We start from the raw sequence: 72,089 nt of genomic DNA, 5'->3' as shown, positions 1-72,089 counted from the left end.
GGGGGGGGAACATTTGCCCTTTAATTTCCATTTGAAATCAGTTTCTTTAAATATTTTAGTTACAAGTTCTGAATAGTGGAGACACAGTAGATGCTGCAGGCACTCGGTACTGGCTCCCACCCCTTCCCTCCACCCTAACCCCCAGGCCTTGCTTCTTCGCTCAAGATACAAATAAGCACTCTGCACTAAATAGCTCCTGGTATCAAATGTCAGCAGCCTCAGGCCTGGATGCAGCTAGATACCAAGAGATGAAGCCCAGTAGCTTTCACAACAAGATGTGTGCATTTAACCATGCTCCAAAGAATTCCAATGATTGTGCCCAGACCCAAGGCAGCACCTCAGAGGTGACATCAGCCATTTCCCCACTGTGTACTAGCATCTTGGGCTGGTTTTCACCACAATCCATCCTCCCCCAGACCTGTGTTCTGTGGAGAAAGAGCTAAGGCCCCACTGCCTAAGGGCCATGATACAGGAAGGAACAGGTCTGCCTCTTCAGCCCCCAGAACCAAATCTGTCTGACACCAAAGCTTGTGCACTCTGTCACATGTGGCTGTCAATGCCTGTGAGTTCACCCACCCTTGACCTTTCGATCTAGACTCTGCATTGTGGTTCCCATAGGGCTTGTATTTTATGCCACTGATCCATGATCTTCCTGACTTCTCTGTAATTATTTTTTCCACCTGCTCTGATCTCTTATTTAAATAAATGAACTTAGCCAATCCAAAGTCTTCCTCTTGAACCCGGGCAGGAAAACACAAACGGAACCAAACAAATGATGGTGCCATTTTTTTCTATGTCCTGGCTTGTGCTGGCCTTTTCTAGAGGCAGAAAAAGGGGCTCCCAGATGTCTGACAGTAAGAAACAAAAAGGCCAACCTGACCAAAAAAATCTCTTTGGTAGTCTTCTCTTACAGAACAACTGATCAAATGTGGCTATAGTTTAACCCTTTTGATTATGATGCTAACTATCCATACAACAGAAAGCTTTTCTAGGAGTGGTAACTCAGTAGTCCATTGTCAACAATGTAAAAACTTAACTGGAAATAGTTTGCAGGATAAGAGGAAGGTTTTAAGAAATGTGAACCGATATCCACAAAGTTTGTTAGGAGAGAGGTGAGAGAAAGACATGTGTAGGAGAAGCTCCGGAGAAGGGCAACCCATAGCAGATCACCTCAGTGTCCAGTTAGCCTGCTGGTCACTGCGTCTGTGTGAAGCACTGGGCTTCCAGAAGGAAGAGAACCAGAAGCATGGAGAGCGGGTGTGGTGGCACGGAAGGCCAGCTTCCCCTCGGGCCAGCTCCACGATTTGTTCCTACAATCCCCCACTCCCACTCCAATTAAGAGCTGTTTCTCTTTAATGCATTTAGTTAAGGAGCAGAAAAAGCCAGAGGAAGTAAAAGGATCAAGAAGGAGACTTTGCAGCTCCTGTTAAGCCTCCCTCCATACCTTCTTAGCAGTTCTTTGTACTTATAGGATCACTTCAAACATGTACATTTTAAAATACAAATCCTGAAATACAATGGAAAACCTCAATGCCAAGGAGAAGGGGTAATGATTTTGCAGAGTGTGGATGAGTGAGAATTAAAGTCCCCAGAGCAAGGCCACAGACCTGTGAGGGCTTACCGATAGATGTGCAACAATCGTCAGGAAACCAGTCAGCATCCTGGGGGGCTCTCCTGGGTACAAAGGCGTTTCTGTGCACCCTGGTTTCTTGCTTGTAGGAAAAAGGTTTCAGCCTCTTGGGCTTTCCCTGAATAGCAAAGGGCAGATTCAAACAGTTACTAATTAGGGAAGGGAGGAAATGCAGAAAGAAACAATAGTACAGGATGGGACAGGGCCCTCCTTCCCCCCCTGGGGATATACAGAGCAATCTGATACATATCTCTGAATTCTCTGGCCCCTCCCCAGGTGGAGGATGGTAACTTCCGTCTGAGCACAAGCACAGGGACCCCAGACTGGTTGGAACCAGAAGGCTGATGACTGAGATTCCTGGAACACCACCCCATTACCTCACCACCAACCACTCAGAAGAAAATCACACACGCTGCAGCCCTCACCCCCCAAATTTTTTCTGTAAAAGCTCTTCCCTGAAAACCATTGGGGAGTTCAGGCTTTCTGAGCATGACCTGCCCATTTTCCTTGCTTGGCCCTTGTGATAACATTTTCTGTGCTCCAAACCCCAACATTTAGGTTTGTTTGGCCTCACTGTGCATTGGGCACGTGAACTGGGGTTTGGTAACAATAATAATAAAGATAATAACACCAAGTGAGTTAAGGGGGCCACTGAGTGTGAATCTACTCAGAATAATAAAAGAGAAGGCTGTAAAAATCAGGACTGCATACAACGTGGACCTGCAGACCAGAATCTTTTCTGTCTTTCTGGAATTGTGTAGACCAGCTAGATGGTCTACACAGGCACAGAAAGAGGTAAACAGAAGGCCCAGGCTGGACCCACTATCACAGAATCCTGACAAGAAGAACCTACGGACCATCATTGATGAAGAGCATTCTTCAGCCTTCAAGTGAACCAGACCTGGAGTGCCCAAACCAAAGAGAAGAAATGACCTTAATTTTTATAAAGATACCCAGGAAGGGTAAAACCACAGACAGCCTAAGGGATTCATTTCACTGGAAGACAATGAACATTATTAAGAAAGCCTTTTGTATTATTATCTCAAATCCTTCCCAATATAGATTGAACCCACATAGATTTAGGCAATAGTAATTCAAGAAAAGCAGTAACAACCATGTCTTTGAGATAATCTTTCTATTACTAAGAAGGAAAAAAATTAGCAACAGTGTTTTCTACAGTCATATGTTCACCTGGTTCCCTGCTTATCTTTCTAGTTAAGTGAAGGCTTTAAGTGAGAGAAAGGTCTCATAGCCTCATTAGATTTATTTTGTTTATTTTCTGTCTTGCTTCACAAGCTCTAAGAGGGAAGGCATTTTTTTGTCCTGTTTTGTTTACCACTATTCCCAGAGTCTAGAAATAGTGCCTGATACTTAAGAGACATTTAGACATTCAATCAATATCGAAATAATTAGACTTGCAATATCATCTAATCACTCTCCTTTCCCCTTACACTTACACAATATACCCTTACCTCTGAAGACAATCTTTATAAAACATGAACCTTGAGGACAGTACTCTCTTTTCTCAAACTTTTCAAAGGACGTACATGGTTTAGGAGAAAAGCTTTATTCTTTAATAAGCTATTCAAGGTACTTTGCTGTACACCTGAAACCAACACAATACTGTAAATCAACTACACTTCAATTAAAAAATTAAGGAAAAAATGTAAGCTATTCAAGGGCCTCTGTATTCTGGAAACAGTTTATTTCTCCAAATTCACCTGCCAAGGCCTTTGTGCCTTCTGCACCGGGACTGTGGTTGGCCTGGCTGATGCATTCTGTCTGTCTAGGACACTCCCTCTCCAGCTTCCTTCTTCTCTTAGCAAACTCTTATTTGTCCTTCAAGATTCAGAATGAATATCACTCCTTCTGGGAAGTCTTCTTAGACTAACCCTAAATCTGGGTTATTTACTTTGGCACATAAAGCTACATAAATGCTTCTATCAACATGTTTATAATACACTGGATGATGGGCTCGTATGTTTGTGTTTTCTACTACTGTGTTCCCTATAATTACCTCTAGGTTAGGTACTGTGGCTTAGTCATTTTTTGTATCCCCAGTGACAGACAGTGTGTTTGCCGCAAAATCAGCACTTGATAAACATTTGGGGATAGGAACACTGAAAACACTGTGGAATTAGTGACATTTAAAAAATGTTTTTAGTCAAATGTTTATTTTGGCTTGTAAATCAATGTTATTTTAAAATTATATTGATGATCACTGCAAGTTTCATCTATTAAGGACTACATGACACACAGTCTATCTTCACAAGTAATTAGTTTTCTTTTTTTATTATGGTAAAATATACATAAGATGAAATTTACCTTTTTAACCATTTTTTTTTTTTTTTTGGTGCGCGGGCCTCTCACTGTTGTGGCCTCTCCCGTTGCGGAGCACAGGCTCCGGACCCGCAGGCCCAGCGGCCATGGCTCACGGGCCCAGCCGCTCTGCGGCATGCGGGATCCTCCTGGACTGGGGCACGAACCCGCGTCCCCTGCATCGGCAGGCGGACTCTCAACCACTGCGCCACCAGGGAAGCCCAACCATTTTTAAGTATACAATTCAGTGGCAGTAAGTACATTCACAATTCTGTACAACCACCACCATTACTCATTTCCAGAACTTTCCTATCATCCCAAACAGAAATGCTATACCAATTAAACAATAACTCCCCGTTTCCTCCTGTCCCGAGCCTCTGACAACCTCTACTCTGCTTTCTGTCTCAATGAACTTGACTACTCTAGGTACCTCATATAAGTGGAATTATACAGTATTTGTTCTTTTGTGTCTGGCTTATTCACCTAGCAAAATGGTTTTAAGGTTCATGTATGTTGTAACACAGATCAGAATTTCATTCCTTTTTAAGGCTGAATTATAATTCATTGTATGGATATACCACATTTGGCTTATCTCATTCATCTATTGATAGGTATCTGGGTTGTTTCCACCTTTTGGCTATTGTGAATAGTACTGGTATGGAGTTTGCTATACAAGTATCTGTTTGAGTCCCTGCTTTCAATGCTTTGGGACATATACATAGGAGTGGAATTGATGGATCATAAGGTAATTTTAACCTGTTTAACTCTTTGAGGAACTGCCAAACTGTTTTCCACACTGGCTACAACATTTACATTCCCATCAGCAATGCACAAGGGTTCCAATTTCTAGGAGTCCTCAACACCACTTGTTATTTTCCATTTTTAATAATGGCCATTCTAAGGGGTGTGAATCAGTGACATGTTGAAGGCATGAAAATTTAGGTTTTTGCTATGTTAATATGTTCAATATTGAGAATGAAATTTGAGTGATAAACTGTTATGCTTAAATTGTGAAAAATTAGAAATTCACTGTTATTTATAAAACCCTTTCCCCCAGTTTAGGTATAGTTTTGCAAAAAAGTAGAGATTATATATATATATATATATATAAAATATGGAAGTAAAAAGTAGGAGGGAAAATGATAATATTCTCGTGACCTGTCATTCAGCGATTTCCTGAGTTAATAACCTTCACAATACACTCCATAGGCACTTCTGAAAACATATTTAATTGACAAATGTATGAAGCAGGATAGTAATAATAGTAATAATCTAGTAATAATCTCCCGTGAAACTTGTTCCATATTTTTGCATTAGTTTGAGCATTTTTATAATTTCAAGAATGGAAAAAAGCTTAACAGAAAACCACACATACACAAATGCCGTGGATGTGAAAATATGCATAGAAAAGGTTGCTTATTTTTATAAAATTTTCTTACAGCACATTAAGGCAAAACCAATGTTATTGCAATATTAAAGTTCACAATTTCAGCAATCTATTAAGGCCCCTAGAGGAGCATTAGTTACAGCAGGGAGCTCCAGCACTTTTGAGAGCTGCCAATGGAGAAAGGTTTCTCTCTCACAGACTTAACTGAGGGAAGCGTTTAATAGGAGGAATTTTAGAAAGTGACTACAGTACTCTTTGAAGGCAATCAAATACTCAGAATTGGTTGATTTATAGGAACTTGGCCTTAGTGTCCTAAAATGAGTCATCAGCAGGCAGCAGTATTACCAGGAGACAAGAAGTAAGGAAGATGATCATGCCTGACATTATATGCTGGTACCATATAAGTACCATCTGCAGTTGTAAGATTTTGTGAACTTTATCACATAGTTATACAACAATATCCTTCTTATTATGACTCTATGAAGTAGGCATTTCTGAGACAGTCACCTCCATTTGGGGGAAGCAGACCCCGAGGCCTAGAGTAGTATCTTCCCCTAGTTCACATAGCTTGTATCAACAGAGAAGATGGGCAATGTGTATTTGTAGAAGATGCGTGAGCTTTGGAGAGAGACAGAGTCAGGTTCAAACCCCAGCTCTGGCACTCTACAGTTGTTTCCTTGGAAAATCTCCTTAAGTATTTTAAGTCTCAGTTTCATCTCCTGCAAAATGAGATTAATAATATCTATCTCACAGCATTGTTTTGAGAATACATTTTTAATAAAGGGAGTTATTCTGTTACATTTCTCCCAGCCACTCCCATGTCAGATATCACTAATCAATCACAGCACACTTTCACACGAAGCGTGGGGCAGCCTCAGAATCCTTCTCAAGCTAGCAGGGCAGGCAGCTATACCAACTGAACAGGGTAGGCGGTAGAGGTGGTGCTTCTTTGTCACCCTGGTCCTCAGAGCTACACTCACTGCTTTTTGTTTTGGCCCTCTAGCTGTCCCGCAGGAATGTTCTTTATCAGCTTACATGAAAATCCAAGACATTTTGTAGCTGGGTCCATTTGCTTAGGACTCCCTCATCCTCCTTCCTCCCCTCTGTTGATACTAAGCTAATCTATTCCCACCTGCCTGTGACACTATCCTTGAGTCTGCAAGAGGCAAACAGAGGAGGAGAAGTTAAATAGTTAAATGGAGGAGGAGCATGGGATAGGAAAAAAATACCCAGACCAACTTGGGTCTTTGCTATATTTTTCTAATTTTTCTGGTTCTATTGACATTTTTCATTTGAGATTTGTCTGGTAACAGTACAGGTATACCTTGTTTTACTGCACTTCACAGATATTGTGTGTTTTTTTTTTTAAACAAAAATTGAAGGTTTGTGGCAACCCTGTGTTGAGCAAGTCTATTGGTGCCATTTTTCCAACAGTATTTGCTCACTTTATGTCTGTGAGTCACATTTTGGTAATTCTTTCAATACTTTAAGCTTTTCATTATTATTATATTTGTTATGGTCATCTGTGATCAGTGATCTTTGATGTTATAATTGTTTGGGGGCCACCACAAACCACACCCATATAGGCTGGAAAACTTAATAAATGTTGTGGGTGTTCTGACTGCTATGCTGACTGGCTGTTTCCTCATCTCTCACCCTCTCTTCAGGCCTGCCTAATCCCTGAGACACAAAGATCTTGAAATTAGGCCAATTAATAACTTTGCAATAGCCTCTATGTATTCAAGTGAAAGGAGAGTCACATGTCTCTCATTTAAATAGAAAGATAGAAATGATTAAGCTTAGTGAGGAAGGCATGTCGAAAGCTGAGACAGGCCAAAAGCTAGGTCTCTTCCACCAGACAGTTAGCCAAGTTGTGAATGCAAAGGAAAAAATCTTGAAGGGAATTAAAAGTGCTACTCCAGTGAACACATAAAAAATAAGGAAGTGAAACAGCCTTATTGCTGATACGGAGAAAGTTTTAGCTGTCTGGACAGAAGATCAAACCAGCCACAATATTCCCTTAAGCCAAAGCCTAATCCAGAGCAAGGCCCTAACTCTCTTTAATTCTATGAAGGCTGAGAGAGTTGAGGAAGCTGCAGAAGAAAAATTGGAGGCTAGCAGAGGTTGGTTCATGAGGTTGAAGGAAAGAAGCCATCTCCATAACATAAGATACTTCACCTTGCAAGGTGAAGTAGCAAGTGCTGTTGTAGAAGCTGCAGCAAGTTATCCAGAAGCTCTAGCTAAGATAATTCTTAAAGATGCCTACACTAAACAACAGATTTTCAATGTAGATGAAACAGCCTTCTATTGGAAAAAGATGCCATCTAGGGCTTTCATAGCTTGAGAGGAGAAGTCAATGTCTGGCTTCAATGCTTCAAAAAGCAGGCCGGGGGCTTCCCTGGTGGTGCAGTGGTTGAGAGTCCGCCTGCTGATGCAGGGGACACGGGTTCATGCCCCGGTCCAGGAAGATCCCACATGCTGCGGAGCGGCTGGGCCCGTGAGCCATGGCCGCTGAGCCTGCGCGTCCGGAGCCTGTGCTCCACAACGGGTGAGGCCACAACAGTGAGAGGCCTGCGTACCGCAAAAAAAAAAAAAAAAACAACAACAAAAAACAGGCCGACTCTTGTTAGGGGCTAATGCGGCTGGTGACTTGAAGTTGGATCCAACACTCATTTACCATTCTGAAAATTCTAGGGCCCTTAAGAACTATGCTCAATCTACTCTGCCTGCGCTCTATAAATGGAAAAACAAAGCCTGGATGACAGCACCTCTGTTGACAACATGGTTTACTGAATATTTTAATGCCACTGTTGAGGCCTAGTGCTCAGAAAAAGGATTCCTTTCAAAATATGACTGCTCATTGACAAAGTACTTGGTCACCCAAGAGCTCTGATGGAGATACACAATGAGGGTAATGTTTTCATGTCTGCTAACACAACATCCATTTTGCAGCCCAAGGATCAAGGAGTAATTTTGACTTTTAAGTCTTAGTATTTAAGAAATACATTTTGTAAGGCTGTAGCTGCCATAGATAGTGATTCCTCTGATGGATCTGGGCAAAGTCAATTGAAACTTTCTGGAAAGGATTCACCATTCTAGATGCCATTGAGAACACTCATGATACATGAGAAGAGATCAAGATATCAAGATTAACAGGAGTTTGGAAGAAGTGGATTCCAACCCTCATGGATGACTTTGAGGAGTTCAAGACTTACAGATATTGAAAACAAACTTATGGTTACCAAAGGGGAAATGTGGGGAGGGGGGAAGCATAAATCAGGAGCTTGGGATAAACATACACACACTACTACATGTAAGATAGATAACGAACAAGGACCTACTGTATAGCACAGGGAACTCTACTGAATATTCTGTGATAACCTATATGAGAAAAGAATCTAAAAAAGAATGAATATATGTGTATGTATAACTGAATCACTTTGCTGTACACCTGACACTAACACAACATTGTAAGTCAACTATACTCAAATAAAATCAAAATATTAAAAAAAAAATTCAGTGAAGGAAGTCACTGCAGAGGTGGAAATAGCAAGAGAACTAGAATTAGAAATGGAGCTTGAAGATATGACTGCACTGCTGTGTCTCATGATAAGACATTAATGGATGAGGAGCTGCTTCTTATAAGTGAGCAAAGAAACTGGTTTTTCTTGAGATGGAATCTACTCCTGGTGAAGATGCTGTGAAGATTGTTGAAAGGACAACAAAGGATTTAGAATATTACACAAACTTAGCTGGCAAAGCAGAGGCGGGGTTTGTGAGGATTGACTCCAATAATGAAAGAAGTTCTGCTGTGGGTAAAATGGTATCAAAGAGCATTGCATGCTACAGAGAAATCTTCCATGAAAGGAAGAGTCGATCTCTGAGCCAAACTTCACTGTTGTCTATTTTAAGAAATGGTCACAGCCACCCCAGCTTTCATCACCTACCACCCTGATCAGCCAGCAGCCATCAACGCTGGGGCAAGACCCACTAACAGCAAAAAGATTACAACTCAGCGAAGGCTCAGATCATATGGTTAGCTTTTTTTTTTTTTTTTTTTTTTTTTGCGGTACGCGGGCCTCTCACTGTTGTGGCCTCTCCTGTTGCGGAGCACAGGCTCCGGACGCACAGGCTCAGCGGCCATGGCTCACGGGCCCAGCTGCTCCGCGGCATGTGGGATCTTCCCAGACCGGGGCATGAACCCGCGTCCCCTGCATCGGCAGGTGGACTCTCAACTACTGCGCCACTAGGGAAGCCCAGTTAGCAGTTTTTAGCAATAAAAAATCTCTTAAATTCAGGTATGTACATTGTTTTTGTTTGTTTTTAACATAAGGCTATTGAGAATCCTTAACAGACTACAGTATAGTGTAAACATAGTGTATACATAACTTTTTTTGCACTGGGAAACGAAGAAATTTGTGTCTTGCTTTATTGCAATATTTGCTTTATTACATTGGTCTGAAATCAAACACACTATATCTCTGAGGTATGCCTATATTCACTGAAATAGTCAAGTCCCTCAACCTGAAGGTTAGCTGTTATACAAGTATTTGTAGAAAGAAAAGCAGAGGCACTGCTCTGTTCAAGGCCACCCCATGAGACATAAATGAAAGGGGCAGACAGCTTGAGTTTGGCACCCTTGATGAATCTGAGGTTATAAAAATGAATTCTTGCATTTTAACCTATGTGTAATTTTTTGAAGTAGTCAACTTTTCTTGTATCCTTTAATCTTATGATCAAAGAAGTTATGTTTTAAAAAATATTTCAGGGTTGAAGTTTCACTTTCTCTGAGTTACACTGGGAAGAAAACAGGAGTTCTTATTTGTCCTAATGGTAAACAAAGAAAATGTTATCCCTCCAATCTTTCAGGCTTAAACATGGCTGAAAGTATTTCACTTACACTATAAAACAAAACAAAAACAGCTATTCCACTGGGTTTACTAGGTATTTGTTAGCAACCGGCTTAAAATCTTCATTTGGAATTCTTCCTACTTAGTGTTCAGACGATGAAGAGTTTTCTTATTCAACCCTCACACAGTGTTTGGTCATCTTCTACTCTACAACCCTGGTTTGTGTCTCACACCATCTCCTAGATTCATTTGTCACCAAGGCTTGTCCTGGGCCACATTTCTTCCAGTGACTTCCATATAATACAGATGGAAAATGAATAGAATATTGTCTCAAAGTCTAGACATAATTAATCAAGTCTACTTCCTAATTCCTATATGTTGGTGTGTGGAACAGTGGAGACAGAGTGTACTATCTTGTAAGCTCTCAATAAATGGCTATACATGTGGACTACCTGGGCTAGTACTGAGGCCAACATACTTCATTTGAGGGTGTCAGTGGACTCAGGGTAATGGAAGACCCTAAGGAGTCCCTCAAAATCCTGAGACCACCCATTGGGCTGGGGAGCCCATTCTAAGCAGTCCTTTTTGACTACCATTTGGCTCTTGCTCTGCAAAGAACAAATCACTCCCGGGATAAGTAGGATGTTATAAAAGCCTCATTTTTGTTTCTTAAATGTCTGCATGAGTTGAAGGAACATTTAAAAATAAAAACAGACATTTCTCAACAATCACAGTTCAAAATGACATGTACACGTCTCCCAGCGGGCATTTTTAAAACTTAAAAAGCTGGTCATGTTGCCTTTTAAACAGAGAAGCAATTTGAAAATGAAGGAAAGCATTTGGCATTCCAAAAGAGTGACCCTGAGTGTTGGCCTCCCTGGAGCACTAACAAATAACCTTGGTCCACAGGACTGAAGAGTCAGAGCCTGTGAACATGGCCCATGTTAAAGGACCCACTTCGCAGATGTGCATCAATTCTGGTTATAGTTGGGGTGGACTCTGGGGAAAATTAGGAAAGACAAATTTATCTGTGGCATTTCCTGCACTGTTGACACAGTGGAAAAGAACATGGGCTTTAGAGTCAGATCTGGATTTTCATTATAGTTCCACCAATAACTAGCTGAGAGACCTTGGACACTTATTTTAACCCCCTGAAGGGGTTAAGATATAGTCGATTTCCACATAGCTAGCAGAATTCCGATACCTACTTTGCAATCTTTGTGTTCAGTAAGATACAGGGCATGGAACGGTATTAGCACGTGAAAGGTACACAGTGGGTGCTCATTCTTTCCCCTGCTCCCCTCCCCCACCTCCCCAGTACTGAGATCTCCACTCATGGCAGCCCTCCTGGGTCTTCCTTAGCTGTATTTTAGGGTGGCATTCCCCATTAAAATTTACCTGCACTGTCCTTTAATTGTGTCCTCAGGTCCCTGTCTCTGCCAGGTAGGCTCACCACTGTGATATCCTTACATACAGCTCAGGGATCATTGAAATGGGTGCCAATGAGTTAACCTCTTACTCCTCCCAACTAAGTGTAATATTTTATCTAGAACCTTCAGAAAAATAATGTCTGAATCCAAAGGAATGCCTATGATGGGAAGAAATTCGGGCAAATCAGGGAGTTAATTTAAGCATATGTGTGTATGGGGTCATTTTTCAGCATTCACCCTTCAGAGAACATACACAAGTGCTTCCCTTCTGCTTCAATACACAGGGCTGAGCCTTGGTGCTGGTAACCTAACAGTAGATTGATAAGACTAGTGACCAAGTGTTTGCAATGCATATGCTCGAGGTCTCTCCGACCCAAGGCCTCTGCTTACCCTACACTCTTGAAGCTGGAATACTTAGGTCTCACCTAGAGGTTCAGCCCTGCCCAGGACCCAGGAACACTTATGATTTCTAACAAAGCCAGTAGAGGACACTTCCCCTGTCGAGCTCTCAGGCTCTGCACCCTTCTGACCCAGCAACTGGCCCTGTTCTGGCCGTATGACAGTTCCAGTGCTGGCCTTTTCCTTTGTTCTTCTGTTACCAAGCCCTGCCTCTCACTTTCAGTAACTGAGTCCCTGTTTGGTGGCTCCATGATGACCTCAGATCCTCCCTGCTTGATATTCCAGTTCCTCCAAAGCTATCACTGAATTTCCCTTCCTCCTGGGCCAGCCTTTCCCACTTCCTGTTCTCTCAGGACCTAAGGTTCTGTCCCTGACTTCTATCCCTCCAATAAAGAGCGCACACCTGGTTTGGGGATTTGTTGCATCATCAATGTCAGTGAGACCATGAAACTGGCAGATACAAATAAATGGTACCTTACTGTAGCAGAGAAATGTACATTGAAGACTCAAAGGCAGCTAATGGTGAAAAGCATTAGCACTGCTATCAGACAGACCTGGGGCTGAATTAGGCACAGCCTAATTCAGTCCCAGCAGTTTAGTTACTTTCCCCTGCTCTAGTTTCCTCATTTCAAAAATTGGACTAACAATATTTATCTCATAGAGTTGTTGCAAGGATAAAAATCACAAAATGAATATAAAGTAATTAGCACAATGCCAGACACAGAGTAAATGCTCAAGACAAATCAGATATTTTTATAAGTGTTATCATGATAATTATTTAATAATAGGTATGCATGAACACAAAAGAGGACAGTTCTGCCTGTGGACTTCAACTCATCCAAAAATGGAGAAGGCAAAGGTAACACAGCTTATATTCTTAAATAAATCATAGTCTCTGAAGTTTGCGATAAAAATTGGGAACTCAATTGACATGCAGGTTCTAGAGTGACCACATCAACAGATAGCTGCAGAACATGCAAGGGGGTTGCCTCCTAGCCAGGGAAGATACTTCCTTAAAAATGGAGAGGCAGCAAGACTAGAGCTAGGGATAAAGGTTTTGCTTTGGGATGAACCCAAAACACAGAAATCAAGGAACTTTGAGATATTTAAAAATGACTGTCAAATATTTTAGATTAGTTTTCAGCTGTATTTTGGAAGACCACATCTTAAGCTTCCAGAATCTGTCATTAGGCATTTCTAATCTCAGATATAAAAGCTATACCTTTTACCCATGTAGTGTTAATTATGTTTTAAATTTTCTATATTTTATGATACTTTGCTATCTTGGGGCCTTGCAGACCTGGGGAAGGACTGCCCCTCTCAGGGTTAGCCGATTCCTAGAGATAGCTAACTACTTGCCTGTGGACATGCCTTTCATATGCAAACCAACCAATCCTGAATCCATACCTCCACCTGCTTCCTTTTACCAGGCCCTGATGTTGAGGATACTATCCCTCTGCTCTAAATCACTCCAGAGTCAGTTACCAGACAGTTAAACTCCCAGTATCCCAGAGTCTGCTGAAATTACTCAAACTACCCAGTCCTACACCTGCTCAGCTGCTTAATCTGCCTCACCCATTCCTCCCTGCAGCAAGCACAATAAAGTTTTGTGCCCATCCTTTTCTCTCACTCTTTTGCCTCCTGACCAACCCTGGTGCTTCCCCATGTAGCCATGTGCGGTGTGCCGTGCCCCTTCCTCTGGAGAAGTGTGAGTAACAAACTCTTATCTTTTCAATGGCAAATGTCTCCTGATCTGTTGGCCTCACCAAACGTGAATAACGACAAAATTCCAGGTACATTTTTAAACAACTCAAAGGGAGAGAAATTTGTATTCAGAAGTCTCCAGTTTCTGGCTGGATCATCTTGGGCACTTGTATCTCAACCATATAGAGCCTCAGTTTCTTCTTCTGTAAAAACTGAAATAACAGTCTTTACCTCACAGAGCCATGGGGAGGATTTGTACACATGAAAGCACCCATCACTGTTAATGCTTAGCTAATGTTTGTCCCTGCATTTGTTCACTCACCTGGTCATTCATTGCTATCCACCTGTAACCTATAAACACTCTTCAATTATCACCCTGTTTGTGCTAGGTAATTCTGAGTAAATTCTGATATCTTTCCAAATGTCTATAGCTACTAAGCACTGTCATTAAAATCTCACTCTCTCTTTTTTTTTTTTTTTTTTTTTTTGTGGTAGGCGGGCCTCTCACTGTTGTGGCCTCTCCCATTGCGGAGCACAGGCTCCGGACGTGCAGGCTCAGAGGCCATGGCTCACGGGCCCAGCCGCTCTGTGGCATGTGGGATCTTCCCGGACTGGGGCACGAACCCATGTCCCCTGCATTGGCAGGTGGACTCTCAACCACTGCGTCACCAGGGAAAGCCTCTCTTTTTTAATGTGTGTGATCTCATTGGGTCCACTCCCCTTGGGTCCGTCGATTGATTTCCGACACAGCTGCTCGAAAGCCATGCAGTTTTGGAAAAGGCCAGTCTCCCTGGTTCTGCTGACATCTATCAACCTTATCGAGCAATTCTGTCTGCAGAAGGAGAGTCAAAAACCTTCTGCCAGGCAGCAAAAGAAATCACATTTTTGGCAGATAATTAGTAAAATAAACAACCGAAAGCTGCAGATAATTTGTATTGCACTCCAGGCTTTGTGGATGTTTTATCGCCTACTCTCTTTTCATTAGAGGATGGGGCTGATAACTGCTAAAGTGGAGAGAAATTTCCTGAAACCAGGGAGCCAATGTCCCAGCCAGACTGAAATCTCCATGAGGATCAATAGAAAGAAGGAAAATGATCAAAAAAAATGAGTGTGCCAGAGCTTCTGGGTGGGCCCAAGTCTGAGACAGATGGCAAATGAGGCAACCTCAAGGGAGACAGCCAATCCTGCATTTTTACTTGCACCCTGAGGAACCAGACCAAGGAGAAAACGGAGAACTTGCCAAGAATTGTGCAAAAGGAGCTGGCACCAACCACAGGGTGGGGTCCATGGGAGATGGGGGCCATGGAGAGCCCAGACCCGCTCACGGGCTCAGAGTCCTGCCCACGGTGAGGCTCCTCTTTTTACAGACATGGCTGATTCCACTGCATTCGTGTAATGGTCAGTTGAAATACTATTTTCAAAGCATTTTCTAAATTCCAAAGAACTATATGAAGGAGGTTATTATCAGTTACAGATTTACTGTGCTTCCATCTCCTGCTTGAAGAGTAAGCATGAATGTTAAAAGTACACAGATCAGGCTTCCCTGGTGGTGCAGTGGTTAGGAATCCTGCCTGCCGATGCAGGGGACACAGGTTTGAGCCCCAGTCCAGGAAGATCCCACATGTCGCGGAGCAACTAGGCCCGTGAGCCACAACTACTGAGCCTGTGCTCTAGAGCCCACAAGCTACAACTACTGAGCCTGTGTGCCACAATTACTGAAGCCTGTGCTCTAGAGCCCATGCTCCGCAACAAGAGAAGCCACTGCAGCGAGAGGCCCGCGCACCGCAACGAAGAGTGACCCCCGCTTGCTGCAACTGGAGAAAGCCCACGCGCAGCAACGAAGACCCAAGGCAGCCATAAATAAACGAATGAATGAATAAATAAATAAATTAATTAATTAATTAATTAATTAATTTAAAAAGAAAGCACACAGCTCTGGAAGCAGATTAAGAAGGTTCCAATCCCAGCTTTGCTACTTGCTTTCTGTGTGAACTTGAGCAAATGGCCTGATTTACTGATCTTCAGCCTCTTCCTGCACAATAAATAAAATATAGCTCCTGACCCACTGGGTTGTTGTTAAGGGTTAGAGGAGGTTTGCATGTAAGTCTCTTAGCACAGGGCCTGATGCATAGTAAGTGCTCAGTAAATGTTACTGGTTAATATTTGCCCCGACTCCTTAGTAAGGTTTTTGATGTGAGTAAAATTACAGGGCTTTTCCTGAGGCCTGAGCCTCTGTTACCCAGACAAGGCTTTCTCTAAGTGTGGGTGTGTCTGTTAACTTTAATGGGAGGGTTAAGGGTTGAGACTAGGAAATTCCCATGATGGTAACAAGTTCCTGCAGAAGTGTTATAGTGTTTAATGTCATTGTTCTGATATTGTACCACATTCCATGTTGTTGTTATAGATCTTGGGTCGGAGTCTACAATTTACTCCTCTGGAGTGTTGTATGGATCTCTCGTCTTCTCTTGGATAATTATTACCTATTTAAAAATTTAGTGAATTTTTTTTTGAGTTAGTATGTACGCAGTAAAGCATTTCTCCACATAAATTCAGTTAAGCTTTTTGATGGCAAGCTTGAGGATGGAGTGCCTTCTTATTTATTTATTTAAACTTTTCGGTTCTTTGTTAAAACAATCCCTCTATTGTGCATGTCTTGCGTGAAGGCTGCTCTCAGTAAGCCATGCCTCTACTCACTGTTCAAATCAATAAGACATTCCTCTGTACTAACCTCCAACTACGTCTCTTTAAGCTATGTAAATATTAAGAAAAATCAGGTGGAATTCTGACCTTAAACAAGTCCTGGAACTTAAATCTGCCATTTCTCCAATAATCAAAAGAAAAAGGTCCTAACAAGTACTTATTACTTTTCAAAATTCTATTCTTTTCCTGCCTTTTCAGGTCTCCAATAATCAACAGTTTTATAATTAGTGTAGTACTCACTCTACATACTTTTCCTGATGGTAAGCATACTCACTATTAATTAGTTTGGGCCAGCGGTCTTGTTTGAGCAGCTAAAATACTCCCCCACCCTGTCAGATATAATCCATTATTTGTCTGTGAATAACAACTCTCAGGATCTGGGGGGCAGAGCAAAATCAGGGGGTCAGGATACGTATATTGAGCCAGAGTCCAGCTCCCATACTGGAAGGCTATTTGTGTAAGAAAAGTAGACATCACCAATGTAAAGTGAAGGGACGGAAAGAGGACTGGGCTTGCCGGGCAACTGGTTTTCATCTATAATGAGGACCTTTGTGTTCAGCGGCCAAGTCATATCAAATAGGATGCAGGCATTAATATACTCTGAATACTAGAACGCTGTGTATTTTAAGGGACTATCAACACTGTATTTACTGTGGATTTTATTACTTTATTGAAAACTGATAGACAAGAGAACTCAAAATATGATTTAAAAGTTGTATCTAGATGCTCTCAGAATGAAGTAAATTTCTATAGTGCTCTGAATTTTGTTGATAATTGAAATATATTTCAAATCTCCCAATTATTTTGAAAATAATAAAATATCACATCTGTAGAAAACTTGAAAAGCAATTCAATGAACACTCATTTACTCTTCACCAAGATTCCCCAGTTGTTAACATTTTACCACATGTGCTCTCTCTCAGTCTCTTTTTATTTATAATTATTTAAAAGATATGAAAGTAAATAGCTTATAACATATCTCACTTCTAAATATTTCAGCTTATATCTCCTAAGAATATGACATTTTTCTAGCTAAGAAGTATTATCTCACCCAGAGAAATTAACATTTATTCTGAAATATCCAATGTACTGTCCATATTTAAATATGCCCCATTAACCCCATGATATATTTTATAGCAGTTTTAAAAATCCAGAATCCAATCAAGTTATCACGCTGTATTTGGTTATGTTTCTTTAGTCTCTTTTTTTTTTTTTTGCGGTACGTGGGCCTCTCACCGTTGTGGCCTCTCCCGTTGTGAAGCACAGGCTCTGGACACGCAGGCTCAGCGGCCATGGCTCATGCGCCCAGCTGCTCCACGGCATGTGGGATCTTCCCGGACTGGGACACGAACCCGCGTCCCCGGCATCGGCAGGCGGACTCTCAACCACTGAGCCACCAGGCAAGCCCTCTTCAGTCTCTTTTAACTTAGAAAATTCTCATCTACTCCTGCCTTTTTTGTTTTTCATGACATTGACTTTTTTTTGAAGAGTCCAGGAGCTGTCTTACAGAATGTTCCACACTCTGTATTTATTTGATTGAATTCTCATAACTACACTACTTGTAAACATTTTTGGCAAAAATACTACATACATACATAAGGTGATATTTCGTATGTTTTTCTATTTCAGATGAGGGGCACAAAATTTGTCCCTTCACTTGCAACTGTGATAACTTTAAGATTGGATTTTTGCTGAGCTCTCTTAGAGAAAACTCTAAAGAGCACTGGCACCAAGCCTTCTAGCCATTTCCCTTAGCATGCTGCCCTTCCACAGCTCCCCACTGAGACATACCCCAGCTGACAATGCTGGGGACTAGGTAAGGCCATCCAGGCACGACCAGTAAGGGTACTGCTGGAGAAACTTCCTTTTGGAGCCACCAGTTTGACTAATGACAGGCTAAGCCAATCCATTCAAGAGAAAGCTTGACTGGCACTTGACCAAGAAAGGAACATGGTAAGACTTATCCCCATAATACTAGATTCTTCCAGTAAAGATGGCAGGCCATGTGCTGGCTGGTTCCCATTTCTGGGCATGACCGGGTGGGCAGTGATAAACCCACTGAAGCATTATTACCATTGAGTTTTGTTCTTTTAAACATATATGCTAATCAACAATATAAGTACCCAGATGACTGAAAGGCAGAGACCAAAAAAAAAAAAAAGAAAGAAAACAAAACTACAAAGATGGGAGTCAACATTCTGTGGGTCACCGAGGCAAACATATAACCCCTTTACTGCCAGTGAAGTAAACATGTCATTCCAACTTCTATCTGGGAGTTACAGAAGCTTGTCATTTTATGGGTCCTAAAGCTGCATACAACTTTGCCAGAACACTCTTTTCTCTGGAGACAGTTCCGTTAAAGTTGCTCAGGAGGGCAGGCCCAGAGAGTTTATCTCACTATGCATAATACATTGAAATGGAAGCCAAGAAGAAAGATGCAACTGGTTTACTTCCATTTTCTGGCAAAAGATGTACAAGAAGAACAGAACATTTCACTCCACTGGAGAGAATTCATCAGAATAGTCTTGGACAAAGTGTGATCTTCAGGTCATGTGAATGAGCACAGTAGAAGACGGGGTTGTGCCCTCCTTGGTTCTACTTGACAAACGGTGAACGAGCACAGCTATCTGTCTTCCTCCAACTTAACATCTAAAGGAGTTAATTTTAAGTAGGATGAATCCAAGAAAAAGACTTAAGGGAGAAGGGGCTGCATTAGCAGTTTCACTGAGAGTAGCAATAATATCTGCACTTTGTAGCTGTATTAGTTTCCTATTGCTGCTGTGACATTTTATCACATATTCAGTTACTTACAACAAGATAAATTTATTCTCTGGAGGTCAGAATTCCAAAATCAGTTTCATTGAGCTAAAGCTAAGGTCAGCAGGGCTGGTTCATTCTGGAGCCTGTGAGGGCAGAATCTATTTCCTTGCCTTTTTCAGTCTCTAGTTGCCATTCGTATTCCTTGGCTTGGGGCCACTTCCCCCATCTTACTGTGCATCCCTCCAGTGTCAGCTTCCTTCATCACATCATCTCTTCTGTAGTCAAATCTCCCTCTACCTCCCTCTTCTAAAGACATTTGTGATTACATTTAGGGCCCACCCAGATAATCCAAGATAATCCTCCCAACCCAATACCCTGAACTTAATCACATCTGCAAAGCCCCCTTTGCCATGTAAGGTAATATTCCCAGGTTCTGGGGATTAGGATGTGGATATCTTTGGGTGCCATTAACCAGCCTACCCCAGTACCTTACTACTATATGTACTTCACATGCGTGTGTCACTGGGTTCTCATAACAACTGTTACTGTAGCAGATTTTGTTATCAACTTCATTTTTAGGTGAGGAAATAGGAACTCAGAGAGTTAAGTGACTTATGTTCAGGAAACTAACGGAACTTAGATTCCAACCCAAGTCTTCTGGCTCTTCATTCACTGCTCCCTCCTACTAACTCACAGTGAAAGGCAGAAAAATGCCATGAGAGGTGGGGATTTCCAATAGGCTGGCATATCGATCCAGGTCAAGTCAGGGAACAGAATCCACACCTTAAACAGAGAGAATTTACTCTAAAAAATTAACCAGACATAGGCAGCCTTTGCTTTTCCTGGTAACATGGCACTGTAAAAATTGTACAAGCTGCAGCTACAGAAAATGATCTTAATAATCAATGGGAAAAATTACGATTGTTCTACAAACATTAGAATTTTTTGTCAAAACATTAAAAAGTCTCTCTTGTCAGTTGTAAATGTATAAGGAAATGAAAAACATACAAAAACTGATATTTACTTAGTACACTATAATTTAAAGCATTAGAAACATGGGGATTTAAAGTGTTTTATAACTTTGTAAATTTTTTAAAGAATAATTTGTATAGCACAGGGAACTGTATTCAATATACTGTGATAAATCTTAATGGAAAAGAATATGAAAAAGAATATGTATGTCTATAATTGAGTCACTTTGCTGTACAGCAGAAATTAATACAACATTGTAAATCAACTATACTTCAGTAAAATTAAAAGAAAAAAGAATAGAAAAGGAGAATTCACTCAGACAAGGCTGGAGAAATAGGCAGGGGTCAGATCATGCCAGATCTTACAGGGCACATGTGGTGGCTTTGAACTGTGTCCACTTAACTAAGCTGAACCATGTTTCCCAGAAATCCCTTCCTTGTATGGTTCTGGGTTATTTAGGCCACAGAGAGATTTTGTGGGAGATTTGGAAGGCAGAAGGGAAGCACCAGCCATACTTTTCATGCACTGAAGGTTGGTGCAGGGCTTCATGGGCTGTGGTGGCTCGTGCATGCCATCTTAGATCCACTAGCTCACCTCACTGGTGTGGGGCAGCACCTAGATCTACTGTTCCTCAGGCTCCTACCAGATCTCCTACTTCAGCTTCTTCATTTCCTGAGCCATGAGTGGACAGCTCCATGGCCAAAGTTGAAATTAGAGGTGGTGAGAGACAGACATGGGTTCCAACTTGTCCTTGTGGATTCTAGTTCATCCTTACAGGTTCCATTGTGTCCTTGCTCCTGTCCACCTCCAGCTGGCTTCCGATCACCAGCCTGGTTGATCTATGATAACTTCAGGCTCAGAACTACATACAAAGACCATAGCCAAGATAGACAACTCCACCATCTCCCACAATTGTGTAAGATCTACTCTTTCTAATAAATCATTTTCTTTAAAAAAAAAAAGAAGAAGAAGAAGAAGAATTGGAAGAGTGCTTGTCTTCTTCCAGTCTTATAAATTACCATGCTGATCAAGCATCTTTTCTGTGCCAAGCATCTTTTCTGTGCCTTGGCAAATTGTCATACTCATTTCTAAGTTTGGATCAGTTCTCAACATTTTACCTTTCATGCTTTCGATATCATAAAATATCTCCTGGAGTTTCTTTACTGTGAGGTGTCTTGCCAGTGTCCTTTCCTCTGGGACATCTTCGTCCTTTAAGCCAAATCCACTTTTCTCATTTATGTTGGTAAGTTTGCTCTCACTAACTTCCTCTGCCTACACAGCCAGTCTCTCAAAGGACAGCAATATCAGCGTTCCCTCCCGATGGTCAGCTGTTTCTCCTATAACTCCATTTCTGTTCAATTTTAATTCCCCTTCTAACGGTATCAGTTTTCACTTTTTTGCTGCATTTTCATCTTTATTGGCCAATTCCCTCTTTCAGTTACCTGTTTTCATCAAATGTCACGAGGGTCTATCACTGGGCGTCCGAGGGACAACACAACCACATGCTTTGCTGTTTGTGTGTGTGAAGGGAGCAACAAGAGACATGGAGTGACAATTCAAATGGATTTGGAAAGAAATAATGTGATTCGTCACCAATCATGGTGCCCGTCTGTTATTTACATAGTGGTTTGTGGACTAAAGAGCTGGCAACAAATTCTGTATGTTATGCAATTACTCCCAGTTAATATACCACGGTAACTAAAATTTGACTGTGTTGTTGGGAAACTGGTGTTATTTAACGAAACTGCAGTAACTGAAAATCATACCTATTGTAACTGTGCAAAGCAAGGACTCCCTGCGCTAAAGAAGCAAACAGGCAGGAATTGCATAGTGAGACATTGTACAGACAGTAACTGCAGGAACAGGTGTTATACCCGCAGATGAGGAATAAAGGGAAATTTTGGTATTTTTAAAGTTTAGAGACTTGGAGGAGGAGCCCACTGAAACCGAAGGGTAGCCTTCGGGTTAATTCAACTGCTGCTGCTCTGAGTAAAGAAATGATGCTACAAAGACACAGACCAGAACAAGTAGCAGCAAAGAAACAGCAGGTTCCTTCTCCCTCCCCCAGCCTCACAGCCTCCCCTAGACCCTTATCAGCAGAGCCTAACTGGAGCCAGGAGGTAAAGGAGGATGGTCTGTTGTTCACAGAGCTGCAGGTTCACGAAGCAGGGAAGAGGAGGGTGGGTCTGAGGCTGAGACACGAAGCTGCAGAAGCAGCAGAGGCCTGGGTCAAGGTCCTCTTGTGAGTGGCTCCTCCTGTGCCTGTAAAGATGCAGGGGACTACAGAGAAGCTGTCACTGGAGCAGACTTATGCATGGGCTCAGCAGTGGCAGGCGGGGGCTTTGCTGGCCTCACTACCTGCAAGGGATGGCAACTGTGACATTTTAGTCCCATAGGCAGTCTTGAGCCCAGGAGTGGCAGGAGAGGCGAGGCGAGGAGAGGAGAAAACAGTGTATATGGTAACTCATTGGAAATAGGATTGTCAGACACAGCTGATAAGGAGAACCAGCATCTGCTAGACCTTCATCATGGTGCGCGGTGCCAAGAATGCTGAAGTGTCACCACTGAACACTCACACAAGGTTGTCGAATACCCAGGGCCGATCCTTGGGCCTTATGCGGAAATGTCCCCGGCTGGACCTGGTCCCAGTACAGTGTCCCAGTCCCGGTGTCCTTTCCCTGGGTCTTCAAGCTTTTCCTCAATGCTAATAACCAATGCTTCCACAGTTTTGCTCTTTTACCTCAGTAAGAATAATACAGATTTGGACAGGACTTAACATCTTTCAAAGTATTAAAGTTCTGGGGTTTACTTATTCCATGCAGCAACCCTGTGAGATGTGCAAACAGCAGTATGATTAGCCCCATTTTACAGATGTGGAAAATGAGTCCCCGAGGTTTCAAGTAAATTGGAGCCTGGACTTCTTACTCCTGGTCTCCTGCTCCTTCCTCACTACTGAGTCACCCTCCAAAGGTTACCCAGATGACTCCCTCTGAAAACATCAGGGATGAGCCCAGAAAGGGTTAATTTCTGCAAGCCAGTTCCGCTGTCTATTCTCATTCTTCTCCAGGCAGTTCATCTGGATGAGCTCTTCCACGCCAGAGATCCTCTGAAGTCTCCTGGAGTCTATTGTAAATCCGGCCAGCTCATTTACATTGGTAATGGACTTTAAGAGATTGCTAGGGTTTGCTCCAATTATAGCATTTAAAAAAATATGTATGTTGAACAGAGTTCCTTTTTTTGGCCTTCCTGAAAGGAAGAACTCTATACTTTAATATTTTTACTTATGCTGGAAGTAAGTATTCACATATTTTGAATGACTGATACTTGGTACATTAACTATGAATCATCTACATTGCTAGAACCTTATTAATTTCCAATAGAATTAACTTAGCCTAGTTCTTAATGAGCTATTATCAGTTGAGAGGATGTTTGTTCTGAAAGCGCGTATTTTCTGTTAGACAAATGTCCACACTCCAAGCAGAAACTACTCATGTGATCTTTAGTCATAACATGATGCTTTACAACCATTGGTCTAGCCCTATTCTGAACATGGAGGAAAGAGTTTGGGGTCACCAAGTCAAAGTGACAGTCCTCACTTTAAGCCCCAGATTGTCCCGAAAGCACTTGGTCAAATTCCAAACAAGAAGAGAAGACAGTGATGACAATTGCAGAAGGAAGGAAAAAAAAAAAAGTAGCAAAATTATCTCTCTGTTCCCATGGGCAAAGAAAGCCACAGGCTAACTTTTCCCAACAATTTAAAACCCACAGCTTTACAGTTTCTGGAGACAACTGCCAGGGTATCTTTGGCAGAGTCAGAAATAGAAGCCAGGTGCTGGTCCCTCATTTTAGTGCTGTCTTCTGTGTACTCGTGGATGACACAGAGTCAGTCCTTTCCATGAGCTCCTCATGATTCTGCAAACATTGTGTCTGGAAGCTGCACGTTAACACGCATGGATTCTGCTGTATTCGATTCCTTTGGATACTGGAGAGCTTTCAGTCTGTCTGATGGAGCCCGCCCAGTGCGTGTTATACAAATCCTGCATGTGCTTTGCATTTATCACCATTCCAGGGGCATTTTTCTTTTGGTCAATATTTATGCTCCTGCAATCAGAATAATTGTAAAACAGAACTTGTTCTCAAATTGCCAGATCAGGCTTTTGCTGACCTAGACCTGAAGAGAAAGAAAATATCCATCTCCTGGGTATTTGGGTCCTGAATAGATGCTGCTGCTGCACACTCCATTAGGTCAGGTGTAAAGAGCAGAGGATGAAACTGTCTGCTAAGTAGGGCCTTAAGGAAGAGATTTCTCATATCTGCTGACAGGCAGTGGTAATTCAGAAGGAGGGTGTGGGGATAGAATCTCAATTTCCTGCTTCTCCTCCTGGAATGGTGATCACTGTTGAACGTTCTGACAGCATTTTACAGTGGCCATGTGCTTTTCCTGCTTGTCACACTAAATGCTGGACACTGCCTATATACTATTCCCATCACGGTCACTCTCTTAATGGTAAAGAAGCTGGATTTTTAGAACAGGCAAGAATCTGAGGCACTTTGATCTGGTTCTGCATCTGAATAATCTCTTGGGTAGAAGTGGCCAGAGTAAAACCTAGCTCCTTGTTTCCTAATCAAGACTTTCTCTAGGTAACTTTCCTTCTCTATGCTGATGACTTTTTTCTTCTTAATTACATACAGGAGTTATTCACTCATTTTGTTATCTGTGCAGAGTTGCATCCTCACTGCGATCTGAGGCCCCATAGGGCAAAAATTAAACTTAAAATTTCTTTATGTGCCCCTTGCACAGTCCTGGGCATGTGGCAGAGGCTCTAGAAGTTCTAGTTGACAAGTGATGGATGGCTGGCTTCCTTAAAATTCCCATAATTTTCTCTCAGTTCCCTTCACCAAGTTCCCCTATTCTATTTTTATAGTTACTGCATATATTTCTCTATTTTCTTAGCATATGTGCTCTACTAAAATGTTTCTCTGCAATTTTGTACATTCATTGCTTAGCGTTTTGTAAAGTGTGTCTTTGATCTGTCTGCTGCTATTCTCCACAACAATATATAAGCTCCATGAAGGAAAAAAATCTTTTTTCTAACACCAAAAAACCAGTGTGTGTCACACAGTAGTAATTCAAAAAATTCTTTTGAATGAATGATTGGATAATTTCTAAGTCATCCTACAATGTAAACTCGTGACCTATGAGAGGAGGTGGAATAGCCTATCCACTGCTATTTTTTTTTTTCTGGGTATCTGGTGGCCTTCAGTGGGTTACTCAGCTAGAGAAAGGGTGGTCAGGTTCTTAGAGCCCTCTCTCCCTAGAGAATCCAGATATGGATTCAACAACAAACACATACACATACATACACATAAAGGACATTTACATTACCAGGGACAAACCCTAGAGTTTCTTCTGAGGACTAAAACCTATGTGCAATCTACAACGTTCTCTGAATTTCTAAACCATTTAATGTCACTGGTACATAGTATTGACACCAATAAAAATGCATGTATCCATTTAACAGTGTTTTTTTTAACGCTCCCTTGTAATCTGACAATGGTGATGCTTTCGTGAGCACTCCATTTAAAATGAGTGGATTCTAAGCAGCTGGACAATACTCCAAATTTCTGCAAGGCATCTGTCAACCATTTCAAATGAAGCGCAATTATCAAGTTATTTTTTCCCCACTTTGTTTTTTGTTTGGAATTTTGTTTTGAATTTTTTGGGAGGTTGGGGGTGGGAGAAGGAGCCTGCCAAAACTGAATTTAAAAGAGAGTTGGGTTATTTTCCCTGGCAAAATTTCATTTGGGTAAGGTCGGTGAATAGCACCTGCTCGTCTTAAGAATTTGCATGAACAGCACAGTTATGAATTTATTCCATACCTAATGTCAACACGTTGTCTCAAAAAGAATGCCCATAGGGAGGGTCCCTCATCATTTGTCATCTGGGGCCTGTCTGCTCTTCTAGCTACTCTTGAAGGCCATCTGGCTACTTAATAAAACCAGTACATCTCTTGGGTCTGTTCAGTGAGGCCTCCATGCAAGTTAGCTTTTTCATAGACTTTTCCATATCAGTCCTGACAAGCATACCGTGTGCTCCCCAGAAAACGTCCCTCGGCTCTTTTCTACTTTCTTTGCTCGGAGTCCTGGAAAGTATATATAAGGGCCTTAGTGTGTATGAGCATAAAAATATCGAATGCGTATAATTAACAGTGGGAAGAAGGTGTAATATTGTGTTCTTGGTCCTTTTCAAGTATGTTGAAAGCAGAGTCTGTACTTTTGTGTTCGTCTGCTTTCATACGAACAAGGCTTGGCTTGTGGTGGAGGTTGGCTATGGAGCAAGTAACTGGTTCCAAGGATGCTACACAAAGCCTGACTATATGGGCCTCTTAGAAGTTCCTGTGAAATCCCTTCCTCTAATTGGGACTACAGTCTGTCTTCAAGGCCCAGCTTGAGGCCCATATTTATTCAACAACAGTCATCAAATATTTCTGGATTACCTACCATGTGCCTGACAGTAGGCTAAGTGTCAGGGAGATAGTGAAAAATAAGACAGAACATTTCTGGCCCTCAGGGAGCTTAAATTCTGGCGGGAAATGTGAAACAGATGAAATGATAAATCAGCCAATAGATAGATAAGACAAATAAAGCAGGCACTCTTGATGCCCTCTTTTTCTCCTCTTCTCCTCAATTCCCCTTGGCATTCACCTCTACACACAGAAGGCTGTTTCCTGCCAGTACTTGCGACTCTGCCTGAGGGCTTTTTTTTTTTTTTTTTTTTTTTTTTAATGGTCAGGATACTGTGCTTGGCCCATGAATAGAGCAAGCTGGAAAAGCCAGAATGTTAAAACTCCTCAATCAATGGCAGACTGGACTCAATACATAAACACTCCAGCTTCCTTGCCATTCAGGTGGGACAACTCTGAGGTATGTTTTACACTGCTGTCAGCAAAAATCATGAAAGATTTCGAAATGGGTAAAAGAGATGATTGGATGATCTTTCAATGGAATTTGAAGTGTGGTCTGGCAACCCTTAGGGCTTTGTCTATTTTCTAAGGGTATGCAACTTGGATTGTCTTTGACTAGATATTCCACCAGTCTGCAGAGACATACGTTAACTTGTAGAGCATTGATGGTAAAGCCAATGTTTTCCACTCATGACAAAGTCAGTGGATTTCATCCAGCAGAGAATAAGTAAAATTTTCATTTAAATTGTTGTAACACTTACTGGTTTTCTTAACAAGTGAGGAGTTGAACAAAATCTTTGATACATGTTAATGTTTGCATGAGAGGTATGATTTTGCCTTTTGAAAAATTTCCCTCGATATTCCCTTCCAGAGCTCCCTGGCAGCACTGAACTCTCCTTGAATTCCTTCTTTTTCCTGTCTCACTTCCTCATTCCTTATCTCTGTTTCCTGGGATTACCTCCTAAAGAAAAAGTTTCTTTAACTCAGGGTCTGCTTCAGGGTGCACCCAAGACAACAAGTCAGTCCTACTCCCTGCATATTCCTAAAGTAGCAAATCCATTACCTCTCTCACCTTTTCTCCTGGAATACCTACACTTCTCTGCAACCATTTTGTGAGAAAAGGGGAAAGAATGTGCTGGCTACTTTAGAGGCTAAGGTACAGAGAGAGAAAAACATGGGAGTCAGGAAGCTATAGCAGTAGGAGTTCAAACCACGGAGGACTTCGCGATGCAATGCCCCCTCCAGGACTCCGGAAATCTTCGGTGAAGCTAAAATGTTTCGATGTGAGTCACTTTCTGACTTTAAAGGGGCAGAGCTTGATGTCTGGTGATGGTTCAGGGACAGAACTGAAACCACAGGAATACAGAGGCAGAGAAAATAAGGAAATAATCTTCATTTGGGAGCCTCGAGGCAAATGCAGTGAAAATCTTTAAGAACAGGGAGTTCCTAAGAAACAAAAGTAGACCCTCTAGTCGGTTTGTGTGCATTAATTTTTCTTCCTCAAGAGACTTTAAGATGCTAGGACAGAGCTATATATATAAATCTTATTCTGTCCCTTGTAGAGACTTAGCACAATGTGGTGCCCCTAGTCCTTGTTGAATTATAATGGGCAGTTAGAAATCAAGAGTTAGCAGTATTATAAGCCAGATTGATGCAAACAAACTAACAGGGAACCACCATTAACATATAGAGTCTATAATCTAATGCCGGGCAACAATTTGACAAGGTATAACTCAAGATAAAGGAGAGGGAAAAAGTACACTCATTTTGCCATGCAAACAGGTCACCTTTAAATGATTCATGTGGAGTTTCTAAAGACTCTAGGATTTTCCAAAAACTCTATGTCAGTGTTCCATGGCTGCAGGTAAACAGGGGACGCTGGCAGACAGCAGTGTGATAACTGCATAACAAAGCCAAACTACCTAAAGGATGTTTATTTTCTTATTTGCTAAGGCAGGCAGCAGTACCAAACCAATTTGTTTATGAAATCAATCACTTATAAGTCAAATAGAAACAGGGCACAATCATGGTTTACTACTTTGGATTTGGAATTACATCTGTCGTACACCTGTTGTGCTCATTCTGACCCTGCTTATGATATTGATACACCATTACCAAGTTGGAATTTCTCCCAAGACTGAACATTTCGGAGTCCAGACTCTTTCTGCCTTGGAATAAAAGGCTGCCTAGAGAGCAACAGAACGTTAGGAGGATCTTGTTCTTAACAATATTTTCAGTAGGATGAAACATCCCCATTGACAGAGAAACATTTTGGTTTAAAAATCTGTTTATTCCTACTGTGGGTTTAAAGGTCCAGTAGTACTATTTGTGGAAAAATAAGCCAGACTTGAGAGTTGAAGCAATGTCCCACAGATTAATGGATAAGTATATAAGGAAGAAATAGCTGGGTTCTCTTTTTCAGTTGGGTTGTTCTTTACTATGGAATCTCAAGAAACTAGGGAAAATATCTTGGCAAGACTGTACTCTACAATTCATTATAACATATGCTAGTTCTGGTTTCAAGAGTGGTTCCTTTTTCTGGTGGATCCTGTGTCAAAATTAAGTGATTGGTCAGAATATCCAAGCAGGTGAAACATTTCACTAATATGGACCAATCGAAACCTCTAAGACCCGGAGAAGTGTGAATGTCTTAAAGCACCAGCTCCTAGTTCAGAACCCAACATAAAATAATGTCCAATTAGGGCTTCCCTGGTGGCGCAGTGGTTGAGAGTCTGCCTGCCGATGCAGGGGACACAGGTTTGTGCCCCGGTCCGGGAGGATCCCACATGCCGCGGAGCGGCTGGGCCCGTGAGCCATGGCCGCTGAGCCTGCGTGTCCGGAGCCTGTGCTCCGCAACGGGCGAGGCCACAACAGTGAGAGGCCCGCGTACCACATTGAGCACCTATCCTCTGTAGCACTTAGCACAGTTGTGATCTTGATATTTGAGCTATTAGCTGATGTCTGCCCTTTTCTGCCAGTAGCTCCGTCAAGGCTGGAATTGTCTGCTTTTGCTCACCACGGTGTCCCTAGCACCTAGAAGACGGTGCCTAACACTTAGAAGATATTCAAATACTTGTTGAATACATGGCTTAATCAGGCTCCCCATAAACCTATCTAACCCCATGTTGCCTTGATGCCCTTGAGAACCTTCCCAGATGTTGTCTTCCCATCTCCACTTCTCTTCTCTGCAACTGTTCCACTTCTGTGGACCCTTCACTTGGGGTTTCTTCAAAACTCTTTGCTTAAATGTTCTCTTGCTTTCTGAGTTCCTTTTGTCTACCACGAGCATAATTTCTCCTTTGCTCAAGGGAATGGTGTTTGCGGCTAGTGGTGACCGGCCAGGTCAAATATCAATCAGACTTTGAATTTAATTCCCCTTCAATTCAGAGCCCTGCAAATACCGGTGATATCTGTCCCCTTGCCCACCCTGCGCTCCAGTCTGAGACCCCAGTGATGGTTCAAGAAGAATCCTCCTCCCAGAGAAGCTAGTTTTAAATCCTTCCATTTTTTGTATGTTGCTCCTGAGGTCATTATTATCCTTTATTTGGTTTATAAGAATCACTACAAAGAAGATCATTCACTGCCTTTTCCCCAGGGACTTGAAGGGCCCTTACCAGGCATTGAAATAAGAAAGCGTCACATCTATCTAATGACTCAAAAATTATATCTGTGCCATGTGCAGGAAGTAGAAAATCAAAAGTTTGGGTCCATCTAATTCCCCTGATGTGTGCACAGAAGCAGAGGCACTGCGAATTGCCAGTCAGAGCCCAGGCCCCCAGGGGAGAAGGAGGGGCACCTCTGATCCATAGGTGCATCTTCCCTTTGCAACTTTCCCTAAGTTCTACATTTGGATAATCTACCTTTCTAAGGGTCTTCTTTATGACTGCTATTTAATGTCAGTAAGCAGCAAGGGGAAAGTAGGTCTACCAGGTCTTTGCTGCTGCAAGAGTAGGTCTGGTAAATCTAAACTGCTGTGGGAACAGCTATGGGTCCTTATGAGAAACTGAACCCAAAGCATCAGTATCCAAACCCTATGCCCTCTGATATTCTCCTTAGGCATCAAGAATGGAATTTCTCATGCTCCTTCCTTTTTGCCTATCTGGCAGGCTTAGGTTCTTATTCAGTGGGTAAATGGGTAGGGGGAGGAGGAGGGGCATGACTACTATATTTACACAAAAGGCCATTCTTCACTTAGTGCTCCAGAGCTAGAGCTGAATTATAGAAACATGACTTTGAGACAGAATGGAAGGTGAAAAAACCACATTCTTACTGATTGGCAACCCTCTCTCTTCACAAATGGCAGAATAGCTGGCTATAGTTAGAATTATTTTTCTCTTATTTCAATATCCTAGAGTCCATGTTCAACAAGATATGATAAAATATCTCATCACTACTAAGTATTTATTTATTCCATTTTTAGTAGGTAATAAGTTGTATGGCTCTATGAAAAGATAGAGGGAAAACTCTCCATTCAATCTCTGCTCCCATTTGTTTACTTGTCACTCTTTCCCATGATTTGTGTGACTGCTTTCTGAAGCCATCATTTACTTTATCCCTATTTTCCCCATACTTCCTATAAATAGGAAATTATTGCCATATTTCTTATAAACAGGAAGGACTTTACTAGATTTGAGTTAAACATTTACAGACAGAGTGTATTCCCTGTGACATCATTTACTTCATATTGCACTCCAAATGGACTGCCCCACCATTAACGAAGCTAGATTGAGCACCAGTAACAGTCTGACCCTTCCATTGCTAAGTTCTTCCCTTTGAGACATATAGTGGAATTTTGGGCACCATTCCAATGTCTAGTTCCTCATCAACCATCCACCTGATGATTTCAAACTCAAGATCTTTGGGACATGGTAGCAGATGGAGAAAACTCAACCCTACTGATTAGCAGTGAGTAATCTGCCTGAATCAAAAATTTCATTTGTGGTTGCACGATGGTTTTTCTAAATTTATTATTCTTTATATATATATATATCAATTGCTATTCTTCTGTAAAGTAGACCTCTCCTTACCAACTGGAGCTGTTTGCTAAACTCAGAATACAATTTCTTTGAGAAAGATAGGATAAATGCTCAATTTTCTCCTTTTAACTTACAAATTGTCAAAGTTGATTTGGTTTAACAGTCCCCTCAAATACCGACCAATGTATTTTTTCCATCTTTCTCTTTGAACATTCTTGCAGACTCATGGATTTTCATAGATTCAGTATCAGTTACAAACAGTATTCTTTCTGATGCTGAAATTGTCATATCTTTGGCCAGTTGGAGCCTCAACAACTAGATTCTATACCATTTAATAGGATCTCATTAATCTGTGAAAACTTTTTTGCTTATCATCTGTGGCCTCCCTGCCCTAAGATATTTCTTAAAAGATCTTGGCTCCCTTTAGGGTGCAATATTAAAAACCAAACTCTTGGCATCAGGGGTGTAGATGCTCCCAAGGTGACGTTATTTCTAGGCAACTTCAGTGCTACATAATAAATAACATGTTTTTTTAAACTACTAGTTCATGTTGATATTTATAACTTAATTTTATATGGTTGTTACTTAACTTCTTTGATTTTATAAATAAAATTTTCTTTCACACTAGAACATTTTAATTCTAACAACATTAATAAAACTACTGAATGTTTTTTAAAATTTATTCGTGGGTTTTGTGTACAGAACATATCCCACTAAAAATGTACCTTCTGACTCATTTTCCTCCACCCCCAGTGGTAATCATTTTTATTAAATATTTGTACTACCAAAGAATAAAGGATTCACCAGAAAAAGCTGTTCCCCATTTTTTTATAATTATAAGCAAATACATATATATGTTCTTATCATCCCACTTTCTCGTACAAATAGTAGCAAATAAATGTCATATTCCTTGTATTTTTAATATACAGTGTCTTAGAGATCTCTGCATCTTAGTACACAGCAGTCTAATCTGTCAGTCTTTTTTTTTTCCCCCAATGGCTGCATGTTACTACATTCTAAGAATGTGTAATACTTTACTCAACCAAATACCTTATTGCTGTCACTTGGGTTTGTAATAGCAACCTTTTGCTAGTATAAACAGTGTCAAATGAATAATCTTCTCTATATATCATTTTGCACTTATATGGGGGTATCTGTGGGCAAGATTCTTAGCAGTGAGATTTCTGAAGCAAAGAGTAAAGGCATCTGTAATTTTGATAAATCTCACTATATCTCCTTCCTTCAGGGTTATTCAGGTTACTTCAATTTTACATCTCCATCTGCAGTGTATCAGAGTGCCTATTTCCCAACAGTCTCACCAATACAACATGCTTTTCTGGAGGTATTTTCCCCTAAACTTGTAAGTGTAAAATGTGATTGCAGTGTTAATTCGCATTTCTCTGATTATGAGTAAGCATCTTTTCATTTGTTTAGGGTCATTCATATCTCTTCTTCTGTGTGTGTGAACTGTTTATGCCCATTTATATTATCACTGAAAAATTTCACCTTGGTTTCTAGATGCTCTTTGTGTCATGAGAGAGATTACCCCTTCATCTGTGATATGAATTGCAAATACTTTTCCAAGTTTTGTCTTTGCTTATGGCGTTTGTTTTCATGCTGAATTAAAAAAAAAAATTACATGGGTAAATTTACAGTCTCTCTCTCTCTTTTTAAGTGATTCTGGATTTCTAGTTAGCCATATAAACATACTTGATTCCAATTCCAATTTTTATGTGTTAATAAAATTTGAGGGAAGAAAGTTGTTTCTTGTTTAATTTTTACCTGGACCTTTCTTATCAATATTGCTCCACATTTTATGTGGTGATTTAAAAGAATATCATGTGTTAAACAAATCCTGTAGCTTGGAAGTATAAAGGAATCACAAAAGAGTGCTGTGTCCCACAGAAGATGATATGAAGAATTCCAGATGCTTGTGGGAGGACCCAGAGCTTGCCTATAGAAGGGATGGCAAAATAGGAAAGAAAGGTGGAGCTAATAGTCAAAACATGACTCCAAATTTAATCAAACTCTTCTCCCTTGATTTCTGCAGCCTCATTCTCTCTTGGTTCCTCCATGCTTTTTTTTCTAGTCTTTCTCAGACTAACATACTAGCCCTTCTCCCTGAATAATCTCACCAATCCAAAAAATCCCAATATTGCACTTCTAGTCCAGACATCTTTGCAGAGATCCAGACCTGACTCTACGTGCCTTCAGAATGCCGTCTGAATGTCCCTGGGTATCTCAAAATTCACATGTAAATAAACTGAATTTATTATTTTTCCACTACACTTCTTGCTGCTTATATATCTTCTTACTTGGGTTACTATTATCACCAACTGTTCTGGTCACCCAAGTCCCAGACCTGGGAGACAGCTGAAATCCTTCATCCCACTGTCATTCAGTTCCATAAATTCCTCTCCTTAATCAATCTTCCCTCCCCTCTAACACACCCCCTTTCTTAGTCTATTTCCTTTTCATTCTCCACGCAAATCTTGACAAGCCATTGCTTTTCTTAAGATACTTGTGTGGTTTTCCTCTGACTGTAGACTAAAGACCAAATTTCTTCAACTAATATATGAATAACAATAAGTTTACATTAGTTGAGAAGTTATTTTGTGCCAGCCACTGTTTTAATCTTCACATGTATTATCATATGTTATTTCATTTAGTTTTCACAACAACGTTATGATATATGTACCATTATTATCCCCATCTTACTTATGGGGGAACTGAGGAACTTGCCCTAGGTGCCATGATGAGTAAGCAATGGAATAAGAATAAGAAAGCAACAACAAGGTCCTACTGTATAGCATAGGGAACTATACCCAATCTCCTGGGATAATCCATAATGGAAAAGGATATTTTAAAAAGAATGTCTGTATGTGTATAACTGAGTCACTTTGCTGTACAACAGAGATTGGCATAGCATTGTAAATCAACTAGATTTCAATACAAAAAAAAAAAAAGAATAAAAAAGCAGGCTGATTGCAGAGTTATTCTCCCTCCCTGATGACCCCTTGCTGACTTTTCTGGCTTCATCTTCTGCCATCTTCTTTGTTTCATCAGAAACTCCATCTTCATGGCCCTGTCTTCAGAATTTATCATATTGTTTCATGCCCCTCTACCTTTGTACATATGGATCCCTCTGCTTTCTCTCCAAATCTCCTCCGATTCCCAGGAAACTCTTATACATCACTATACCTGAGAAGCATTCCACGATCCTTTCATCATCTTACTAGGTAGGTTTGATTTTGAATTCCAAAGAGCTTTGCGAGATGTCCCTCTCATTCATCCCTACTAGTATGGTACCATTCTGTGTTTCTACCACGACACTCATCATAGGACCTTGCAACAATTTTGTATGTACGCACCTTTTTTCATAAACTCTAAGTTCTTGGAGGGTAAGAACTATGTCCCAATAAATGTGTTCAATGCATGTTTACTAAATAACTAAATGAATGATAACCGTTGACCATCATCTCACAGCACTAGATGTGAGGTTGAATCTCCCCTCTCAACTTCCAAAGCTATAAATAAAAGTTTTAATAGCACTTGGAAAATTGCAATACTCCCTCCAATTGCCAATGTTATCCCAATCTCCACATTTCATTTGTTTCTACAGCATTCATCTTACCTTTGAGGAAATGGTGTATTTTTTTTTCTTTCCTTCACTCCAAGTGAGGTAAATTTACTCCAAAGATCCCTAGATTTGACCATTAATGAAAAGATAGTGCTAATCCATGAGCAGGGGTAAAAGGAAAAGTCAAACTATTCAAGCCTGAGGGCAATTTCCTCTCACAACAAAGTCACTTTTAAATATCACTACTTGATTTACTTTTTACAGAAACACCTTTGGACATACTGTTCTATCCCATACCCTGCCAAATAAATCAACCTATTCTCCAACTTTTCCCCTTTCTAAGCATTCCTTCAGCCTGCCATCATCAGAAACCACTAGTCTGCACAATGTCCCAGTGAGGTAGGGGTGGATGGCATCAGCCTTGTCATTTTAGGAGTGGAAAGACCCAGCACAGAGACTAAGCAGCTTTGCCCAAGGCCACAGGACAAGTCAGTATCAGAGCTGGAAGCTGGAACACTGGCCCTCAGCCCTGGATTCAGACTCGAGGTCATGTTAACCTAGGAATCCTTTTCCCTTAGTGTCATGCTCTAGGGAGATAAGAGGGTGGGGAAACAATACAGCTATTAAAGAAAGGGCCTCTTTCCTTTTTGCCAAAGCCAACACAATTAAGAAAGTTCTCTCGAGTTAAGCTACAAAGAAAACAGATGCGTGTGCTCCACTTTTGGTTTTTTGCTTTTGTTTTTGCTTTCCCCACAGAACTGACACCTCATGTTTTGATCCTCTAAAAGCCTGTCCCTAAACATAAACTTTCCAGTTTGCCCTTGGGAATGTTTGAATTAGGAGCCTTCAAAGGGGGGATTGTTGGGTTCTGCACCTTTACCCTCCGTCAGAGAAATGATCCTTGGTCGCTCCCTAAGCCAATGTTCCACCTAGCAGCCGTTTGCACCTTTTTTCTCAGATTCGAGGAAGGTGCAAGCGGCTCTTCTCTGTAGTTGCTCTGGGAACAGGGGCCCCAGCAGCCTGCTGAGGAGGAAAGTATTCTCAAGAGTCATTTCTTGGCAGTCAGCAAAATTTCCATAAAGCTCTTAAATATAATAAAATGCAATTAAAGTGCCACGTTGAGTTAGCTCCCTTTGAAGTTTCACACTTGCATCATAAACCAAGTCATAAACCAGGATTCAAATTGGAGATTTTATGCCTTTTTACAGATTAATTCTCATTAATTAACTACTTGACCCCTCCTGGTGCAGAGAAGTAAGTATCTGGTACACTATAATTTGCTCTGATAAAAGGTAGTAAAAGAGGAACTCACTGCTGAAATGAAACTCTCACACACGGAATGCCACTTTGTAGCCAGAGCAAATTAGAACCTGTGTTTAGAAATCACAGACTCATATAACCTCAGAAATATGAATAGATCCTGCATTTTTTGTCTCTTTTTAAATCAGTGAGGCTTTCAACTTTTATGCCAAGTGGTCGGTCCTCTGATGAAAAAGGTGGCTCCTTAAAAGCAGGTTTCTTGCTAACCTAAAGTGTACAGATCTTAAAATGATAGGTCCAGCCATGAGACATGCTGTGGGACAGGGTTTTTATTATTTGTTTGTTCATTTTGTTTTTGCACTAGCAAGGAGAAGGAAGGTTTTAAGGCTTCATTTCACCTTACCATGCAATTTTACAAACCCATTAATAACCACATGGACAAAGAAGGGTTTTCATCAAGACTTGCAAGAATTCATTAACTCACAGGTTATATCACAAGGACGGACGATCTGTGACTCACACTCAATGAAAGCTACTTTCAATGAACTCTCACTGAGTCTCAGGGCTGAAAATAACTTGCTTTGTGTGCAGCGACATTTACCTGTGGCCTGCACCCCCATGTGTGTTTAGGCTGTCTACAAGTAGTTTATGTGTTCTTTCTCCCTGAGCTGTAGAGACTGAGGAAACTGCAAGGACAGGAGCACCTCAGTGTAGTGAAAGGATTAGCAGAGGATTGCTCAGAGGACCAGAAGTGAATGACTGGTGTAAGTAGACAGTCTAGGAAAGGCCTTGCGTTGACCTGAACTGATGTTTAAAAAAAAGAGGACAGAAGAAACTATGACAGGTAATGAAAGCCACAGGGTTTTTTACACAGATTTTTCTTAACTTTGAGAAAGTGGTTGGGCTTGAACAGGAAGAAGAGACACAAGAGAATGGATCACAAAATGATGGATCAGCAGTGTTGAAAATTAAGTAGCAGAGTCAACCAAAGAATAATTCGACCCGATCGACATTTTATGGTGCTTTCGTGTCGAACTCCTATTGTGCCAGGTCTCAGCGATGAGAAACCTTGACCACATTCAAGGAGCTACTGGGTTCATTAGATGACCACTGCATCATGAAGGGTAATGATCTCTATCTAGTCAGAGAAGACCAGGTGGTCATTGTAGGCAGATCAATGTCAAATTATGTCAAGTAGCTTCACATATGCTATAAGAGGATATTTGGAAGATAGATTAGTTACCCATTCTTTGGGTTGTAAATAAAAGATGCCAATTCTAGCAAATTTAATCATAAAAGGAAACATCATTATTATTATTATACAAGACTAACTCATTGGACCCACAGGTAAGCATATAGCCAGGCTTTAAAAGGGAGACCTTGGGAATCCCAGAGGCATCCTCTCTCCAACTTTTATCTCATTTATGTTTCTCCCAATCTATCTGCTTGTTTTGCACCTGCAGGCCAGCTTTCTCTCTTTCCCAGTGTGGTAGAAAATTCTATTCCTTCCTATAAAACTCAATAGCCAAAAGTTTACAAGGTTATATCTCCTTTGTCTAGGAGACCAGCCTGACAGGTTTGAATCTAAATTCTCAAAGGAGAGTTTCTAATTGGTTCAGGTTGAATCAGGTGCCCACTGTTGCCCAATCAACAGGGCCTGAGGGTTGGTGTTAGGGATGGGGTGAGGTTGGAGTGAGGTCATGAGTCAGCTGCGCCCCTTGTAAGAATGTGAATGTGGTGTTGGGGAAGAAGTAGCAGCTCCCAGAAAACAGGGCCAGAGTGAGTTAGGTTGGTCAGACAAAACCTAGGCATGTACTGCAAAGAAATAAGATAGATAAGAGGACTTAGGACAGATAGATAAAGTAGGCTAAAAAGGAAAAAATGATGCCCTTCTATGGAGAAACTATGTAAAGAAAATTCTAGAAAGGGCTTGATAAGACTTTTGTGGCAGGTGCATCAAGGCAAACAGTTTCAGAACATCATCATTTGAGTTGGAAGCTTATGTTCTTGCCACATTCATGTTGATGTTATGAACCAAAACCACAAAGCAAGATAATCAATGTCGTAGCAGGATGTCAGAGACAGACACAATGTTTTCATACGTTTCAGCAGGTAAAACATGGTTAGTTCATCTTATTTAGGGAAGGGGAAGAGGTGGTCAAAAACAAATGGATGAAGACTATCCTTTCGCCCCTATTTTCACTGATTGCAGAGTCATTTCTCAAAATGTCGCCAGAGCTCAGGCAAAGGAGAGCAATTGTGAAGGCAGATGTGTTTACTGAGAAAATGAGTCTGCTTTTTCACTCACCATGTATGCAATCTGGCTGAATCAAGTATTTCATATGGCTATTGGCTATGTAAATGGTTTCCCCTCAAAGAATGCCAGCTTACCCCGGGTAAAAGCCTACAAAGCCAATGTTCTCATAAAGAGTCGTAAAAATTAGTGATGGAAGAAATGTATGAGGTCATCCTCCCCTTCCCTCTGCCATCCAGGAAAGAATGTTCCCCCAAATGGTCCCTGGTGAATCTTGTCTAGTCGTTCTTTGAATAAGAATAAAAAGAACATTTTAAGGCTTTCTCGGATTGTATACAGGAGATGCACAAGGTTGTCTGTTTCTGTAGTCTTAAATTCAACCACTTGCTTGGTTAAATTGAATCTCATTTTTCATTTTTTTTTTTTTTTTACAGAAATTGCGTTTGGCATTGGCTGTGAGCATAATGCATAACTGGAAAATGAGGGTGAGGGGGAAGGGAGTTGCTGCAGTCCTACACAACAGCAAATGACAGAAAACAGTGAGGAAGTGTAGATTATGCAAATGTTCCTCTGAAAATCTTGAGAGATCTTGGAAAGCTTGACAGTGCATGGAGATAGAAGTAGGAGTCTCTAGACACACTTTTGTGTGTGATGGGCCTGCACACCAGGAGATCTCACCCTGCTTTATTGACTAGGAGCCTGACAGGGATCATGTTATGTCAAGGAAAAATGTTCTCAGCTCTTTCTTCCATATATTAAATAGAGAAGAACAGGCTTCCCTTTAACCCTCAGCATTCAAATCCCTCTTTCATTTGTTGAACAAGGACTGAAGCTGGAACAAAGAGGCTCCAGGGAACACAGTGAGGGAAACTTATTCTCCTTTAATATATTCTTGATCCCTTTTTTAGCTGTTTCTGACAAGAATGAACATGACTACCATTCTACTAGCTGGTCAGGACTCCAGGACCAAAAAGTCATTCTTGACTTTCCCCTTAGTGATAATTGGCCTCTTGTCCATCTGAACTAACATTTTATTCCTTATCCAACACTCTGACACCCTTTCCCCCATGCCCTCCTTCTCTTGACCCAAGAAAAACCCTGATATATATTTTAAAAACAAGCCACAAAGCATTAGGGAACAAGACATAGTTGAGCAGAAGGAGAAAAGATTAGAGCAGGAAAAACCAAACCAAAACTCAGCATAGGAATCTCAGCCACTTCTTTCCCATCACGTGAGTGACACAGCCCCACAAGCCAAACAAATTGTATGTGACACTCCAGTGTATACTGACTGCCTCTCCGTACTCACTTTGTTCAGGGAAGGGATGGCCCCCTGTGTGTTTTGGGTTGTTCACCTGGAAGAAAACAAAGCAGGGGACCCTCTGCTCAAAGCCTTTTCTGGGGATCACATTGTGCACAGAAGCTCTTGATTCTTGGCTCCAGCCTGGGATAGTTACTTGCTGGAGTTGTGAGGCAGTAAAGAGTCATAAGGAAACAAGAAGCCTTTAGGGAGCCCCAAATGTCCATTTTACCTTTTCAAAGGAGGTGGCAATGATTTTTCTGAAGCTTTTTTGGGGCCAGTGATTTTGACGGCCTACAGAACATGGCCAAAAGGCTCTCTCCGATGGATGGGTGTCTGAGACAAAGGCAGCAGAACCATTTTTTATTGCTGTGGTAAAGTATATTACTTACATACCACAGGAAAAGAAAGCCCATGCTCATACAAAAAGTCTAAAAGAAGAGCACAGTTGGAGGCAAAATGATAGTTTACCTACTTCTCCCACTCAAGAAGCCTCTGAGCTAATGGGTAATTATGGAAGGAAGCCCCTCTCACATTTGCAAGGATGGGTACTTGCAAGGCAGGAGCAGACAAGGGGAGGCTGTTACGGCAACAGTAGACCCCTGCAAGGGTCTACAGTTAAAGAATGCTCAGGGGCTTGTAGGAATCAGCACAATCAACCCAGTTCAAGTTTTTGAGGCTCGCAGGCCTGTATTGGAGGTCAGCTCCACCTAGGATGTCCACTGATCACCCCTCTGGTCCTATACAGGGAAGAGGCAAGGCTTTGGAAGAGAACGTGAGCCAAGGAAAGGGAGGATGGGCTGGCGTGGCAAGAAAAGAAAGCATTTCTTCTCTCTGCTTGGGGAACACATGTTCCCTGAGGCTCCGGGAAGATGGAGCTTTGTTCACATCTGTATATACTAATGACAGTGAGCTTGGCTCCATCTTAGGCAAAGAGCAAATGGCTCTGAGAGTGCAAAGGGAAGAGTAGGCATACCAAGTCATTGACCACACATGAGGGAGTGGGTGAAGCCAGCTGCATTTTAGACTTGATAAATGTCTTGGAGAACTTTCCAATGTGTTTGGTTCAGCAAACCCCAAAACACATGTCACCAAGGAACTTATTTATTTGCCTTTATTTTAACCCCCTGTGTATTTTTAGGACAATGGAATCCATATGTTCCTGTTTCATTTTGCTTAACTCATTAAAGTGATGTTCTGTGACTGCCATTTGATGTCCACAGAGTCTCCTGTTACCATTTTATGAGCATTTTGAAGCGTTTGCATTCAGAATCCAGGAGCCAGCTAAACCAGATCTGAACAGGACCCAGTTTGGCTTGAAATTTAAAACTCTTGAGGCTCCGTTGGATCTCATTCTTGGCAACATCTCTTCTCTCATCCCAGATCCATAGCCAAGAAGGCTGCTTTAGCAAGCCCAGCCCCAGAAGAAGGGTTAAAGGAAGTGTGTCAGAACACTTAATTGAAACGACAAACCCAAGCAATGTTTCAAACAAATGAAATGCCTGAAGGAAAATCCTTATTTTAAAGATAGTCCCTACTAGCTCTCATAAAATTGCATCTAAAAGAGCCACCATGAGATTGAATCAAGACAGGGTGAGCTTGACAACAAATTGTGATTTTTTAGATGTGAAACTCAACGTTTCTTTGCTCATGTAGATTTCAGCAAGCACTTTACATTTTTCATGGAAGTAATCGGAGAAAAATATAAAGTGTTTGATAGGCTCTATATAAGCAATGAAAAACAGAGAAGAGTGTCATTGACAAGCCAAAGCAATAAATAATTTTTTAAAGACGCAGTATGGATTGGGCTGGATAGAGGGAAATAAGGCCCCATCTGTGATTTAGTGCATGCTGTTGAAGGAAGGGGGTCTTTCAGAAAAGTGCCAGAAGGGAAAGAGACGGTGGTCAGCAAACTAAGCACGGTCTGTACCCACAGGGAGCTCACAGTTTAGTGTGGGAGACAGACGTTAAATCAACCATCATAAAAGTAAATATCTGATTTTAAATCATGATTGGTGCATTGAAGGAAAAGAAGTTACAGTGATGAAGAGGGAACCTAATTTACTGTGAGGGGTGGGTCTGGGCAGGCCTCTCTGAAGAAGGAACATCTGAAAAGGATACACGAAGAATGAGCAAGAATGAGGTAAAAAAATGGACCCACTACCAGGCAAAGGAAACAGGCACAAAGGCCCTGAGCTGCAAGTTGGTCAAGAAGGCAGCTGGGAGCTGGAGAGGAAGAGCACAACCAGACACACTAGCCTCATCCTTCTTTAAAGGTGGTGTATTGCATTCATCTGTGCTGGACTCAGTTTCCCCAAGCTACATTATTTGCCAGGCTATGTTATTCTTATTTTGTTTTGTTGTTCCCCTGAAACTCTGTGCCCTGGCTTTTTAAGGCTGTGTTCATGTATTTTTATTATGTGCCTGCTCCAAACATAGGTCTCAGGTCTTTTTACCCTCTCAGACAGTGGTTCTCCAAGGCTGGTGGTCTCTGGACCAGTAGTATCACATCACCTGGAACTTGTGAGAAAGGAGAAAAAGAGGAGGGGGCGGTACCTGACACATGAAAGCTGGCCTCGCACTCACCGTGCGCCATGTTATTCCCCTACTGAACAGAAACAATCTCACAAAACACTAACCCCATGCAAGGTTACTCTGAGACCAGGATAAAATAAGACAAAACAAGGCCACTTCATAATTTTATCTAAATACAGACAAAACCAAGGTCATTGTGCAGCCCACAAGTTACCAAACATCCCCTCTCTTGGCCAAAATGAGTGGCTGCTATTTCTCTACCAATTATAGCTTATCCTCTTGTGAGTCTCCCCTCCCTAAAGATAAAACTTATTGAGATATCCACTCATAGAATCATCCCTGTTTTCTGACAGCATCCAATCTAGAGCAAACTCCCACTTGTATCCCTCAGATCACACAACTAAAGCCCATATCTTATAATAGGATCTTCTGAACACATCCATGGTTCCCCAAGGTGTGTGTTTCCCCTCCCTGCAGCAAATAATAACTCCAACTTATTTAACTACAGGTGTGTTCCTGGTGGTCTTCGGCTGAAGGACATTGATACTTGGCTCCCACCCTAGATCTAATGAATCAGAAACTCTGGGGGTGGGCTCTCCACGTGGTTATGATACACACTCCAACTTGAGATCCACTGCTCGAAGGCAATGGTTCTCAGTGCTGGCTGCCCATTAGAATACAGATGACTGAATCTCCCAGAGATTCCAATTCAATTGGTCTGGAGGGGGTTCTAGAAATCCAAACATTTTTAAAAGCTCCCCAGACAATTCTGTTGTGCAGCCCAAGTCGAAAGCCACTGCTCTAAAACAGTGATGTTTGTGGGTACATCACCGAAGGATAATGTCTATTTGCAATGCACTCCTATCAGTAAGAGTCACTTGCTACAGTTTACGAGAAATTGCTGGGGAAGCCAGTTGTAATTCTGCCCCTAGCTATCCATGACATGCCACCGTGTCCTGCCAAAGAGGGTGAGAACTTTGTTCTAGGGGACTTTGCCTTGGCTTTTTGGTTCCATGTCAATAAACCTGCCAGTCATGTCTTCTGCGCCTGGTTATTTTCCTTCCTTCTTTTATTTTTTTTTTGCGGTACGCGGGCCTCTCACTGTTGTGGCCTCTCCCATTGCGGAGCACAGGCTCCGGACGCGCAGGCTCAGCGGCCATGGCTCACGGGCCTAGCCGCTCCGTGGCATGTGGTATCTTCCCAGACCGGGGTACGAACCCGTGTCCCCTGCATCGGCAGGCAGACTCTCAACCACTGTGCCACCAGGGAAGCCCTCCTTCCTTCTTTGATTGTACAGACATTGCTCATCCATGCACACAGGGTTACTGTATGTACTAGTATCTCTATCCATATCTATATATCTATCTGAGAGGCATGCTAATTTTTTTAAGAATAACCACAGCTAATGCTTATCTTGTACTTAACTTTGTGCCAGTCATGAGGTTAACAACCTTACAACCATCCCAATGAGGTAGATACTATTATCATCTGTGTTTCGCAGACGAGAAAACTGAGGTTTGGAGAAGCTAAGCGGCTACCCCCATCACAGCTGCTGAACAGAGGGAGCCAGGTTTCAGATGCAAGCTCTCATGTTCCAGAATCCACACTTCTAACCACCCTGGTTTAATTTTCTCCGTCAGATGGCCCCATCTCCCCTGTCTGCTTTCCCTCTTGCATCCCCTTAATTTTCTTTGTCTTTGTTGACTCTCCCCTCAGCGTGATGTTCCCAAGCTTTTGTGGAGTTGGGGTGGAGGTTGGGAGGGAAGGAAAGACTTTTAGCATGCTGAGATATCTGTCCTCTCAGGAACAACAAACTCTTTCTCTAGACACCCCTCCCCCAGTACCCTCCCCATAGAAATGACCCTCTCTGTCCACAGCTGTAGAGCAAAAGGAAAAGTGGTCTTGCTTGGTATTCAAATGCTATGGCACCCGTTCAAACTGCTGTCCTGGCACAGAAGCCTTCTTCATCACTTAAAAATGTTTTAACTGTTTCATGCCCCACAATCTGTGGGTTATGTTAACATCATGGAATACTTTTGAATGAGATATCCACTTATTTATTCTTTCCCATTTAGATTTCTAGAACATGGTCTTTAGGCTCACTCACCACCACTCATTCTTTCTTAGATACTTTTGATCAGCTTCTGTCCTTATATCTTTCAGGAATAGTTTTCCCCCAGAATTACAAAAGGATCTTTCATCATATATGGGGGATTTGGCTTTCCAAGGACTTCATAGCCTGGGATAAATCAAGGCCCCAAACTTCCATCTAATAATAAGATTCCTCATAGGGTAGTGGTAAAATTGAGTTAACTATTCAAGTGACTCAGAAGAGTGCATGACATGAACTATACTTCCAATTCTAATGTTAACTTTTATTTCATATTTAAATATCTATGAAATTTGCATCTGTTTTAGAAATGATGATTGACATTAAAATTATAATTGACTTTTTTGGTGAATCTTTCAATCTTAAATTGATGAAGTGTTTGTAAATTCTCAATAAATGTAAATTCTCAATAAATGTTATTCCTCCCCCTCTTTCTCTTCCTCCCACTCCTACTTTATATCCCAGGAGTTCCAGTTCTCACCTAGCATCTGAGGATGAGAAATACACAGAAGGTCCTTTTCCCAGGTTGCATGGCCAAGCTATTACTTTTCCCCAGAAGTTGGGAGAATAATATTCACTGCTCATTTTATCACTTTTCAGAGAGAAGGTAATTCTCATCCATGGACCTATACAACAGATCTTGAGAGTCTACTATGTGCCGTAAAATCTGCTCTATACTAGGGATACACTGAGCCTTCAAGTGGCAAACAGAGAATGAAGACAACACAAAAAGCAAATAAGAACTATACACACCCCCCCGCCCAGGGACTGTTATCAACATCTTGTCTACCTCAAAGCAGGACTTGGAACTTCCTTTGCAACCTTAAAAAGCAAATCCAACTCTGTAATGATAAAGATTTTTTAGGTAGAATGAGAATGTCAATTTTATACTACATGGCAAAACTCAACAAGAATCCTGACTAGACCTCTTTAACTTCTTCAAATCACAACTTCAATTGTCAAATGTTATTTTCCTCACAACCCTTTTTTCCATTACTTTCTCTAAGTTCTCTGCCTCCAACCCAAAGCCCTCTCTCTCCAGGACGGATGGCTATCCTCTCCCCTTCGTATTTCCATGCCAACACACACGTATGCACAAATACACATACGTACACATCCCTTCCCCTGGATCTTTCCCTTTTCTTATACGTAGACCTTTAGCTTTTCTAAGCTTCTCCAAATTATTTACATCATCACACCCATCAACTCTCTCTCCCCCCCTCTCTACCTCTTAACACTTACCTTCTTCAATGCATCGGAGGTTTCTAAATAATAATTACTTTTCACCTGAGATAAATGTGTGTGTGTTAGAGAGAGAGAGAGAAAGAGAGAAAGAGAGAAAGAGAGAGAGAGAGAGAGAGAGAGAGAGAGAGAGAGAGAGAGAGGAGAGGGAACAGGCAAATAAAAGAAAATATAAGCGCCAGAATGAAAAGTAGATCCAAGATAACACTAGAACAAAAGCAAATAAGAGCTGCCCCTTACACTGATCCCAGAAGAAGGATCAAGGTATACCTGTGGTTCTCTACATTTGGGGATGTCTGGTAACAGTTTGGTTGTCACAATCAGAGGAGTGTGGTGTGTAACTAACATCTAGTACGCAGAGACCAGGGATGCTGCTAAACATCCTACAATGCACAGGACAGACTCCACAACAAAGAATTTTCTGGCCCTAGATGTCAATAGAAGTTGAGAAACCCTGAATTATACATTTTAGAAGTAAAAGGTAACTGAAGTTTTGAAGAATAAGTGGAAATTTCCAAGCAAATGAGTGGAGAGAAGATTCCAGCAGAAAAACCTGTATGACAGAACTTTAGGAGATCACTTTGATAAGAGTTTGAGAACTATTTCAAATATTTAGAAAAAGTTCATCTCTATTTAGGATGTGGAAAGTCACAAGAAAATGTTACTCCCACTAAAAAGCCAGATAATTTACAAAATCACTATCATTTTAAGTCTGCCAGAAAGCTGCGAATGCAAAGCAATTTGATAAACTAAAGGCCAAAAGTGGACAAATTCCTCCTAAGAGAGATGGGAACCATGGCTATTTTCACCTTTGGTAGAACAGAGAAAGAGAAAAGAGTCATAGTTATGGATAAGAAGAAAAACAGCTGAACTTCTAATGAATTTTTGGAGGCTTAATGTGGGCTGAGTATGAGGGCTTAGAATCCCTAAGATTATTTTTGTTTTTTGAGTACTTTCTTATTTTCTTACACCACAAGTTACTCCAGGCTCATCTTGTATATTTCCAGTCTCAACCATTATGATTCCTGCATCCTTTTATTGAAGAATGCCATTAGAAACCAAGATCTGAGTGCTGGGTATTTTTATTTGTTTCCACGTTGTCATTATATTTTCCTTTAACTCTTTGAATGTACTTGTAATAGTTGTTATATACAGATAGTTGCTTAACATCTTTGCTGATGTCAACATTTAGCTGCTTTTTTTCTGAGTAACGCTTACACTTCCCTGTTTCTTTTGAATGTCTCATTTTTTTGTTGTTGAAAGCTGAATATTTTAGGTAAAATACTGTAGCAAATCTGGATTCAGATTTGTGGGGATTTTTTTTTTAACTTACCTTAATTCAGTTTGTGGAATTAGTCTCTCCAACAGTGTGCAGTCACTGATGTTTCTACTTAAATTTTTTATTCTTATTTTTATTTTTTCACTTGGCTTGTTAGAATTGTTCCTGAGTCTGCATAGTGCCTCTGTTGCTGATTGGTCAGCCTGTGATGGAGCAGATGCTGTGCTTAAATGGTGCATCCTAACGCATCTACCCTCTCCTTGTGGATCTATGGGTTGAGAAGTGCATTCAAAGTTCAGGCTTTGTGAAGTCTGCCTCAGCTCCTACCCTCTGCAAGGACCTCTCAGGTCTCCCCTGCACATGGCAGTGGTTAGAAATGTATGAAGATAGGATGTATGAAGAGCATATACAACTGTTCTATGATTTTCACTAAAATCTCTTTGTTAAACTTACAGCTGGTCTACCATTCTCACTCAAATTGCAACCTCAGGCAAGCAGAGCTCTTTTGTTGTCTACCAAGTTTATTACTTTCATTGACAACATTGCTAGGTATGGACTTTATCTGCTCCAAGTCATGTCAACCAACCAAGGCTGCTGGTTTTTATGGCTAGCCCCACCCTGACCATACTCTAGCACCGAGTAAGCGAGCTGGAGCCAGGGAGTAGATGGGTGCAGCTTCAGGCATGACAGTTGAACAGTCCCACTGTTCTCACTTAAAGTTCTAGCAGCTTTTCCTAAAGAAACACTTTTCAATTTGTCATTTGCCTTTGCTTTGGTCAATTTCCAGAACACTGATATGGTTGCATTTTTGACAATTTTGTTCAGTTTTATGCTTTTTGTGGGGGAGAATATTAGCCTACATTTTCACTTCACTATAACCAGAAATCTGCTTCCTCTGGTTTCCCCATAAGTGGTTTTTTTTTTGTTGTTGTTGTTTTTTAAGAAAACAATTATAGTCTCATTTAGCAGAAGAGCTCTGGAAGAAATGGACTCAGTAAATGCACTGCCCTACTAACACTAGACACAGGTGACCTAATTATCTGATATTTTACAGTGTAACTGACTTCTACATGGGAAATGTAGGAAGAGAGATAGTGGCTGTGAGAGAAAGATGTCTTCTATAATTTTTTTTCATAGTCTCAATCTAGTGAGTAATTTCCCTGTTGTATCCCTGATGAATACCTAACAAGAGGAAACTATTCACCTCCCCTGGTTCACCAACAGTCCCTAAACCCCCAATTAATTACTCCTTTTCATAGTTGTGGAAAAGGGCAGCCTCAGTGGGTCTTATATCTGGGTCAAAGAAAAGCCACAGAATGGATAGCTAGGACCCTGTCCTCTAATGGGGAAATCTAGTGGTTCCAAGAGTTTTTGAATTTGATAAACGCTTCTTTGGAGTTTTATTTTAGAAAAGCAAGGTATTTTCTACTTTGCAAAATAAAGATATTTTTAAAAACAAATACACTGGCCTTCAACCATCATTATTATTACATAATAAAGACATCCTATCACCTCCAAAATAGGAAGGTTTTGATAGCTAATAATGCTTTTAATTTTTAATTATTTTTCTATGAGACAGGATTTTTAGCTGTAAATACATTTATAGGAGGGGCATAAAAACATGTCTGTGTGTTATACAACCAGGGACAATGCCTAAGTATACTTCTAGATGATTCCATCAGAGACCATCCTGCCTCCGAAGTCAGCACAGGTATTGCAGTTCACATTGCAGACCCTGGACATGGGATGCTACAAGCAGGCCATCAGCCACAGATCCCTTTAATACAGGATTTTATTAGCTACACTTCTGTCTTATTTCAGGTTCCCTAGAAAATAAAGTCTAAGGAAAAGCTTACATTCTAATGCTTTAAGGGTGGGTGCAATCCTGGAAAGCAAGACTAGAGAATAAAAACAGGAAAGCAGTGCATTATTGAACTGGCTAAAACTTCACACAAAAACTCAGTGTTTATTTAAATATGTGGGATGTCTCTAGAGAGGCTATAAGCAAACACTGTATCTTGCAAAATTCCTTGGTGGCAGGGAGTATGGGTTATATACCTGCTTATTCCTTCTCTGGTGAAATACATCCCACAAGACACTGGATTGTATATCTGGACCCTCCATGAAACTGCTAGAGCAGCCAGAGTTTTCATGAGTCTGGTAGGTTTGGACCTGAGTCCTGGAGCTGCTGCAGCCCTCACCAGGATGGGGGCAATGGAGGCCATGCTGGAGCCCAGCATGCACCACTGGGGAAGGCAGAGAAAACGGAGTACTAGTAGATGAAGCAGGAACAATGTGAGCCACCACTGGGGTTTCTCCAAGCACGAAATAAGCAAGAATCTGAATCCTGCAGTAGGCATGAGCTTTCCAACAGCAGTTCTCCAACTCTATCTGGGCATGCTACAATTCAACTCAGGTCTGATGTTAGTGACCTAGAGTTAGCACAAATCCTACAAGCTAAAGGCAAAGTGTCGATTCTAACACTAGCTACCAGAATTTAGTAACAGATCTCACAGGTTAAGGACTCAGTCCTATAAGACGGTCCTCACCTCAGACAGCTGAAAGTCCTGGGGTCCACCCATACTTCTGACAAGCTGGCTATAAATTGGGTGTTTCCATGATCTGCTGTCAGGTTTGATAATTCTCTAGAAAGGCTCACAGAAAGTGGTATATTTTACAATTACAGGTTTATTATAAAGGATACAACTCAGGATTAGCCAAATGTTAGAGACACAGCCCAAGATCAGGGAAGGGGGGTAGGGGGAGGGGAGTTTTGTCCCCATGGCATAGGGTGTGCCACCCTCCTGGAATGTTAATATATTCACTATCCAGGAAGCTCTTTGAGCCTCACTGTTCAGGGTTTTTAATCTAGTTTTCATTATGTAGGCATGATTGATTGAATCACTGGACATGTGCTTGAACTCAATCTCCAGCCACACTTCCCTCTCTGGGGATCAGGAGGTAGGGCTGAAGTTCCAACCTTCTTATCATGTTGTTAGTTTTTCTGGCAACTAGACCCCATCCTGAAGAAAGCTAGAGGCTTTGTTAGCATAAACTCAAATGTGGTCCAAAGGGGCTTACTATGAATAAAAAAAGACCCTTCTATCACTCAGGAAGGTTTTTTGAAGCTCTATGCCAAAAGAATCTGAACCCCTGGAGTAGGTATGAGTCTACTGGGGACAAAGACTACATACAGTTTTCTTTATATTACAGCATGGATGAGTGAATCTGGGGAGAGCATACAAACTGGATCCAGTACAGTTGCCAAGTGGCTTTCTGTGGCTCTTGCTTTTTCATTGTTAATGGCTTCCAGATAGAAATTTCAACATGCCTTACTGGTGAGTCCAAGGGCATAGGACTGCTTCTAGGCATATAAATATAAGTACTCAAAAGCAAAGAAATTCCCCCAAACATGGGTTGTGTTCAAATGTGTCAATTGTCCACTGCAGTGTGGGCCATTGAATTTTTATTATAGAGTGACCCCAATACAGCTTTTCAGGAAAAGGTCATTAGACCATGGAATTTTTTTCTATGAAGCACTTTGCTGGCTCTGTTACAAATGGGAAATATTCTTTTGTTTGTGATTATCTAACTGTATTCATATCTTCAGACAGGTCTACAATGCAGTTGACTTTTCTTAAGATTCAAGGTTCAAATTTAAATCATTTGAAGCAAAAGGTAATGATACTATTAATTTGCTTGGTCTAAGTGTAGATTAACAGTCTCTGCAGTCAATGAAAGGAAGCACAGGCTAAGAAAAAAAAAAAAAACTATTAACTCCACATTTGCTGGTAATTTAGTATCTAATAGATGTAAATCACTTTCTCTTATGTTAATATGAGTATAATTCTCTTATGTTAATAAATCTCATAGCAATTCTGGGAGACACGAATTTTTATTCCCATTTTACAGATGAAAGAGCTAAAACCCTGAGATTAAAAAGTTGAGCACATGGATAGTTTGTGGAAACAAACAACCCAATTGAAAAATGGGCAGAAGACCTAAATAGACATTTCTCCAAAGAAGACATACAGATGGCCACCAGGCACATGAAAAGATGCTCAACATCGCTAATTATTAGAGAAATGCAAATCAAAACTACAATGAGGTATCACCTCACACCAGTCAGAATGGCCATCACTAAAAAGTCTACAAATAATAAATGCTGGAGAGGGTGTGGAGAAAAGGGAACCTTCTTGCACTGTTGGTGGGAATGTAAATTGGTGCAGCCACTATGGAAAATAGTATGGAGGTTCCTCAAAAAACTAAAAATAGAGTTGTTATATGATCCAGCAATCCTACTTCTGGGCATATATCTGGAGAAAACTATAATTCAAAAAGATACATGCACTCCTATGTCCATAGCAGCACTATTCACAATAGTCAAGACACAGAAACAATCTAAATGTACACTGACAGATGAATGGATAAAGAAGATGTGGTACATATATAAAATGGAATACTACTCAGCCATCAAAAAGAATGAAATAATGCCATTTGCAGCAAGATGGATGGACTTAGAGATTGGCATACTAAGTGAAGTCAGTCAGAAAGAGAAAGACAAATACCGTATGATGTCACTTATATGTGGAATCTAAAATATGACACAAATGAACCTATCTATGAAACAGAAACAGACTCACAGACATAGAGAACAAACTTGTGGTTGCCAAAGGGGTTGGGGGAGGGATGGATTGGGAGTTTGGTTAGCAGATGCAAACCATTATATATAGTATGGATAAACAACAAGGTCCTACTGTATAGCACAGGGAACTATATTCAATATCCTATGATAAACCATAATGGAAAAGAATTAAAAAAAAACACTTTGCTATACAGCAGAAATTCACACAACATTGTAAATCAACTCTACTTCAATTAAAAAAAATTTTTTTAAAAGATACTCTGTGGAAGAAAAAGGATTCAAATCCAGAACAGGTAACTTCAACGTTGGGGCTTTTCAAATCTCTCAGCTGCTTTGTGAAATGTAAAATAACCTTTAGATACTCTAGGAATCGAGATCAAGTTTTGCAGCTCTGTCTCTTTTATAGTTTTACAGAATCAATTAAGTGCCCTCAAGAGGGAATAACCCTCTCAAATGCTCTTCCAGGAAGCTAAAGAAGAATTTCTTCTTCCAGTTTAGAACAGAGTGGTCTCAAACACCACTTTCCTTCGGACTCGTACTTGACACACTGTTGTCCTTCTTGTTCTCATCAACATTAATAATGGAAACATTTACTAACCTCAGCCATATTCTAGGCTTTGTGCCAAATAGTTCTCATTGAATCTTTCTTTTCTAGTTCATTTTGGCCCTTGCCCACATGCTACTTTGTGGTAAATTTGAACTGTTTGGGATGTGAATGTTTCATCTTATCAACCAGATGGTATGGCCCCTGAGAGAGGGGCTCTATACCCTGTTGCCACTACAGCATTAACCAATAGCTTGTATTGAATCACTACTTTTTGAATGGAGATTCAGATAATGAATGACAAAAAGCCCTGGCCTCTCACAGGAATCATCTGTTTGTTCCCTTTCCTGTGCAACCTCTCAACTGGAAGATGGAATCACTTGTAATAATGCAAAAAACTAGGGATGGGGGGTGATTAGTAAAAGAAATGGTGCAAACAGGGCCACCAGTAAACATTTTTGACCTGGAATCAGTAAGCGTCTTAGGGTTGCAGTAATAGGAGGGTGGTTTGGCACTGGGGACACTGGTTTTTCAGCATAACTGTCACTCTTTGCAGGGGACAGAGGGAGGATCACTGTGATTAATATGTCCTTTCTATGAAAACAAATAAATGTAAAGAAATTATGGTCAGTGCACCTTAGTCTTCTGGTGGTTGCATCTGTGTAAAACAGGGAACAGGTTCGTGCCCTGGGTATTGTCAGGGGTGAGTTGCTTTCAGCTTCCTTCTGACCTTCTATAGCACAATGTTGGTTTCACCCACTTTGGTTCTGGACCATGCACACTATCTAATAGCAATCTCTCACTTTTGCAAGGGTCTCATCACCCAAAATGTGCTGTATGGAAAAGTAAAGTGAGAGTTGCTCCCAGGGTAATGTTAATTGGTGGTGTATTGCTTAGAATTGTCCAGTACTAATGTAGAAGTAGGGAGGATAGTATGGAATAGAAGCAATGGCTGCCATTCAGCAGGGCTCAGCCTTTTGGACCAAACACACAGGAAGATCGGGGAGAAGACCGTGTCAGCTTCTCCATGGAAACAGATCTCAGGTCCACTTGGCCTGCACATCACCTTTAAAGAGCAAAGATGTCAACAAAGCAAGATCAGTGATTTTTATCAATAAATGTGAGGATTTAATCTGTTTGAGAGGTTAAGACAATTAAAGGAGGAAAGGATAGTCTTCTCAACAAATGATTCTGTGACAAATAGATATCCGCATGCAAAAGAATAAAGCTGGATCCCTCCTTAGAAGAAACAAAGGAGTAAAAATATAGGAGTAGGAGAGGGGGAAGATGGCGGAAGAGTAAGACGTGGAGATCACCTTCCTCCCCACAGATACATCAGAAATACATCTACACGTGGAACAACTCCTACAGACCACCTACTGCATGCTGGCAGAAGACCTCAGACCTCCCAAAAGGCAAGAAACTCCCCACGTACCTGGGTAGGGCAAAGCGGAGAGATTCCCGCACAGAGGATTGGTGCCAACCGGCACTCACCAGCCCGACAGGCTTGTCCGCTCACCTCCTGGGGCGGGCGGGGCTGGGAGCTGAGGCTCGGGCTTCGGTCGGATCCCAGGGAGAGGACTGGGGTTGGCTGTGTGAACACAGCCTGAAGGGGTTAGTGCACCACGGCTAGCTAGCTGGGAGGGAGTCCAGGGAAAAAGTCTGGAGCTGCCGAAGAGGCAAAAGATTTTTCTTCCCTCTTTGTTTCCTGGTGCACGAGGAGAGGGGATTAAGAGCGCTGCTTAAAGGAGCTCCAGAGACGGGCGCGAGCCGCGGCTATCAGCGCGGACCCCAGAGACGGGCGTGGGATGCTGGGGCTGCTGCTGCTGCCACCAAGAAGCCTGTGTGCGAGCACAGGTCACTATCCACACCTCCCCTCCTGGGAGCCTGTGCAGCCCGCCACTGCCAGAGTCCCGGGATCCAGGGACAACTTCCCTGGGAGAACGCACGGCGCACCTCAGGCTGGTGCAACGTCACGCCGGCCTCTGCCGCCGCAGGCTCGCCCCGCATGCCGTACCCCTCCCTCCCGCCGGCCTGAGTGAGCCAGAACCCCCGAATCAGCGGCTCCTTTAACCCCGTCCTGTCTGAGCGAAGAACAGATGCCGTCCGGCGACCTACATGCAGAGGCGGGGCCAAATTCAAAGCTGAACCACGGGAGCTGTGCGAACAAAGAAGAGAAAGGGAAATCTCTCCCAGCAGCCTCACGAGCAGTGGATTAAATCTCCACAATCAACTTGATGTACCCTGCATCTGTGGAATACCTGAATAGACAACAAATCATCCCAAATTGAGGAGGTGGGCTTTGAGAGCAAGATTTATTATTTTTTCCCCTTTTCCTCTTTTTGTGAGTGTGTATGTGTATGCTTCTGTGTGAGATTTTGTCTGTATACCTTTGCTTTCACCATTTGTCCTAGGGTTCTATCCGTCCTTTTTTTTTACTTAAAATTTTTTTTTTCTTAATAATTATTTTTCTCTTTTAATAACTATTTTATTTTACCTTACTTTATTTTATTTTCTTTTATCCTTTTTCTTTCTTTCTTTCTTTCTTTCTACATTTTCTCCTTTTTATTCTGAGCCAGGTGGATGAAAGGCTCTTGGTGCTGCAACCAGGAGTCAGTGCTGTGCCTCTGAGGTGGGAGAGCCAACTTCAGGACACTGGTCCACAAGAGACCTCCCAGCTCTACATAATATCAAAAGGCGAAAATCTCCCAGAGATCTCCATCTCAACACCAACTCCCAGCTTCACTCAATGACCAGCAAGCTACAGTGCTGGACACGCTATGCCAAACAACTAGCAAGACAGGAACACAACCACACACATTAGCAGAGAGGCTGCCTAAAATCATAATAAGTCCACAGACACCCGAAAACACACCACCAGACGTGGACCTGCCCACCAGAAAGACAAGATCCAGCCTCATCCACCAGGACACAGGCACTAGTTCCCTCTACCAGGAAGCCTACACAACCCACTGAACAAACTTTAGCCACTGGGGACAGACACCAAAAACAACAGAAACTACAAACCTGCAGGCTGCAAAAAGGAGAGTCCAAACACAGTAAGATAAGCAAAATGAGAAGACAGAAAAACACACAGCAGATGAAGGAGCAAGATAAAAACCCACCAGACCTAACAAATGAAGAGGAAATAGGCAGTCTACCTGAAAAAGAATTCAGAATAATGAGAGTAAAGATGATCCAAAATCTTGGAAACAGAATACAGAAAATGCAAGAAACACTTAACAAGGACCTAGAAGAACTAAAGATGAAACAAGCAATGATGAACAACACAATAAATGAAATTAAAAATACTCTAGAATGGATTAATAGGAGAATAACTGAGGCAGAAGAACGGATAAGTGACGTGGAAGATAAAGTAGTGGAAATAACTACTGCAGAGCAGAATAAAGAAAAAAGAATGAAAAGAACTGAGGACAGTCTCAGAGACCTCTGGGACAATATTAAATGCACCAACATTCGAATTATAGGGGTTCCAGAAGAAGAAGAGAAAAAGAAAGGGACTGAGAAAATATTTGAAGAGATTATAGTTGAAAGCTTACCTAATAGGGAAAGGAAATAGTTAACCAATTCCAGGAAGCACAGAGAGTCCCATACAGGATAAATCCAAGGAGAAACACGCTGAGACACATATTAATCAAACTATCAAAAATTAAATACAAAGAAAAAATGTTAAAAGCAACAAGGGAAAAACAACAAATAACATACAAGGGACTCCCCAAAGGTTAACAGCTGATCTTTCAGCTGAAACTCTGCAAGGCAGAAGGGACTGGCAGGACATATTTAAAGTGATGAAGGAGAAAAACCTACAACCAAGATTACACTACCCAGCAAGGATCTCATTCAGATTTGATGGAGAAATTAAAACCTTTACAGACAAAAGCTGAGAGAGTTCAGCACCACCAAACCAGCTTTACCACAAATGCTAAAGGAACTTCTCTAGGCAAGAAACACAAGAGAAGGAAAAGACCTACAATAACAAACCCAAACCAATTAAGAAAATGGGAATAGGAACATACATATCGATAATTACCTTAAATGTAAATGGATTAAATGCTCCCACCAAAAGACATAGACTGGCTGAATGGATACAAAAACAAGACCCATATATATGCTGTCTACAAGAGACCCACTTCAGACCTAGAGACACATACAGACTGAAACTGAGGGGATGGAAAAAGATATTCCATGCAAATGGAAACCAAAAGAAAGCTGGAGTAGAAATTCTCATATCAGACAAAATAGACTTTAAAACAAAGACTATTAGAAGAGACAAAGAAGGACATTACATAATGATAAAGGGATCGATCCAAGAAGAAGATATAACAACTGTAAATATTTATGCACCCAACATAGGAGCACCTCAATACATAAGGTAAATAGTAACAGCCATAAAAGGGGAAATTGAGAGTAAAACGTTCATAGTAGCGGACTTTAACACCCCACTTTCACCAATGGACAGATCATCCAAAATGAAAATAAATAAGGAAACACAAGCTTTAAATGATACATTAAAGAAGATGGGCTTAATTGATATTTATAGGACATTCCATCCAAAAACAACAGAATACACATTTTTCTCAAGTGCTCATGGAACATTCTCCAGGATAGATCATATCTTGGGTCACAAGTCAAGCCTCAGTGAATTTAAGAAAATTGAAATTGTATCAAGTATCTTTTCCGACCACAATGCTATGAGACTAGATATCAATTACAGGAAAAGAGCTGTAAAAAATACAAACACATGGAGGCTAAACAATACACGACTTAACAATGAAGTGATCACTGAAGAAATCAAAGAGGAAATCAAAAAACACCTAGAAACAAATGACAATGAAAACACGACGACCCAAAACCTATGGGATGCAGCAAAAGCAGTTCTAAGAGGGAAGTTTACAGCAATACAGTCCCACCTTAAGAAACAGGAAACATCTCGAATAAACAACCTAAACTTGTACCTAAAGGAATTAGAGAAAGAAGAACAAAAAACCCCAAAGTTAGCAGAAGGAAAGAAATCATAAAGATCAGATCAGAAATAAATGAAAAAGAAATGAAGGAAAGGATGGCAAAGATCAATAAAACTAAAAGCTGGTTCTTTGAGAAGATACACAAAATTGATAAACTATTACCCAGACCAATCAAGAAAAAAAGGGAGAAGACTCAAATGAATAAAATTAGAAATGAAAAAGGAGAAGTAACAACTGACACTGCAAAAATACAGAAGATCATGAGAGGTTACTACAAGCAACTCTATAACAATAAAATAGACAACCTGGAAGAAATGGACAAATTCTTGGAAATGCACAACCTGCCAAGACTGAATCAGGAAGAAATAGAAAATATGAACAGACCAATCACAAGCACTGAAATTGAAACTGTGATTAAAAATCTTCCAACAAACAAAAGCCCAGGACCAGATGGTTTCACAGGCGAATTCTGTCAAACATTTAGAGAAGAGCTAACACCTATCCTTCTCAAACTCTTCCAAAATATAGCAGAGGGAGGAACACACCAAAACTCATTGTATGAGGCCACCATCACCCTGATACCAAAACCAGACAAGGATGTCACAAAGAAAGAAAACTACAGGCCAATATCACTGATGAACATAGATGCAAAAATCCTCAACAAAATACTAGCAAACAGAATCCAACAGCACATTAAAAGGATCATACACCATGATCAAGTGGGGTTTACTGCAGGAATGCAAGGATTCTTCAATATACGCAAATCAATCAATGTGATACACCATATTAACAAATTGAAGGAGAAAAACCATATGGTCATCTCAATAGATGCAGAGAAAGCTTTCGACAAAATTCAACATGCATTTATGATAAAAACCCTCCAGAAAGTAGGCATAGAGGGAACTTTCCTCAACATAGTAAAGGCCATATGTGACAAACCCACAGCCAACATGGTCCTCAATGGCAAAAAACTGAAAGCATTTCCACTAAGATCAGAAACAAAACAAGGTTGCCGACTCTCACCACTCGTATTCAACATAGTTTTGGAAGTTTCAGCCATAGCAATCAGAGAAGAAAAGGAAATAAAAGGAATTCAAATCGGAAAAGAAGAAGTAAAGCTGTCACTGTTTGCAGATGACAGGATACTATACATAGAGAATCCTAAAGATGCTACCGAAAAACTACTAGAGCTAACCAATGAATTTGGTAAAGTAGCAGGATCCAAAATCAATGCACAGAAATCTCTGGCATTCCTGTACACTAATGATGAAAAATCTGAAAATGAAATCAAGAAAACACTCTCATTTACCATTGCAACAAAAAGAATAAAATATCTAGGAATAAACCTACCTAAGGAGACAAAAGACCTGTATGCAGAAAATTATAAGATACTGATGAACGAAATTAAAGATGATACAAATAGATGGAGTGATATACCATGTTCTTGAATTGGAAGAATCAACATTGTGAAAATGACCCTATTACCCAAAGCAACCTACAGATTCATTGCAATCCCTATCAAACTACCACTGGCATTTTTCACAGAACTAGAACAAAAAATTTCACAATTTGTGTGGAAACACAAAAGACCCCAAATAGCCAAAGCAATCTTGAGAATGAAAAACTGAGCTAGAGGAATCAGGCTCCCTGACTTCAGACTATACTACAAAGCTACAGTAATCAAGACAGTATGGTACTGGCACAAAAACAGAAAGATAGATCAATGGAACAGGATAGAAAGCCCAAAGATAAACCCACGCACATATGGTCACGTTATCTTTGATAAAGGAGGCAGGAATGTACAGTGGAGAAAGGACAGCCTCTTCAATATGTGGTGCTGGGAAAACTGGACAGGGACATGTAAAAGTATGAGATTAGATCGCTCCCTAACACCATACACAAAAATAAGCTCAAAATGGATTAAAGACCTAAATGTAAGGCCAGACACTATCAAACTCTTAGAGGAAAACATAGGCAGAACACTCTATGACATAAATCACAGCAAGATCCTTTTTGACCCACCTCCTAGAGAAATGGAAATAAAGACAAAAATAAACACACGGGACCTAATGAAACTTCAAAGCTTTTGCACAGCAAAGGAAACCATAAACAAGACCAAAAGACAACCCTCAGAATGGGAAAAAATATTTGCAAATGAAGCAACTGACAAAGGATTAATCTCCAAAATTTACAAGCAGCTCATGCAGCTCAATAACAAAAAAACAAACAACCCAATCCAAAAATGGGCAGAAGACCTAAACAGACATTTCTCCAAAGAAGACATACGGACTACCAACAACACATGAAAGAATGCTCAACATCATTAATCTTTAGAGAAATGCAAATCAAAACTACAATGAGATATCATCTCACACCAGTCAGAATGGCCATCATCAAGAAATCTAGAAACAATAAATGCTGGAGAGGGTGGGGATAAAAGGGAACACTCTTGCACTGCTGGTGGGAATGTGAATTGGTACAGCCACTATGGAGAACAGTAGGGAGGTTCCTTAAAAAACTACAAATAGAACTACCATATGACCCAGCAATCCCACTACTGGGCATATACCCTAAGAAAACCAGAATTCAAAAAGAGTCATGTACCAAAATGTTCATTGCAGCTCTATTTACAATAGCCAGGAGATGGAAACAACCTAAGTGCCCATCATGTGATGAATGGATAAAGAAGATGTGGCACATATATACAATGGAATATTACTCAGCCACAAAAAGAAACGAGATTGAGCTATTTGTAATGAGGTGGATGGACCTAGAGTCTGTCATACAGAGTGAAGTAAGTCAGAAAGAGAAAGAGAAATACTGTATGCTAACACACATATATGTGAAATTTAAGAAAAAAACTGTCATGAAGAACCTAGGGGTAAGAGAAGAATAAAGACACAGACCTACTAGAGAATGGACTTGAGGATATGTGGAGGGGGAATGGTAAGCTGTGACAAAGAGAGAGAGAGGCATGGACATATATACACTACCAAACTTAAGATAGATAGCTAGTGGGAAGCAGCCGCATAGCACAGGGAGATCAGCTCGGTGCTTTGTGACCACCTAGAGGGGTGGGATAGGGAGGGTGGGTGGGAGGGAGGGAGACACAAGAGGGAAGAGATATGGGAACATATGTATAACTGATTCACTTTGTTGTAAAGCAGAAACTAACACACCATTGTAAAGCAGTTATACTCCAACAAAGATGTAAAAAAAAAAATATATATATATATAGGAGTAAATCTGCATGGATTATATGGATAATTCACAGCAAAAACTAAATCATCAATCTAAACAGGAAATCTTATTTGTTTGTTTTTAAAAGGTCATTTGCAAAATTTTTCTTTATCTGATTGAACAATGATAACCTACATAAATAATGTTTCAAAGGACAGCCATATTGAAAAACCAGAAAGATATAGGTAAATGCATTTTATTTGATAATTTATTATATTTGTATATTTAATATACATTTAGTAAATATTTTATTATTTAATTTATTATACATTATTACATATTAAATATAGCTTATTGAATTTAATAAATATATCATTAAATATACACTGTATTTTTAATATACAAATATACATTTATGAATATATTTTACAAATATATAAGTATATTTTAATAATGTATTACTGATAATACATTATCTCATGTATTATATCTATATCTATATGGGTACAAACAAATTATTAAATAAATGGGAAAAACAGACCAATCTCCCATATAGAAGAATTTCCAATAATTTATGAAGATATTCCTATCTCAAAGAGGTGGAATTTAATTTCATCCACTTTAAGTGTGGATTGTGCATAGTTACTGGCTTCTAAGAAGTACAGTATGAAAAGTTGGAAAAGAGTAACTTTCCAGTAGAGAAACCGCACATACTTCCAAAGTGAGGTGATCAAGGATAATATCATCAGTGACATCTCATGTTTATTCTACGTACCCATGATGTGATGAGGATAAAACTAATTTATGATCCTCCTCCAAAAAGCGCATTATTTCAGTCTAACCATGAGAAAAACATGAAACAAATTGGAATTAAAGACACTTTACAAAATACTAAGCAGTACTCTCAAAAATGTCAAAATCATCAAAAACACAAAAAGGCTGAGAATTTGTCATAGTCTAGAAGAGACTAAGGTGACATAAGAACTTAATATAATGTGATATCCTGGATGAGACCCTGGAACAGAGAAAGGACATCAGGTAATAAATGAAGGAAATCTGAATAAAGTATGGACTTTAGTTAATAATTATGTATCAATATTGGTTTATTAGTTGTGACAAATACATTAACAATAGAGGAAATTGGGTGTGAGGTATATGTGAACTCTATGCTTCTTGAAACTTTCTGTTAAATCTAAAACTGTTCTAAAATAAAGATATTAAAAGTCAACTGAGGAAACTTAACAGAGATGTAGAAACTAAAAAATGAAGATTCTAGAGTTGAAAAGTATAATAAATTAAAATGTATAGGGGAGATCAATAGAAGATTTAAGATGGTAGAAGAATGAATCTGTGAACTTCAAGATAGAGCAACAGAAATTATTTAATCTTAAGAAAAGAGAAAAAAGATTGAGGAATAATGAAGAGAGCATCAGAGACCTGTGAGACATGAAACATACTGACATATGTGTAAAAGGAATCCCAGCAGAAGAAAAAAATTAGATAAAATATTTCATGAAAAATGCTAATCTACTGACCCAGGTTCAATGAACTCCAGGTAGGATAAACATGAAGAGATTAACACCTAAATATATCATAGTCAAAATGCTGAACGACAAAGAGAAAATTTTAAATGACAAGAGAAAAACAACACAACATACAGAGAAACAACAGTATGATTAATATCTGTTGTCTCATTACACCAGAAGTCTATGGAATGATATATTCAAAATGGTGAAAGGAAAGAACTGTCAACCATGAATTCTATATCCAACAAAACTATCCTCCAAAAATGAGGGCCAAAAAAAAAAAAAGACATTTCTCAAATAAACAAATACTGAGGTAATGTACTGCTAGCAAATTTGCTTTACAAGAAATAACAGAGAAATTTCTTCAAGCTGAAAGAAAATGATATGAGAGACTAACTTGAATTCACAGGAGAAAAGTGGAGAGCACTGGGAATGGTAAGTTATGTGGTAAACTGTAAAAGACTACAGACACATTTTTCTTTTAAGAATGTAAAATTGTATAGAGCAATAATTATGTCACTGTATTTTTGAGTTTATTATATATACGGATGTAATACATATGATAATAATAATACATAGTGGGAGGTAGAACTGTGCTATACTGGAGCAAGACTGTTACTCTAAAAAATATTTAACACAAAAGAGGGCAGAAAAGGAGGAACAGAGGAACAAAAACATATGAAAATATTAAAAAATAGAGCAGAATGGCTGATATAAATCAAAGTGTTTGTGAGTATACTGAAAGACAATTGGAATAAATGCAATTGGAATAAATGCAATTGGAAACCAACTCATACCTTTTAGTAATAGTTCGATCTTTTTATAAACAAAGTTTCCTTTTTCTTGTTGGATAAAGTTTTTTGAAAATGAAATTAAAATGATTTTGATTTCTTAGCACCCTTCAAGAATGAAGAATCTTAAAAGAAAAATGCTTTGGGATTTTTTTCATTATTTTTGATTACATGTGTAATAAAAAGCTGAAAAAAGAGCCCATTCTCTCACTTCACTTCCCATGTATATGTCCTTTACTTATTCCAAAAACATGTCTGTTTCTATTTTCTAAGCTCCGATTTTTCAGAACTCTCTGCTTCCAGTTTATTGAATCTTAGTTTTTGTTGTGAACACATTTTTACTATTGTATTAGACAGGGTTCTCCAGAGAAACAGACCAAGAGGGTGTATATATATATATATATATGTATATGCATATAAAATGCATAAAACACATATGCATTATGAGGAGAAATTGGCTCACATCATTATAGAGGCTGACCACTATCTGCCATCTGCAAGCTGGAAACCCAGGAAAGTGGGTAGTGTAATTCTAGTCTCAGTTTGAAGGCCTGAGAACAGGGGAGCTGATGGTATAAATCTCACTCCAAGAGCAGAAGACCAATGTCCCAGCTCAACCAAGCAGACAGTAAGGGGTGAAACTTCCCTTTCTACAGTTTTGTTTTTTTCAGCCCCCATTGTATTGAGTGATGCCCGGACACACTGGGTAGGGCAATGCACTCTACGCGGTCTACTGTTCAAATGCTAATTTCTTCCAGAAACACCCTCACAGACACACCCAGAAACAATGCCTAACAAGATATCTGGGCATCTTGTGACCCAGTCAAGTTGACACATAAAATGAACCATGACCACTGACTTGTATTATACCTGCTTTCATTACAGAAAACATTAATTCCAATAGCCACTTTTCACATCTTTTCTTAGGATCTGTTTCAACTGCTCCTTTCTGCTGGCTTTGCGACCACTGCCCCCATTACCAATTTGGTCATTTTCCATTCAGTATTCTCATTTGTAAAATGATGGGGATATATATATATGTATGTATATATATGTCTTAGAATGTTACTTTGAAGTTTGAAAGAGATAAAGTATATAAAGTACATAGCACATTCTTGGCCCTCAATAAAGATTGACTTCCTTTGCCTTTTCAACAAATGTGCACTGAAAGAATGAATATTGAAGATAGGCCCTTTGTAATAAAATCCCTCCATGGAAATAGTATCACACATGAAAATTAACAGATTTTTAGCTCTATCTGTAAAGTCTAGTTTAAATCATAATATTGCTCTGTGGTTCTAAATCTGGGGTTCGTATATTGCCAAGTATATGCAATAGCATATAGGATTTATGGAAACCCAGAATAAATGTGGTTCATATTTTGGAAGTGGCTATTTTTAATGCATATACATCATCTAAGATATTTTCAAATTTAAATAAATATAGCAAGGAGTAAAATGCAAAATGTTCATCAGTTTTTAAGGTAAGTCATACCTCTTCAAAAAATTTCACAGAGAGAAGGATTTGGGAAAATGAGGGGATTACACAGCCTCTGCCCTTTGATGGACACTTGGGTGGACAAATCTAGTCATTTTTCATCCAGCTTCAGGGCAGTATGTACACAATGGTACTTCAGAACCAATCTTCTAAGTTCAATATTGTTGCTATGGGACAATATTTCTTTGGACGTTAGTTACACAAAGATCCCATCCCTACCCTACTACCCTTTCACTGGCTATAACACACTTTGACTTGTCTGTCTCAAACAGTGGGGGAGAAAACGAAATTGAGACTCCCAAATAGGAGGAAATGGGAGTTCATGGTTCTTGAGTGAGGACCTTAGGTAGCAGGAAAATGGACTGAGGTAGAGGTCCTGCAAGATTTGGAGGGAGGTCAAGTCTTCTGCAAGTAAGGGTGGAAAGCAAAGTCTTGGAGAATGGTGAAGAAGGGGAAGATCAGGTTACTTAGCAGGTCCTCGACAAATGGCAGTGATGGCTAAGGCCTTTAGCTGCAGGAAGACATCCGGGGATGATGGATCTGAAGCTTCAAGGATAGTCTGTTGACTCCATGCCATTACTAGCCATGGAACAATAAGGGGAAAATATACCAGAGGGAAAACCATCTCAAGGAGGATGGAATAGCTGAACTACTTGATAAGAGAAGGTTCTGGAGGCATTGGAAGAGTCACGTAGAAGGAAAAGGAGTCCCTAGTGGGTATTCATAGTGGTCATTTGTAAAGAAGGGATATCCATATGTCAGGCATTCTAAAGTTGGGGACTCCCTGTATACACCCTAGATGATTACCTGTGACAAAATAGTAGCGTGTGATGTGTACGAATAAACAGTAGAGAGCAAAGGTCATGAACTGGAGACCAGGAAGGCAAATCTGTCTCTCAGCTGCTTCTTGTTTGACCTGTCCAGTGCTCTAAAAACAAGAGGGTATGCCACATACATGTGGAGATTTCTGGATTTTATTGAAAAAAAGATCACAAGATCAGGAAAGACATCCATGTCCTGTTGCCTGGCAACAATCAGCTAGAGAATGTACTCTCCAGTTCTCCACATTCCCTGTCATTCCCTATCGTCTCACACTCAGCTCTTTTCACTCAGGTATGTGAATGGCCCACATTCTGGAGGCTTTTTAACCCCTGCCAAAGACTAAGTATTTCAGGAGGCTCCATAGTATTCATCTATTTATTAGAATATAGTTATAGGGAATCCTTCTACTTGGCAATTTAGCCACCTGCCCTAACTTAGCCATTGTTAAATAAAATGAGGTATTATAAATAAAAAAACACTTATAATGATGTCTGACAGAGCAGATGGTAATAATAATAATAATAGTAATAACTATTTCTAGGAAATGAAAATTGATATTGAACAAACTTTTTTCATTCAGATTTTTCACTGATTCAGTCTGGCCAATTCTCAACACCTAAAAATACTAAATTTTTTTTCACTCAGAATATATTTTACTCAAAATGAATCAAATCTGCACTTACCAATGAGTCAATATGAGCCTGGCTGTTCATATTGAATTCCACAAAGTATAGTGTTGGTACAGTATTACTCATTAACTTGTTTATCAATGATCTGCTAATGGGAGGGGAGCCTGACAACCAATCTGAATGGTAGTAGCTCTCCTCTGGAGAATGAGATTTAAACACAAAGTGAACCATTTTAAATGGAGCAGGACACCCCTAGGATGGACTTCAAAAGGAGAGGTTTCTTTGTTCTGTATTAAAGGAAAAAATTAAAACAAACTGCACAAACATGAAATGTAGTCAGAGTTGCTTGGAGCAAGCATGGCCCTAAAAGATGTGGTGGTCTCAGAAGATTTCTCCTGGAGCTAAAAGAGATGAGGCAGTTGACCCAATCCTTTTCTTTAGTTGAAGAAGGTGCTGAGCTGAAAACAGGGCATGTCTCTGGGGTTAGGGCACTGACTGCAGTGGCTGGTGGCCAAGTTAGGCTGGGGTCAGGTTTGCTCTCACAGCCCAGGGCTCCCTCCCCTCCCCAGAGAGATGCACAGGGAGTCAGATATTTAGATTTGTCAAACATGATGATGGATGCCCTGGGTGCTCCTCCTACCTCAGCACGAGTCAGGCTTTTATCAGAGCCCTCTCTTCAATGTTGCTCTGTACCCCTGAGCTGTAACTCTGGAAAAGTACAGAGAACTGTGAATGAAAAATGTTGCCTGCCATATCAATAAACAAAGGATGTTGTAGCCATCAAACCATCACATTACAGCTGCCGGAGGTGAGCCCTGAGGGTACTCGGGATGGAGGCAGGATGCCCCCATCAAGCCATCAGCCACTGCAGGCACCCCCCAACGGTGCCCCCCAGGGGACTCAGGGTACTGGCCCCAGATAGCAGAGGTGTATATCAAAGGAATGTTTTCAGTGAACCCAGACTCTTGCATCTTGCCATACAAAGAAAAGCGCGAAATTCATTAACTTGAGATGTCTGGTTTTCTTTAATTAACGGTAATCCTTTGATGTCCTGACTACCTGGTTTTTCTTACAAAACTCCCACATATTGTGGCTCCTCCCTTCCCTCTTCAGAACAATCCCTCAGAGCTATCTGAGAGGATGCATCCTGGGCTTAATCCTCAGTTTTGTCTGCCAAATAAAACATAATTCTCAGCTTTGAGGTTGTGCATTTTTTCAGTCATCAGAACAGTGAAAGTTATTAAAGTATAGAGAAATCGTCCTTGGGAAGACAGGCAGGAGAATTTGGATCATATTTCTGGAGGAGGAGAGGAAAAAAACAGAACAGTCTCTACAAAAGAGGGTAAAGATGTCAGTAAGTAGGCAATGAAGGTGAGGGTTAATAAATCAAAGAATCGGGTCTTTAAAACAGCAAAGAAGCTTCATGTTGCACATTCAGATCTTTCGTTTGACTTATGATGAAATGGAGGCTCAGAAAATGTCAGTCACCGATTTGCCTAAAGGTCCTGACAAGAAATGGGGAAAGACCCCAGAACTTCTAACCCCTCACCCTCTGCTTTCTCCTCTATGAGCTACTGCAAACGATATTGCCAGGAAAAAAATAACAAATACAGACCCGAGAAGATTAAGAAAATCGTCCAAAGGGCATCAGTAAAAGACAAACTTCCATGTTCTTGTCAGTGTCATCATTGAATCATTCTTTTGCTCTGAAGCTTTAGTAAAACGTGGCAGACATTTAAAGTGAAAAGCTACCAATCTATCTTGAACAAGATTTCTCTGGCTAGTTGGACTTTTAGCAAAGATGCGCAAGGTGTCTCTTTAATAGATTTTGCTCAAAACCTAAAAACAAAACAAAAATGCCATTTTCTACCAAGAGAAGATCGAGTTTATTCTGATGGGATCCTATTTTTCCTTCTTCTTCTTTTTTTGGCTAGTAAGAATTCAAGCTTTCTACATGTTCAGCTGTATTCAGCAGTGGCAAGGAAAACAATAACATGGGATTTGACTTTGGTTTCTGCTCCCTGTAACTTGAGTTGACAGGCCCAAGTTACCTTCATTTCCATAGCGCCTTCCGCTGCTGCACAAGCCACTGTTGCTCCCAAGACAGTTCTCTGGCTCACACCTGGGACTTTCAGATACAGAGGCCGAGGACAAAGGCAGGGTCTTCTGCATCAGGTAATTAGAACATCCTTTCAGCACCCTGGTGTGAGGGCCCCTGGCATAGAGTTACAGGCCAGATATGCATCAGGATGGTGCAAAGCTGTCTTCTTTCATTCTCTTTTCATTTCTCTCCCTGTCTCTCCCACAATCTTCCTCAATAGCGAACATGATCTGAATGTTTTCAGCATGCTATTAAGCTCCAAACCAGACGTAAATGACTCTTTCATTTTCTTCCGGGAAACATGGCCAACATTAAGCCAAGGCCCCAGGTTTGTAATTCTGAGGTCAGAGTTAACATCTCAATAGACGGTGAAGAACTTGTCATTTCAGCTGGACTGGGCCCCCAGAGGGAGAAGGGGAGCACGTGTACAATCCCTATCCCAGGCTTGCAGCAAGCCTGCTCACCTCATCACCAAGCCTAAGGCTTTCAGGTGAGGGGTAGCTGGATTCTTCCCCAAGTTTACTTCCAGATTACTCTAACATGTGGATGAAAAATGTTGCATGCCATATCAGCAAACAAAGGATGCTGAGGCCATCGAGTCATCAGCCACTACAGCTGCCCCAGTGGTGAGCCCTGAGGGAACTCAGGATGGAAACAAAAGGGCTGTCTACTGCCAAGCATTCAGCCTCTGCCACCACCCACAACGGTGCACGCTGAGGGGACTCAGGATGGGAAAGAACAGGATTCTGGCCCTAGGCAGCTAAGGTGCACATATCAAAGGAATGGTTTCAATGAGTCCAGACTCTTGCATCTTCCCATACACAGAAAAGCTCTAAATTCATTATCTTGAGACATCCGGTTTTCTTTAATTAACAGTAATCTTTTGATGTTCCGACTACCTGTTTTGTTACAAAAACTCCTCTATATCCTGGCTCCTCCCTTCCCTCTTCGGAGCAGTCCCTCTGAGCACTCTGAGAGGCTGCATACTGGGCTTGAAGTCCTCAGAAAGTCTGCCAAATAAAACATGAATTCTCAACTTTTAGGTTGTGCATTTTTTTTCAGTTGACAAACATTCCGCAACTTGTTGGCTTTTTATTGCACCTTCTTCTTCTTCATTATTATTATTAGTCTCTTTGTCAAGCTTGCAGGTGATTTTACCAAGACTACAGGTAATTTACATTAATAAAATTCTGATATTTTCAAGGTTAAAATGAACTTATCATAGAACTGATCATCGGTGGCCAATGATGACTTCTGTCCACTCTAGGCAAACCCTTAAATTTCTTAAAGGGTTACTAAGCAAAAAAGCCTGATGGTTATATGTAATGATTTAACTAAAAATAATAGGTCAAGAGGACCTATTATTTTTAGTTAAATATCAACTACTCTCAACTATTATCAACTACTGTCAACTACTCTCTCCTATGCTCATTCCATTTGATCATTGTCTAGTGTATTTCTTCATTTCTTGGGATAAGAGTCAGGGTACCAGTGAGAGCTTTACTGTTGCTATTATTGATCAACTGGAGCATTTTTACTTTGTTCATAATTTTAGTAATAGAAGTTTGGAGTTGGAAGAAATTATAATTTCTCTCCAACCACATGCTGAAAGGTAATGAACCAAATTTTGATTTCTTAATTTTAGAGGCAGGGAATGCACCACTTCTGAGGAGCTCTACATATAAGAGACGTCACCTCATATTTCATTCCTATTATTTCCAAGTTCTTTTCAGAAATGCAATAATGTTAGTTACAGAGAAGGTTATAGATTGTCTGCTATAGATTATATATTGTCTGCTCTCAAACTTGAATATCCTGAAAAGAATATATGTTTTAGTATGGGAGATATAATGGTAATTTCTTATTATAACATATATATGTTTCATATTTTCACATTTTTTTTACAGTGGAATGCATGTTAGTGATGTGTGCATTGAATGTAGAATTAATTTTTTCCCTGAAAAGTTATTTACTTGGTGATATGTCCTACATTTGATGGCATCTTGCAAATGAAGACATGTGGTGATTATAATACCTTACATCACATAATATTGTAAAGCACTTTTAGTTCTGCTCATTTGTATGTATTGTATACATTTTGTATGTATGTGTACCCAAATTCTACAGAAAAATATATGTTTGACATCTTGCTTCCAACATCCACTCAAATAATCAGAATTCTCCAGATAGTCAAAGGGATCATGCCGAAGTAAACTCAGGAAAGATTTCAGAAAAGGATAGACATAGGAGCACAAAGACTCTATTAAGAAATGCATGTGTACGTGAGACAAGCTCTCCCCTCATTCTAAAGCAACCCTTGGAAGATCACAAGGGACCTCTTGTGATTTCCTTAAGCTCAAGCTCAGTGGCAAATAGACAATAGTCCAGAATTCTGACTGTTAATACTTCTGTTTTTAAATCAAATTTTAGTAGTTGGCCCCATGTTGATGGTTCCTGTTTCTTCTCAGTGTCTACTAATGTTGTTTCTATTTTCAGACTTCAGAATGTGCTACATTCTGATCTCTAATGCCAGATAGAACGAGAAATGGATTATTTGAAGAGCAGGAAGGATAGTAGTTCCTTTACGACTCCCTCAGTATTCATAAGAATAATGGTGGGTAGAGGCAGTTCCAAAAGCAACTTGAGGAAACGTAAAGAGATGATGTTCTGCAAACCCAGCATTGCTCTCAGAAATCACACGACCACAGTATTTGATCGATCAGAACTAGGCTTGTCAATATTCGGTAGTATTGTGGTCCTGGGGACTCCGGGAAGGCAGGGATGGAGTCTTTTGCGTGCTGTCAGTTCTTTCCAATTCTGTGTCCCCATGGTTATCGGAGTCATGTTGTCTGCTTTAATTAATCTCAGTCAGGCAGACATTACTGCCATGGGTATCAAGGAGTTCCTTACCAAAAAAATGGAGACTGTTGTGTGCCTATGTGGCCAACATGTTTCTCTAGCTACGTACCACACTTCCTATTCCGTGGCACTACTCCAATCTCTGTCTTTCCCTTGAGTAATCAAAATTCCCCATTCAAAGAAAAAATGACAATAGCCCACATGGTATATACATGCTCCCAGTTAAATATTTAGCATTCAAATGAAGATTTAGAGAAAAGTGTAAAGACCCCATAATGTACAGGGCATTCATAAATTATGCTTCTGATGAATGCTTAGTCCGGAGTTTTGAGATTCCACTGCTTAACAGACTTTCTAAATATCATTCAATATGAGGACGCATAAGCAGCGGTATACATAAAACATTCCAGGTCACCATCCACAGAATATTCCTAAGGCTGGCAATTATCTTGTGAGTAAATCTACGTTGTCCCAGGTGTAGCAATTTCCAGAGAAGGCAGCTGAGTTTCCTCTGCATCGTGATCAATATGGTGCTGTGACGGCAACAGCACAGACTCTGTTAATTCTGTCGATGAGAAGCTGGCTCAGAACAGAGGAATTCACACCAGGGATTTATCAAAATAAAAACTGTGATGCAAAATATTACCTTCCAACCCCTCTATGTCCCCCAATAATTCTTTTTGTGAGTCTATGAATGCACTAGCCTGAAAAAACATATATATTTTCTGATTCCTAGGTCCCTTCATGCTAATAGGGGATTTACTGTGCTGGGAATGGCTGCTTTCTTTTTTAAGAATCCCACCAGCTGAAAGCAGAGCAGCAATGATACAGAAAAAATATTTTGTGTTGCATAGATGTTATGCCCATAAGAACCTGCCTGAAATACCTTCTCTTCAGAAGATCTAGCTATTTCATAACCATTCTAAAGAACTACCAATGACTCTCCTCCTGCCACACCCTATACCCCCTAAGTCTACTGGACCTGATGGCTGTTTCCTTGGTCACTTCCTATGAGAGAGCACGGAAGGACGCAGAACATCTCAGCAAAGCACTTCAGGCCCTGCCTTTAAAAGCATCTGATTTTCATTTTTCCTTTGGCATTTTCCACACATATCCTTTTACAAACTTGATTCATTTCTTAGTAGCTCTGAAAAAAAAAGATTCTCTGGCTGGAATGAGAAATCAGGAATGTGGGAATTCATACATTGCGTGCATGTGTGGTTAGTGGTGTGTGTGCCATTTGTACACATCACTGACTGGGGAAGTTAAATCATTTTTGGATACAGTTTATGGCAAGAGTATCTAGTGTGCCAACTCCAGGTCTTTGAAGTAACATTCTGGGACAACCTGTTATTGAAG

This window comes from Mesoplodon bidens (genome assembly GCF_964165515.1).
Source record: "Mesoplodon bidens genome assembly, chromosome: 4".
Classification (NCBI taxonomy): domain Eukaryota; kingdom Metazoa; phylum Chordata; class Mammalia; order Artiodactyla; family Ziphiidae; genus Mesoplodon; species Mesoplodon bidens.
This window is presented reverse-complemented; position numbering follows the sequence as displayed.